Source organism: Tamandua tetradactyla, chromosome 8, assembly GCF_023851605.1.
Source record: "Tamandua tetradactyla isolate mTamTet1 chromosome 8, mTamTet1.pri, whole genome shotgun sequence".
Classification (NCBI taxonomy): Eukaryota; Metazoa; Chordata; class Mammalia; order Pilosa; family Myrmecophagidae; genus Tamandua; species Tamandua tetradactyla.
In genome coordinates, this window is record NC_135334.1 from 124705136 (window position 1) to 124776338 (window position 71203).

Consider the following 71203-nt stretch of genomic DNA (forward strand, 5'->3'; position numbering starts at 1 on the left):
GATGTACACTCTTTGATTCAGCAATTCTACTCTTGGGGTTTTATCCCAGGGAGATAACGAGAGAGATGCTTCAATATACGGGGACAGCTGTCACAAGTGCCTCTGAAAGAACAGTACCCATTTTAGAGTAGTTTTACATCTACTCAGGCATGGAGACAATGCAGAGAGCGCCCTTGCTGACATTTTATGGTAAGTCTGCCACCATGAATGAGCCGATAGTGGCATGTTAACTGAAGTTCGACTTTATTCGGCTCTCCCTGCTTTTACCTAACGTTTATTTCTGTTCCAGGACCCCATCTAGGACACCGCACCACCCTCAGCCTCGTGTCTCCTGCGTCCGTCCAGCCTATGACTGTCTCTCAGACGCTCCTTCTTTCTGATGGCCGGGATCGCTGGAGGGGACTGGGCAAGTGTTTCGTACAATCCGTAGTCTGAGCGTGCCTGCTGTCTCTCCCAGGATTAAGCTGGGTTCCGGCGAGGAGCACACACCAGCAGTGGGCCACTCCCCGGGGCCTGACGACGTGGTGGGGGTCACGGGGTGGTGCCTGAACCTGGGTGGGGGTCCCCAGGACAGCAGTGTTCTTTCATACTGGCCCGGCCCAGGGGGGAGACCCGCTGTTTAGGGGGGGGACCTTTGATTGACTGTTTCCATGGAGATGTGGCCCTGCCCACTCAAGGTGGCTCCTAATTTGTTTACCAAAGACCTTAAAAGAGCCAGTCCAGACAGCGCGTGCCAGGACGCAGATGTCTGGGGGAGCCCCGAGGGGTGCGTGGACAGGCAAAGCTTCCCCCCCACCGCCAATGACAGAGCCCCCGACAGGAGCACCTTTCTTGGGTGAAGATGTCTTCTTGTGATGCCTTAATTTGGACATTTTCAGGACTTACAATTTTACAGTTGTAACTTGACAAATCCCCTGTGTAAGAGCCAGCCCATCTCTGGTATGTTGCATTCTGCAGCTTTAGCAGAGCGGAGCACAGAGGCAGTGTGGGCAGATTTCATTGGGCTCTCTTTTAATTTTTTTTTTTTGGTGCATGGTCCAGGAATTGAACCCTGGTCTCCTGCGTGGAAGGCGGCACTCTAACCACGGAGCCACCCGTGCGCCCTGTGCTATCTTTTAAGAACAGAAGTCCTCACATGATCTAGAAGTCAGTGTACGATTGCACCCTCCACGAGGGCGGCATATGGCCTGCTTCACTCACCTCTGTGCACCCAGCAGCTCAGTGTTGACACGGGACAAATGAAAAGGCTAAAGCAATCAACGTCTGCAATGTGATGGGATGCCAGTAGCCACCACAGATGTTCGGCGATGTGGAGACACGGCAATGACATATCGTTGCCTGAGCAAAACAGATTATGAGATGGTCTCCGTGCCCCCATTTTCCGTGAAGTATGTGAGTGTGCGTGGAGAAAGGGCTAGCAGGACATTGTCACAGTTTAACAGGGGCCAATGGTTGTTGCTGCTGGGTGGAAGGATTAAAGGGGATTTTTATTTTCTTCCTTGCTCACTATTTTCAAGGTTTTTAATGATAAAAATGAATTACATTTGAAATCAGAAAAAAATGCAATAAAAATGGAGAAAAGTTTTAACCTTCAAAAAGACTCTGAAGCAAGGCAAGCAGGCGCTCAGATGGAGGCCCAGCAGCCTGAGCCACCGAGGAACCCCTGGGGTGGGGGCCGCCCGAGGCGCTGTGGCTTCTAGGACACAAGGCAGAAGGCCCCATCTGCTCCTGATTTACAGCATCACAGTGGTAAGATCATGGGCTGCATCTCTGTCACTCATAACAAATTGTTTAAAGTTAAAAAAAAAAGAGTAAAGAACAAAACTTGACGCCTGGGATCCAGCGCACATGGCGTTACTCCATCGTATGCTTTCTCCTCCCTGAGGCTTCGCGTTTTAAAAACACGTGCTGTGGTTTTTCTACGATTATCTGTCCACTTCCTGTAAATGGCCTTGTGTATCGCCATGTGTTTCTTTCCTGGTGCCTGGGTGTGTGTCTTTCTCAATATTTGCTTGCTTTTTCCAACGTTCACTATCTATTTTTTCCTGATACTGATGTGTATGCACCCAGCGGTCTTTTCATTCTCTGAAGGTTTCAAACGCCAGCCCTGCCTCTTCCTCACCGGGAGATCTGGGGAGAGTCGCTCCCTTCTCTGAGTGGGTCCCCTCTGAGCGGGAGGGACGGTTATACACCCACTGAGAGCCTTGCGAGGACGACGCGGGATTTAACATCACCGCGTAGAGGATCTGTGCTCGTGCCACGCGCAGACGGAGCACTTGCCATTTGGTTCCTTCTACTTGCTTTGCCCCAGCCCCACCTCCCGCGTGGCCTCCACTCTGCATGTAACTTTCCAGAGCCCTGGCAGCCAAGCAAAGACCAGGGCCAGCTTAGCAGATCTTCAAGGCCTGCCTCAAGCGGGTCCCAGCGCGGCTTTGTGAACTCACTACCTTCCGGACGCACCCCCTGAACACATCACGCTCCACTCACACCAAACTGGTGGCTGTTGCCAAGTGCACGTGACTCTGTTCTCGCCATGCCTTTGCACATGCGATTTTGTGCCTGGAAGCCTGTCCCGCCCCTCTCCTCCCATGTTTCCCTCGGGCTGCTGTGATTTCCTTGGCCCTTTACTACCAGACTCAAGTGCAATTCCGTACTCACGCCTCTTTCTCATTCCCTCATTGATTCAACACTGCCCTCGGCCAAAGACTCTAGGAATGCCGCCTCTAATTAAACGGTGAGGGTCCTTCAAGGGCAGGCTCCTGGCTTATTATTGTCCCCCAGGACTTAGCAGAGGGGAAAGCTGCATTCAATATTTGTTTGTTGAACGTTGAATAAAATTAGGGCATTTCTTTCTCAATCATCAAATTGGAAATCATAATGCTACCAAACCCTTGCTCATTCGCCCTTGAACGGCAGAGAAAGGACGCATTTTCCTTTCCATGTGACATGTTGCTGCACAACAGTCCCGGCCGCTCGGAGACGCCCCTCTGGCGCGAGTGCTCCCACCGGCAGTGTTCACCGCGTAACCGGACGCTGCACGTGGGCTGGTCCCGCCTGTCTCCCAGGGGCAAAGCCTTCTGTTCTCCGGAGGATTCCTCAGGCAACTGCCAAGGGTCAGCAGTATTTTTAGTAACATATAATTTTGAAAGTCCTTTTTTTTTTTTTTTTACGTTTTCAACTTATAAATTGGTAATGCAGTTTTGGAAATCTTTTCTTTCTTTCTTTTCTTAATAAATGTGTTGGGGAACCTTAGCCTACCACATTTAGCTCAACTCTAAGCAATGCTGAGTCACGCGCAGGAGATTAAAGCAATCATTTATGTACAAAGGGGGATGTTAGAAAGCTGTTATTATCCTTGCTTCTGAAGGATTTCCATTTCTGATGGTCAGCACCCGTCCGCGTCTGGCCTCACTCCTGGGCCTGCCCTCTCCCCTCTAACTTCTCCCTAATGCATGGCGGCACGGGGGCCCTGGGGCCTTGGGCTCCTTCGGTCCCGCCTTGAATGTTTCACAGGACAATTATGAACATTCATATGCCAGTACGTGTTTATTTCTTTGAATTTCAGAGAGAAAACGATGATAACATCATGGCTAACATCAGTTAAATAATGGCTGCAGCGGCTGAGCTTTTCTGATGTTTCTTTCAGCTAAGATGAATTTTTTTCTTTAGGTGGAAACAATTTGTCCATGTGCTGAGTTGTGTGATGAGACTTGAGTGGCCGCCCCCTGATGGGCAGGCGCTAAAGCTGGCACAGCTGGACCAAAGCTGAAACCTGATGAAATGTCTGCCTGGGCCAAAGACCCCCCAGGCCTTCTCCTGGCCTCACGTAAGGGTCCCTCACGGTTGGGAGGGGGGCACAGAGCTGAGACAGTTGAGCTCTATAAAGCAGTTTCTTGGGCCTTCACAGCTCCAGATAGAGCTGATGAGATCGTTAGCTCCTGATTGGCCTTTGCAGAGGCCTGAAGGCCAGAAGCCATCAGCAGACCCGCCCTCGGCCCTCCTTGCTGAGGTAAGGGGCCCCTGCCTCCCCAGTGCCCCGGCCCCCGCCCTGCTGGAGAGCTGTGGGGCTAAGGAGCCCCCACCGTCGCGGGAAGGCCCCAGGGCCAGCCTGCCGTCCTGGCCGTGGAGCTGCGCCCATGCACGCATCTGTGCACCCATCTGTGCACACCCAGGGGCAAGCTTAGGGGCACGCCCAGGGGCACCGTGCATTGTTCCATCTGTGGCAAAGACTTCGTGACTTGCATCTTCTTTCTATGCCTTTGCTTTCCCTTTGCTGCACGTTTCTTATCTCAAATTTATCTTGCCTTATTCTAGTGTTTGCATCTTGATAGGCTCCTGATATTCTTCTTGTAAGAAGACAGGTTACAGATGAATAAGGCAAATAAACATTTGTGGCTAGGAAAAGCAGAGACAGTGAGTTCTCTAGGGCCGGGACAGCTCCGTGGACAGAGCCTCGGCGGCCACAAATGGCCCCCAGTGTGGCACACACTGCGTAAGGAAATGCAGAGCACTTCTGAGCAACGGGCAGTCCCTGTGGCGTGGGCAGCACAGCCACGGATGTAGGATTGCATCCAGTGCCGGGCCCAGGCAGCGGGAGCGGACAGTAAAGCAGGAATCTGGGAGGGCTTTTTTTAACTTGGTTGCTAAAGAAGGTTGGATATTCTCTTACAGGAGAAAAACTCAAGTGACCCGGAGGAAGTGATTCATAGGGACCAAGCCAGCGAGTGGTGACAGCAAGCTAAAGATGGAATCCCAAAGGGAAAGGGGGAAGTGCCCGGCAGAAACGCAAAAAAAATAAATAAGCATTTGTCAAAAGGCGAGTCCATAAAGCCGTCCAAACCAGGGTCATAAGCTCACAGCAAAGTGGCTAGAATCTCTGCTGATGAATTGAAGGAAACTTGCAATAAGGAAAAATCCACCCATCTGAAAAGAATCTGAAAAGAAATCCAGTTCATAAGGTCAGCCCAGCCCAGAACAACATCAGGGAACAGGAATTTCGTTCCCGGACAATGCCAATCTTAGACCCACAGTGGCCAACTCATTCCTTTCCTAATCGTACACAGTTCACGCTTATTTTTGCACTGAAAATTCTACAGAAAAAAAAAGTCCTGAACAGTCAGGAGCCCTCAAAAACTGTGGCTTCGTTTCCTTGCACAGCTATGCGGTGGACACTGTCTCTTTTACATGGGCGCATGGCCAGCATCGCTGAGCTGCTGCCCCCAGGGTCTGAGGCTTCCAGCAGCTCCGACACAGCCGGCTCAGAGGAGGGAGACAATGTCACATTGTCAAACTTTACACTTAAATGCCAGCGCATAATAAGCCCCTTCTAAGGAAACCACAACATCCCATGAGGGAACACAGCACGACAAGCCTCCGGTGGCTGGGATGGGTGAGAGTCACTGTCGCCCGTGCAGCGTGCTGGCCCCTTCTCAGGGGTGTGGATTTATGTACCTCGTTGTCCTATGCTCTGCCAAACATTCCCTCCAAGTCTGAATTCTTACAGCCTCTCCAAATGCCTTGGGTCGTGTGGGGAGGAGTCCCCAACTTTGCATCGTCGAGTGTGAGCTCAGGGAGGGCCTCGCGCGTGGGCACGGGGCACGGAGTGCAGGGAGCAGCCCCTGCAGCGGCCCCATCAGGGACCTCCTGCCGCTGACTGCATTTCACGTGCGTGGAAACTCAGCCTCGCAGGCTGTAGGGAGCCGGGCCGGCAGGCACTGCAGCTGGAATGCAGACTTGGGGTGCTGGCTGCACTTCGGGGGTCACTCTTGTGAGCTCCATTTGAAGGGGTGGGTCGGGAGTGATTCCTGCTTCACAATTTTAAGGCCTGTCAAGACCTCCACCTCTTCCTAGTTCTTTTCTTTTTAAATTGTGGCCGCCATTTAAATCCCTCTCTTTCTTAACATGGGCAGGCTCCGGGAACCGAACCCGGGTGCCCGGCATGGCCGGCGAGAACTCTGCTGCTGAGCCACCGTGGCACTGCCCACCATTTAAACCCTTTTTAAGTGTGCAATGCAGCACCATTAATGACACGCCCAGTGTTGTGCCATCATCATGACTATCATTCCCGAAACTTCAGCATTCAAGCCAGACACTCTGTGCCGGGTGAACAGTAACTCCCCGTCTCCCGCCACTTGGCTCCTGGTAACCTTGGAAACTACTCTCCGTCTTTTTGAATTTGCTGATTCTAGCTATTTCACACAAGTAGGCTTCTACAGTATTTTTCTTTCTGTCTCTGGCTAGTTTCACTCAGCATACTGTTGTCTGGTGTTGTCTTCATGCCAGCAACTATTGACACCTCCTTCCTTTTCATGGCTGAGTAACATTCTACTGTACAGCTGCATCCCACTGGGTCTGTCCACCCACCTGTTGGTGGGCACTGGGTTGTGTCCACCTTGGCTATGGCAGGAAAACTGCTGTGGACATCGGTGTGCATGGACAGGTTTGGTCCCTGCTGTCAGGCCTCGGGGCAGCTACCTGGGAGCGGGCTGGTCCAGGCTTAGCTTATTGGGAGCCGCCTGCTTTTAAGCTCCTCTGATGGCTCTTGAGTCATGGAATTGGAGACACCTGCAACTATTTCCACGTGCACAGAGCAAAGGTGAACACTGATCATCCCCAACAAGGGAGACGCTCTGAGCGGACCATCGGGCAACGGGAGCCGTGCAGAGGGCCACCTCCAGGTGGGGGCCGGGCTTGGGCGGCGTCAAGGCCACAAGCTGCTGCCCCACCAAGGGAGAGGCACTCTGATTCGCTTAAACCACTCCATCGGGGCTCTGACACCTGCGAATGGACCTAGCGGACACACCGCACATCCCTTCTGAAAGGGAAGCCACGGAGAGGGGCGCTGGACTAGTGCCAGGTCTCACAGCTTCCCGGGACCCACAGTGGGGCTCCGGGCGCGGCGTGAGCAGGCGATAGAAGAGGGCGGGTGTGAGCTGAGGAAGGCTCCCGTGGGGCAAAGGGGACGTCACAGGGTGTCTCTTGCTCTCTCCAGTGCTGCCCAGGGGGACGCGGCCAGCACGCTACTGGGCTGCTGGGCCCCCTGGCCAGTCACCCTTGCGGTGAGAGGGACGCCCCTGAGGGTCAGCCTGAGGCCGTCAGGTGTGAAAGTCTCTCCCACTTGGGCAAGCAGTTCCCTCCTCTATCCCTGCACATAACCTTCGTTCACCACCCGGCTGTCACTGACCGAGGGCTCTCGGGGGCCGAGGCTGTGCTCAGGGGCTGTGCCGAGTAAAGCGCCCTGGCTGACGTGTCCTCGGACCGCGGAGCCCCATGTCCAGGAGGGAGACGGGCATAAAACAAAGACAAGTAGGCGCCCTCAAGGAAACAGAAGGCAGGGTCCCCAGGACACAGCAGCAGCGCCTGCTGCCACGACATCACCTCCTGCCGCGGGTCTGGGGGCCAAGAGCGTGGGGGAGAGTGGGGGCCTCAAGAATGCTTGCTTCTCCTGAGTAGCCTTCTGCCCCTTAGCCTCAGGTCCGCTCCCTGTCATCCTCTAGGGCTCAGCTTAAGCATCATCTCCTCGCCAAGAGCGTCCCAACCTCCCTAATTAAACCTGGGCCCCTCGTTCTACTTGTTCCCTGACCCGGCCCCTCCCTTCACGTATACTTGCCACAGTTTATGGCCACAGTGTATTTGTTTTCTCAGGACGTGGGTCACTCTCACTAGGAGGTGAGCTCCACGAGGCGGTGACTCACCTGTATGCACAGCTCTGCGCCCGGCTCACAGACTCTTAGTAGCTGCCCGAAAGTGGCTTGTCCCGTGAGCAAGTGCCTGGGCCCTGGGTGGGTTTGGAGAGACTCAGGGATTGACCTCAGACACCTGTGCAGCGCCTTCCGCGTCTCCTCCACCTCACCTGCCTGGCTCACCTGTCCTGCTCACCTGTGTGGCTGAGGCTGCTGCCTGGGGCAGCTCTGCTCCGGACCTGCCGCCCCGCCCTCGCTTCCTCCTGCCTGGGCCTGCAGGGGCCTTCTTGGGCCACAGGAGATACCTAGAGCGACAGGAGGCTTCACGCCCTGGGAGCCGGGAGGGCAGCTGGGGACAACAGCATCCCTGAGCTCTTCTCTCGAGGGCGGTCTTCAGACACAGATGGTTGAGCCTCTTGGAGGTGTGGGCTGCAGGGTCAGCCGTGGGATCCCCTGGAGAGGCCCCCACATCCTGACTGGGGTGCCCTCCCCGCATTCCTCACTCCTGCCTCCTGAGGCTGTCCTCTCTAGGAAAGTGGCAGCTATCAGCCCGTCCCTCGGGCTTTACTCTCGGGGAGCCCAGGCTAGCACAGATGCTTTTCTAAGGAAGTGCCATTTGAGCTGACGCCTGTGAGATGAGTAAGCATTCAGGAAAAAAAAGCCAGAGGGAAGTGGGGCAGGTAAAATCTGCAGTCCTAAGGGTGGGGAGAGGCCAGTTCTGGGGAACTGAAAGGCTGCTGGTCGCTGCCTGGGTGAGGGATGGACAAACAGGGACAAAGGAGAGATGGACAGACAGTGGCAGGACAGCTCGTGCAGGGTCTTGTAGGAGTCTGAGTTTTACTCAAAGCAGGGCATTGCATAACCACATTAGGATTTATTTTAAGAATGACTCAGGCTTCAATGTGGAAAATGTTTGAAGCTTTGGGAAGGGGGCAAGCGCGAGGTGGGGAGACCAGCTAGGAGTTTCTCAGCCGTCCACCCAGAGGTGACGGGTGCTCGGACTGGGGTCGCAGCGGAGGATTGGAAAGCGGTGGACGAATTCAGCGTTTGTGAAATGCAGCCCTCATGGCTGACTGCTGGATGCGGGGAGGGAGGAAAACGTGGTTTCCAGGTTTCTGACTAGAACGGTGGGTGCGAACGAAGGAGCATGGATTAGAGAAGATCCAGGGTTTTGGTCTTGTGTTAATCTGTGTAGATGGTGAGAGAAAAGGGCCCAATTTCACTCTTTAGCACGTGGATGTGCAGTTGTCCCAGTGCCGTGTGGAAGGAGCTGTTGTCTCCCCATGGGATGACCATGGCCTCCTTGTCGGACAGTAGTGACCACAGACACGTGGTTTCGTTTCTAGATTCCCTATTGAATTATACGTCTGTCCTTATGCCAATATCACACTGCTTCGATTTGTCGCTTTATTGTACGTTTTGAAATTGGGAAGTCGAGAGTTTAGCTTTGGATACGCTGATACTGAGATGCCTTTAAATCCTCCAGGAGGAGATGCCACGTCGGCAGTCGGGTTATGGGCACGAGCTCAAAAGAGGAATCCAGGCCAGAGCTGCCCACGCGAGAGCAGGGCCAGTAGAAAACAAAACGTTTAAAAATTATTAAGAGTTTAAAGACAGTGAGAGCAGAACATTCAACCAAACCAAACGTAGCTGCCCTGAACTCCCGGCCCCAGGAGCCCGCAGCCATCCCACACGCCCCTGAAGCCTAGGCAGCATTTAAGCCAAGGGAGTGGGTGAGGTCACACGGGGTTAAGGATGAAAAGGAAGGACGGCCCAGGGCTGGACCCTGGGATTCTGCTTACATGCTGACCGCGTCCTCTTCCCTCCACACCACCGTGTCTCACGGCCTTCTCAACACCTCCACCTGAGTATCTAATATCTCAAGCAAAACGTCCGGAACCAAGCACCTGAAGTCTGCCCTCAAGCCTGCTCATTCTAGCCTCCAACGGTGTAAGGGCAGCTCCACCTTCCTCATTGCTGAGGCATTGAGCCACGGGTCACGCCTCTTTTTCATGTACCACATAAACTGTCTGGCAGCAACTCCTGCCTTCAGGAACTATCCACAGCTCCCCGTTTCTCGACCCGCCGCCTATGGCCCTGCTGGCCCGAGCCGCCCTCTTCTCTCACCAGGATGGCTGCAATGCTGACGTGCAGCCTTTTTTCCACATTGCAGCCAGGGCGGGCCTGCTAAACCACTGGTCGTCTATCAGCCACTCTCGCCCCTCTGCTCTCCGGACTTCCCGTCTTCTCAGACCAGGACTGCCTGCCAGCCCACGGGGGGCCCGGGACCCTCACCCCCTGCCCTGCGTCTGAGAATATCCTCTCTCCCTCATCTCATTCCCCCCAGACCTCCTGGCTCTTCTTCAAACACATTGAACTTGATTTGGCTCAGACCTTTGCCCTTACTGCCATCTGCTCAGAAAGCTCCTCAAAGAAGAGCATTGCTTGCTCCTCCACTATCTTCAGTTCTGCTCCAGTGTCTACTTATCAGGTCATCCAATAGAAAATAGCAACACTTCCCCCCGCTGGGGTCTTCCGGTCCCTTGACCGGCTTTATTTTCCTCTGTGCTCTTATGACCATTTAACATAGCAGATTTGCTTGTTTATTTACTTAGAGAGCATCTCCCATTTGGTGAAATGCAAACTGTGAGGTGGGGATGTTGCATCTTGTGTTCACTGCTTATTCCCAGCACACAGGAGGCTCTCAAGCACTTGTGGAAGGGAGCGAGAGGGATGGGACTCGAGCATTTCTCAATCAGGTAGGGAAGGAATTGAGGAAAAGAGAAAGGGAAAGGGAAGCCAGGTGCATGAGCTATAACAGACACCTAGAGCTTCCAGTGAGAGCATTTTAAACCCGAGGGAGCAGTCAGCAGCTGAGAGCCGCGCCGAGGTGCAGTGAGATGGAGGCCGAAGCAATCGCTGGGCCGGCCCTGTGCGAGGGCTGGCGGCCCCGGGCACTGCAGGAGGGCGGAGAGGGCTCGCGGCCTGGGGACCGGGTCAGGGCTCAGTCTCCGGCCTCACCCAGCGGTCTCGCAGACAGCCAAGGGGCTCCCGTCCTCCTGGAGCTGGGAGTCCAGCGGACAGACAGCCAGCCAGCAGTCAGACAATGTGACAAGTGCCAAGGAGGGGAGTACAGGGTGCTGGGTGCCTCCTGGTGGGGGCCCAATGGGGGCCGGGGGGCGCCGTGCTCGGACGGTTGAGCCTTGGGCTCCTCGTGGGCCACGTTCAGGACAGGATGCCCCGTGAGGGCCTCCCTTCATTCGTCCGGCTTCGGGAGTGAGGAGTGCAGGGAAGGGGCCGTATATTTACCACGGCCCCCACCCGTCCCCCTCACCTGACCCCTGGACGCCCACCTGTCCCTGGATGCCCACTTGCACCCGTCCCCCGGCACGCCGCGGGCTGTCCGGGGCAAACGTGTGCTCCCCTTTGTTGAGAGGCTCCAGCAGAAACCCTGAAGGAGTTGGCTTTGGCCATGGGAACTCGCCGGCCTGCAGGCTGCCAGCCCTGAGACGGGGCGTGCTCCAACCAGGCTCCGTCAAGACGTTGCTGTCCCCCCCCCCCCCGCCCCCAACAAAGGCTTGGGCGGCTGCTGGGCTCAGCTCCCCTGCAGGCTGGTTGCTCCGGCTCCTGGCTTCTGTGGCTCTCTCTCTCTCTCTCTGTCTGAATCTCATTCTCTTATGAAGGGCTCGAGTCCTGAATGCAGTGGCCGGTTCGGAGTGTCCCCACCCAAACAGCTACTTACAATGCGTCCACACCCACAAGGAAGGATTGGTTTTGGCCCAGGAATTTGGGGTGCATACAGGTGTACCTCAAAGCACCTCTACCCATCCCCACAAAGTCTCTCATCCGAGCTTTCTGTCCACGGGGGCTCCATCTCAGCCCAGGGTCTGCTGGCCTTGGGCAAACTGCTCACCTGCCTGGGTCCATTTTCTCATCTGTCATAGGAGGCTAAGAACAGTATCTACTTGAGAGCGCGTGAAAAGCTTCAAGTAGGGGCTCAGGACACTGCCAGCCCCAGTGGGTCTCAGTAAGGGGCAGGGTGAGGCTTCTACGTGGTGATTTCGTGTTGGAGCCCCGGGGAAGGGAAGTGTCCTGCCCCACCGGCCACTCTGCCACCGAGGTTTGTGTCCCACTTTCATCCCCAGGACAAGCGGGGCATGTGGCTTCCACCCCTGAGGGTACAGCTGCCCTGGGCGCTGGCAGCACCAGGGTTCTGAGGCCAGGTGGCCTGGGGTGGGTGTATGGGGGCCAGCCTGATGCCACCCCGAGGAGCCGCCCTCTCGCTCTGTTTCCACCAGGGTCCCTTCCCAGTCCTGCCGTCACGTTCCCACGGGCGAAAGCAGCGGCGCCCACGTGCCAGTGGTTTCTGCGGTCTCATGAGTCCAGGGAGACCTTTCTCCCCTCACCACCCTTTCCATGACTCAGTGGGACCTCCCGCTCTTTTCCTGAGCTGGCCACACTGCACCGATGCCAAGAGCATCTGGGGGCATCTCCTGCTGCAATGCAAAACCAAGGAAATGGCAAAAAGCAGCTGGCGTGGAGTGGCTGGCATGAGCTGTGAGCCCAGTCTACCATATTTACATTTTTAATTCTAAAATAACAGAGATAACAAACAATGGACTTTCTAACTTGCCACTTTTCCCTTATCATTTTTCCCTTTGTGAGCCTAAGACATCGTGTTCTTTCATACAATCCATGAAAAAAAAACCCTCCCACTTCCCCGCTGCCTCTGGGGAAGAACAGACTATCTGATATTTCAGCTGGAAGCCAGGGTGGCAGGTTCTTTCCAGTGGGGTGGCGACTTCCTCCCGGCCTGCAGACACACCCCTTCCCAAAAGTCCGCCCTCCTGTGCCGGGCGCTCAAAGGGAGCAGGCCAGCCGGGCACAGGCGCCCACGTCCCTTCCTCTTCCTCCTGCTGGGAAGGGCACAGGGCCTGGGGGACACCCGCCTCTCGTCCCCCATGCGTGTCCAGGCTGGGGGACGCGCGCCTCTGGCCTCCGCCTGCCTGCTCACCTCCCAAACCAACCGCCAGACGTGGTTTCCCCAAAGCCCGAAATCTGACCGTTTCACCCCATCTGCTTAAAAATTGACCGTGGCCCTTTGACCTGTGGCCAGGAGCCCCAAACCCCAGCCTGCGGCCAGCCTTGGCTGGCTGCAGAAGATGGTCTTTTAGAAATGCAAATTCCAGGGTCTGGGGCAGGGTCTGGGTGGGGGCCACGGGGACCCGTGGGAGGCCGTGGGCTGAAGCTGGTGGCTGTGCACTGCGGCAAAGGGACCCAGGTTTCTAAGACGTAGCATTAAATAAAAGGAGAAAGATATCTAATGACTTTTTATATTGATTACATGTTGACATATTTGGATAAATGGGATTAAATAAAATGTTATTAAAATTCATTTCCCAACCAAAAGTAACCCTGAAAGCCCTAAAGAATATCCCAGGCCCCATCAAAGACCCTAAAGTTTACTTACTAAGTTTATTTTTCAGAAACTTAAAGCCTCCAGATGGCTCCCAGCCCAGGTAAGCCCAGACACCTGGAGGCACCCGGCTCCCAGGGGCTCCGGCCAGTGCAGCCCGCTAGCCCCGAAGGCCAACAGCCCTGTCCAGCTGGAGGAGGTGACAGTGGGCCCAGGTGTCCTGAAGAGAGAGAATGGCCGGGTGAGAGGGAGGAGGTGCGACGGAGAAGTCAGGGTGGCGGAAGGGCTGAGCACTGCCTCGTTATGCAGACACGTCTTCTCAGCCTCTGGAGCCCTGGCGTAGGTAGGACATACCTGGACTTGTGGGACTGCAAACCTGCAGCCTTGATCTTTGGTAAGGATTGTCTATCTGTGGAGCTTTTTATTGGGTGCTGTGTGGTGGGGCCACGCTTCATTATTTTTCCATGTGAGTATCCCCTTATTGCAGCAATAAAAATTATTGTTTAATTTTTGTTAAATTAAACAAATTTAACAAAAATTTGTTGTTTGCTTGTTTTGCTGGTTTGTTTGTTTTTGGGGAAGTGCATGGACTGGGATTCGAACCTCGGTCTCCCGCATGGCAGGGGAGAATTTTAACACTGAAACACCCTTGTGGCCCCAGAACGGTGCAGCTTTCATCGTGTGACAGTGTGACTGTGAAAACCTTGTGACTGATACCCCCTCTATCCAGCATGTGGGCAGATGAGCAATAAAACAGAGACATGCAGAAAAAAAATAGTTTGGGAATATGGGGAAAAACTACTCCCATGTAAACTATGGACAACAGTTAATAGTACTGCTCTAATGACCTTTCAGCGGTTGTAAGAAATGTACCTACTGTTTAAAAGAAAGCAATAGAATTACTAAAAAAAGTGCTATCATCAATTTTAACAAATTTTCCTCGCCATGCAAGTTTTAGGTGTATGGAAAGCCTTATTTTATGCATGATTGTTGTGTCAACTCACAACCTCTCTAATAAAATTTATTTTTAATAAACAATGTTAAAAAAACGACATGCTTCATTTTGACTCATGGACACATTGGTAAACCATCAATCAGATGGCCCAGCTTAGAAGTCAGAGACGAGATGGAAAAAAAAGACAGTCCAGATAATTTATTCCAGGGTAAATAAGGAGACGACACTGAAACTTAATTTTCTAGATAAGAATGAAGATTTCCCCATAAGGAAAAAAAAATTAATTTCATCTGTTTCTTTTTACTTATTTTTTAATGTGGCCACTAGAAAATTGAAAATTGCTTGCTCACATAGTGTCGTCAGCCTCTCCCTACTCTGGCTCTGCTCCCCCCTTTAGAGGGATTTGGCATCCCTTCTCTCTGTCCTCCTCCGATTGTCCAGGGAAGACGGCCGGTGGCTCCAGGCTCACAGTGCAGCTTCCTAGAGCCACCCAGGGGAAGCGTTTTGTCCACCGCTCACATCTCCGTCTCAGGGAAAGACGCTCGTTAATCCTGCTGATGTCACGTTCGGTCCCCATGGGCAAATTCACCACTGCCAGGAAATGGGCCCCGCCGGCCGCCGGGGGTGGGGCGCCGCAGGGGACGGGGCGGGTGGGGCGGCCCGGGCGCCAGGAGTCCCTCACGGCCCCTGCTTTGCCCGCGGGCTGTCCCCTCCCAGGCGGGGGGACGCACGGGCAGCTCTGACGCCTGCAGATGTGGCGGCCAAGCCCCGCCCCACAGCGGTGCCCCTCGTGTGCCGTGTCCCCCACAGCCTGCCCCCCCCCAGCTTTCAATGTCATTCCTGTCCCTTCTTTTCCCTACTTTGTCGACATTGTATTCTTTGGCCATTTTAAACTTTTTGCAGCTCCTTAAACACCCCATGTGGAGAAAAACATTTATTACAGAAATTTTCAAACAGATACACAAGTAGACGAAACGGTAGAAAGGGTCCCGCTCTGAGGACTGTCCCCGAACTTCAAAACTGTCAGCGAGCGGTGCTTCTCAGCTTATCCAGGGCCCACCACTCTTTCAACAAAGTCGTTTTGAAGCCAACCTCAGAATCATATTAGTTCATCTGTAAAGATTTTAAAAAGTGTATCCAAGGAAGAAGAACTCTAAAAAATGATAATCAAAAAACCATTACCACACTCTAAAAAATAGTCCTTGCTATTGACTACCCAGTCAGTATTCAGATTTTCGTGATGGTTAGAGCTGCTTTGCTCTAATCTGTTTCCAGGCAAGGATGGCTGCTGTGCCCTTACACTTCTTTTAACAACAGTATTCTTTAGCCCTCTTTTCCCCACCGTGTGATTTATTTGTTGGAGAAACTGGCTGTTTGTCTCGCGGATTTGCCTGCCTCCTAGGTTTTGTTGGTGCCAGCCTGGTGGTGGTATTTCCTCTGTATTTCCTGTACGCGCCAGTTGGGTTTGAAGTAGCGCTGTAGGAGAGGGGTACGGTGTGAATTACAGAGGAAATTTAAATTTTTCTAGTAGCCAAAGTGAAAAAAAAAGCAGATAAAATTAATTTCAATACTTTATTTACCACAATATAGCTAAAATATTATTTCAGTATAGATAGTCAATGTAAAGTTCCCAGTCAATATAAAAGATCATTGATGAGAAGTTTCACATTCCTTCTTTCATAGGAAGTCCCTGGAATCCGGCCTCGGTCGGGGGTCCACCCTCTCCCACGCTCCGCAGCTGCCTGTGCTGGCTGCTTCCATTCTGCACAGATGCGGCAGCTCATTCAGTCCAGTCTCGGGGACGGTGATTCGTGGGCGTGCTTCCACCTGGAACACTTGGGGTGCACTTGTCTCCCTTTAGCAGCCATTAATGACCGTTGCCTGGATCCCTGACTTAATCAGAGGCTCAGGGTTAAAAACTGTTCTAAGCCTGTACATTTCCTTCACCGTTCGTGAGCTGGGATATGCCCATCTGCTTCTACCAGGAGAAACTTCCCTCCATGAAGGCTTTGGTTTCCCTGAGCCGCGTTGCAGCGCCGCCCGCCCTCCCCTCCGCTCCAGCCCGAGTGGCTGGAGCCTCGCTGGCCAGCTGCGATGCCCTCCTGCATAGTTGCTCTCCCACCAATTGCTCTTCCTGGCAATCCTTTGCTTTCCTCCGCCCCCTCCACGCACGTCTGTCTCCTGGTCTTTGACTGCCCCAGCAGAACAGGGAGTGCTCAGTCAACATGGGTGGGCTGCAAGCGCGCGGGCTCCTCGCGAGCAGTGGGCTAAGGATGAGTGCTCGTTTTCTTCTTTATATGCGTGTTTGTTTGCTGCTGCTGCATAACAAATTACCACAGACCTAGAGGCTGAAAACAGCACAGGGAGAAGGAGCCTGGCATGGCCCAGGGGTCCTCAGCCTCGGCGGGCTCTCCGCAGGCTGCATTCTCACCTGGCGGCCTGGCCGGGTCCGTGCGCATTCAGGTAGTGGGTGGATTTCCCACGGCTCTGAGACGCCTGCATCTGGAGGTCGCCCGCAGTTCCTTGCTGCGGGGCCCCTCACCCCGCAGCCCATTGCTTCCAGGCCAGCAGCATGTCTCTAACGTGTGGTGGCAGGGCCGAGCTGTAGGGCCAGAATGTAAGCCCAGCATGGCAGTCCAGCGCCTGTGCCACGCAGTGTAACCTCACCACAGGCGTGACAACTTCCACCTGTGCCACACCGTCGGTTACAAGAATGCCACCAGCCGCCTGCACTCGGGGTGGGGGATGCTGTGCCTGAGCTGGGGCCCCAGGGCCTGTCCACCACTCGGGGAGAGGGGAAGCCTGCCACGTACCAGGCACTGAATTCTGCATTTCTCACGCAGCATTTCACTTAATCCTCAAACAATCTCATAAAATAAATGCTACTGCGCTGCTTCACAGACCTGGAGACTGACGCTCAGAGAAACTGTTGTTCAACTTCTTCAAGGTCCCGTAAGCAGTAAGGATACGTTTAGGATTCAAACTCAAGGCAGACTCTTAAATCCACACAGTTTCTACTTGCAAACCCTCTCTTTTAAACAGTCTGTCCGAGGACGCTCTTTAAAAATCGCCCCCTTCATGCCCTTTCTCAAGAGTAAGGACAAGACTAGGGAGCACAGTCTTTGCGTCTGAGACTCACCTTTTTAAACACAGTCAGAATGAATTTTCCTGCTGAGAAGCCCGTTGAGACAGCAGCCTGCCCTGGTAGGAAATGTCACAGTGCAGTGCTGGGACACGCTGCCAGAGCTGAAGGCAGGGCCTGGACCTTCTCGATGCCCTTAGAAAATTATCGTGACAATACCTCACAGTCAGGTGGCAAAGTATCAGTTTCATCTCATCTTCTCAGTATTCTTGTGAATCAGCCAGAGCGAGGATTTTATATACTTAGTATAGAGATTATTCTAGATATGCAATTTTGTATTTCAGCCTTAAAACTTTGTTACGGTATGAATATCTTTCCATGCTCTTGTATCTTCTCCTTAGACATAAATTTAAGTGGCCAGTTCAATGGATACATCCTAGCTTACTGAAATATTTCCCTAATTTGGGCTATTTAAAGTGTGTACTGGTTTGAAACTGTAGTGGACACCAGAAAAGCCATTTTCTTTAATCCTCATTCAATATTGGAGGGTGGGATCTTTTTGATGAAAGATCCATCCATGGAAACATGACCCACCCAATTCTGGGTGGTAACTTGTGGTTAGATGGTTTCCATGGAGATGTGTCTCCATCCATTCAAGGTGGGGTTGCTTACTGGAGCCCTTTAAGAGAATCATTTTGGAAAAAGCTTTAGAGCCTCCGCAGCTGGAGACCTTTGGAGATGAAGAAAGAAAATGCCCAGGGAAGCCATCTGGAGAAGCCAGGAGAGGAAGCTAGCAGACTTCCCATGTGCCCCGAACATCATCTGCCCTTCCTTGAGTCAAGGTATCCCTCCCTGGATGCCTTAGTCTGGACATTTTCATAGTTAGAACTGTAAACTTGCAACTTAATAAATTCCATTTTTAAAAGCTGTTCCATTTCTAGCATGTTGCATCCTGGCAGCATTAACAAACTAAAGCAGGGTGCCCCTTGTTTCTCACGGTTACAGAGAGTGCTCTGATGAACATCTCTGGTCGAAAATGTCCTTTTCTCCTATGACCCTTTTTTCAGGACAGAGTCCCAGAAGAGGGACAGCAGAGGAAGGTACATATGGAAATGTGATTATAACCCCATTTTACAGATGAGAGAACAGAGTCGGAGTAAGCTGTGCCCACATGGCTCAGAAAGGCAGAGCTGAGATTTGGAGACAATCTCATGCTCCTGGACAGATTCCTTCTTTACAACCTGCCATTCAAAGCCAGGCCAGGGCCCAGTGGCATCCGTCAGGCTCGGACGCTCGTTAGAAAGGCGGCATCTCAGCCTTCGCTCGGGTCCTTCTGTGTCGGAACCCGCATTCGGCACGGCCCTGGTAGAGCCCCGCGTAGGGAAGTTGGAAAGCTTTGCTTACGGGACCTGTTACCTGAGGCTCTGCTAACGCCCAGCACTGCCAGCCCTGGAGTCACGGCAGCCCCTCGGCCTCTACCCTTTTCTTGTTGGGAGGCCGTGTGCACGTGCTCCCTCATGAGATTTGCTAATTTCATTGTAAGACATCAGACTCCTTAACATGCTTCCCTGCTATACCTGGACAGGACAGGCCCTGCCGCCTGGAACCGTACTCCAAACCAGCATTCTGGAATAAATGTCAGTGGAAAGGATGACGGTGAGGGGAAAAGAGCGTTATTACATCAGGAGATCTGGGTCACGCTCTCCGGCTAACGAACGGGGTGACCTTGCAGAGGCTGGTGAACGTTCCTTCTGGAATTAGATTCTGTGATGAGAACATGCTTTCTAAACCCTAAAGCACAGGGCACATCTGTGGGGAGCCTATATTTAGGTGTAATCTTTCTTGTGGGAGAAATGAAGACATTTACACCAGCTGATCCTCGGGGCAAACGTTCAGCAGACCAGACCTTTCTAAGGAAGCCCATTTTGGGTTGGATTTCACCTGTGCTCTCCAGGGTTCTGCGGACAGGGATGAGCCAAGACAGGGTAAGCAGAGTGGGAGCTTGGAGTCACTGGTCTTCAAAGACACGCTTCAATCTAAAAATTTATGATCTTATATCATTTCAATATGAAAAATCACAGAATTCTAGCATCAGCTGGTCATTCTTTTTAGCTCCCTGCTTCCGGGAAAGAGCAGCTATTCTATGCTTTAAGATTCTGGATTTATTTCAAATCCCATTCTAGGAAAAAAGTATTCCTTTTAGTACGTGATTTGACTGATTTCATTTGCTTTAAGCACTTTAAGCGCATCAGACAGCAGGCTCAGGTCTCCCCATCACCCAAATGACTGAGGCCACTGCTCTCCGGTCCATTTTCCTTTCCTCTTTCCACGCGTACCTGTCCTCGCGGGGAGCAGTCGAAAGCTTTATGTAGTCCTTTTGCTTTGTAACCACAGATCTGAAACTTGAATGTCATTATGGCTGATTTGGCGCCTTGGAAAACCAGATCAAGGAATTCACACGCCACAGTGGCAGATTTCAAAAAGTGGCCAGTGATGTCCGCTTACCCTGAAACTCACAGCGATGTGCTTAGAAAAAGGAAATGGAGAGTTTTTGAGACTCAAATCCAAAACTTTTCTCTGTCTTTCATGTTGTTTGATCTGTTTTCTTGTGATGAAATGGATTATATGCACTTTTCTTTTTCGTGTAGTGTTCCTTTGATATGGTGAAGGGTGTTAAACTGGACATTTGAGACTGAGAGATCAGTGTTTTTTAAATCCACAGGTTTCAAGGAATAAAATAGGGAACAGGGACTATTCCTTTATTCTTACTAGCAGAATATTTGCACAAGGGTCTGTTGCACAATGATACTGACTTAGGTACTGGGGAAAATCGGCCGCTCGTGCGTCTGACAAATGTCATGTGTCAGGTCCACGCAGGGACCAGAGGTGAAGGAGGCGTGCCTGCCCAGGGGCTTGTAGGGGAGCTCAGTGCTCTCTTCAGGTGAGTGTGGGCACAGCGCCCATCAAAGGAAGACCCCTAATTCTTCCTGAGAGACTAAAGGAAGCCCCTCCAGGAGATGTCCTTGGGTGGAGGAGGATGTAGCCAGGGGGAGGAGCATGTAAAGGGCATTTTAGGTGGAGGGAATGGCAAATGCAAAAGCGCAGAGGCAAGAGGACAAGACGGTGGTTGGCTCAGGACTGGGGAAGCTGCAGGGTGGTGGCAAGGTACGAGGCAGCCCTTGATAAAAGGGACCGACAGACCGAGCCAGTCTTGTAGTCACACTCTTCAGGGTTATAGGAGGCAAGTCGCCCTATAACGATTTCAGAGAATAGGGCTGCCTCACAGGTCTTTAGAGGCAATACCTGTCAGAAGCGTCAAGCCAAGTAGACATTTTCTTCCTCCCCTTTGCAAGAAGCAGCCTCATGGTTCCTTGGAAGCAAATACTCTCGGCACAGGCAGCTTTTGATGCAGTGCCCATTTGATCAGGTTGATTCAGGAAACAGATGCATCCTCTTGGTCTCGGTACAAATCTTTGGAGTTTCTTTTTTTTTTGGTTTCACCAAAGCCAGATCTATGCCTCCATCAGCACAGAGGAAAAAAGTAATTACTGAAGTATTAGTGCTACTATTATTTCCGGATTCCTTGTTCATATCTGGTTCTCTCCCTAGGCCATGGTTAGAAAATTTAAAAGCAAACCCTTTTTGGACAAAATCTACATTAATGATTTTTAACCGCATTTGGATATGACACCTCTTTGAGAATTTAATGTAAAAGATGACCCCTATCCTCCAAAAAAATTGGTATTTTCTCCCACGCACAAAACGCAGCATGGTTTCAGGAGGTTTACTGAGGACTCTGCACACCTGGTCCACACTGTGAAACCACGCGGGAATGACTGCGTGTTGAGACTAGACCGCGAGAGTTGCCTGCTGTTCCTGGAGGTATGTTCTGGGAAGTCAGAATAAATCTGAATTGCATTTGCCAAGTCATGGCTCAGGCTTTGCTACAACATTAATTCAGTAGACGGGCCTCCATCCCTAAGTGCCCTCCCACCCACCCCAGGCCTCCCCAAACCTGCGTGACGCTTGCAGGGAGAGGGGAAGCGCAGGGCACCGCCTGCATCTCCGCTGTCTGAACGTGAGCCCCTGGCCTTGGGCTCGGAGGACCGGAGCTGCGCTTTACCCCCCATCTGCCAGCAGTGTGACCTTGTCGAGCAGTTTTGGTTTCGAGTACCAGCCTCCCATCTGTGAGGTCAGGGTAACTCTGTTTCCATTGTTCTGTGTCTGTTTGTGCTGATAATAAAACATGCTGTAATAAGTTTTAAAATCAAGAAATGAGTCCTCCAGCTTTCTTTTAAATATGGTTTTGGCTTATGGTTCGTCCTTTTAAATACGGTTTGGGCTATTCAGGGCCCCTTAGGCTTCCACATTTGCATTTGATGGTTGGTGTTTCCATTTCTGAAAACTTTTTATTGGGATTGCATTGAATCTGTAAATTGTGACCTGTTGGGTAGAACTGACATCTCATTATCAAGTCTTCCATTCCATGAACACAGAAGTTGCTTTCTTTTATTTAGGTCTTTGATTTTTTTTAGCAATGTTTTATAGTTTTCCATGTATAAGTGCTTTACAGCCTTGGTTAAATTCATTCCTAGAGAAGAAGGAACCATTTGGAGCAGTAGAGGCATAGTTCCAGATGATTCCCAGTTTAGAACTGTATACATCACTTCACCTTGGAAAAAATATTCCTAGATATTTGATTCTTTCAGTTGCTATTGTAAATGGATTTTTTTTTCTTGATTTCCTCTTCAGACTGTTCAGGGTTTCTCTATATGGAATCATGTCATCTGCAAACAGGGAAAGTTTCACTTGTTCCTTTACAATTTGGATTCCTCTGATTTCTTTTCTCTGCCTAATTTCACAGGCAAGAACTTTCTGTACAATATGGAATAACAGCAGTGCAGTGCGCATGCTTGTCTTGCTTCTGATCTTAGAAGGAAAACTCTCAGTCTTTCAATACTGAGTATGATATTAGCTATGGGTTCATCGTGCATGTCCTTTATCGTGTCGAGGAACTTTCCTTCTCTTCCTAGTTTTCTAAATGTTTTCTTTTTCCAAGAAGAGGTGCTGGATTTTGCCAAATGCCTTCTTTCCATCAAGAGAGATGATCAAGTGTTTTTTTCCCTTCCTTCTATTAATGTGGTATATTGCATTTACTGATTTTATGGTGAATTACCTTGCACACCTGGAATAAATCCCAGTTGATCATATGTATAATTTTTTGAACATGCTGTTGGATTTGGTTTGCTAGCATTTTGTTGAGGATCTTTCATTTCTTTAGAAGAGTTTGAGTAGGATTGGTGTAAATTCTTCTTGGAGTGTTTGGGAAAATTCTCCGGTGAAGGCATATGGTCCTAGGCTGTTCATAATCATTGAGGAAATCTCTTTACCTGTTATTGGTCTGTTGGATCTCCTATGTCTTCTTGAGTCAGTGCAGGAAGTTCATGTGTCTTGGAACTTATCCATTTTATCCAGGTTATTTTATTTGCTGGCCTACTGTTGTTCATGGTGTCCTCTTACGATCCTTTTTATTTCTGTGGGGTTGGTTGTAATGCCCCCTCATTTCAGATTTTAGTTACTTGTGAATTCTGTTTTTTCTTTGTCTGTCTCACTAAAGATTTGTTGATATAATGAGCTTTTTAAAAAAATCCACTTTGTGTTTCATTGATTCTCTTTATTTTTAATTCTCTATTTCATTTATTTCTGCTCTAGTCTTTGTTGTTTCCTTCCCCTGTTCACTTCGGTTTTGGTTTGCTCTTCTTTTTTCTCCAGCTCTGATTTGAGATATTCCTTCTTTTTCAGTGCAAGAATTTATGGCTATAGATTTCCTTCTGAGAACTGCCTTTGCTGCATCCCATAAATTTTGGTATGTTGTGTTTTCATTTTTGTTTGCCTCAAGATATTCCCCAATCTCCCTTGTGAATTCTCTTTGACTCATTGTTTAATTTCCACCTATTTGTGAATTTTTTAGTTCTCCCTTTGTTATTGATTTCTAGCTTCATTGCATTGTGGTCAAAGAAGAGATATTATATAAGTATAGATATTCTCCTACTATTAATGTAGAGCTGTCTATTTTCCCTTCAAATCTGTCAATATTTTCTTCATATAGTTTGGAGCTCTGCCATTAAATGCTTGAATATTTATAACTGTTGTGTCTTTTGTTGACTTGACTCATTTATAAGTATACAGTGGCCTTCTTTGTTCCTTGTAACAGTTTTTTACTTAAAGTCTCTATTATCTGATATTTAGTATAGCTACTTCCACTTTCTTTTGGCTACTATTTGCATGATGTATATATTTTTCCATCCTTTCACTTTCAGCATACTTGTGTCTTTGAATTTAAGGTAAATCTCTTGTAAACAGCATTCTTTTGATCTATTCCACACATCTCTGACTTTTGAATGAAGATTATAATCCATTTACATTTAAAGTAACTACTGATATTGCAGGATTTTCTTCTACCATTTTGCTATTTATAAAAATTTCTCTTTATAAATTTTTGTAAGTCTTATACCTATTTTTGTCCATCAATTATTCTACTAATTCCAAATTTTGTATTTATTTATTATATAGTTTTCATATTTTGGGGGGGTCATCTTGGGGCTAAAATTTAATATCCTAAATCTATAACAATCATGTTTGATTTGATACCAACTTAACTTCAATGGTATGGTAGTTAGATTCAGTTGTCAACTTGGCCAGGTGAAGGCACCTAGTTCTGTTGCTGTGGACATGAGCCAATGGTACGTGAACCTCATCTGTTGCTAATTACATCTACAGTCAGCTAGGAGGCGTGCCTGCTGCAATGAATGATGTTTGACTTAATTGGGTGGTGCTTAAACTGAAGGACTCAATGTAGCACAGCCCAAGCAGCTCAGCATTCCTCATCTCAGCACTCTCAGGTCAGCCCAGGTCTTTGGAGATGCAGAAAGGAATCACCCTGGGGAAAGTTGTTGGAACCCAGAGGCCTGGAGAGAAGACCAGCAGAGATCGCTCTGTGCCTTCCCACGTAAGAAAGAACCTCAGTTGAAAGCTAGCTGCCTTTCCTCTGAAGAACCAACAAAATAAATCCCCTTTTATTAAAAGCCACTCCATCTCTGGTGTGTTGCATTCTGGCAGCTAGGAAACTAGAACAAATGGCATACACATACACTGTTCCTATACCTCTCTGTCTCTCCACCTTTTTGTCATACTAGTTACAAATGATATCTTTGTATGGTTTATGTCTAGAACCATAGATTTATCATTACTTTTTATTATCACATGAGTTTTAAAACCAGTAAGCAATAGAAAGTGGAGTTACATGCAAAAAATACAATGCAGTAGAACTGGCACATATAATTACCCACCTGGTCCCCTTTACTGGGGGTCTTGATTTCTTTATGCTTCTTGGATCCACTGTCCGGTGTCCTTCCCTTTCAGTGTGGAGAACTCCCTTCAGCGTTGCCTTCAGGGCAGGTCTAGTGGTGATGAACTCACTCAGCTTTCGCTTATCTGGGAATACTTAATCTCTCCTTCATTTTTGAAAGAAGTCTAGTCAGATATAAAATTCTTTGTTGGTGTTCTAGTTTGCTAGCTGCCAGAATGCAATATACCAGAAACAGAATGGCTTTTAAAAGGTGGAATTTAATGAGTTGCTAGTTTACAGTTCTAAGGCTGAGAAAATGTCCCAATTAAAACAAGTCTATAGAAATGTCCAATCTAAGGCACCCAGGGAAAGATACCTTGGTTCAAGAAGGCCAATGAAGTTCAGGGTTTCTCTCTCATCTGGAAAGGCCCATGGCGAACACAGTCACAGTTTCTCTCTCGGTTGGAAGGGCACATGGCAAGCAAGGCATCATCTGCTACTTTCTCTCCTGGCTTCCTGTTTCATGAAGCTCCCCGGGAGGCATCTTCCTTCTTCATCTCCAAAGGTCGCTGGCTTGTGGACTCTGCTTTGTAGTGCTGCAGCATTCTCTGCTCTCTCTGAAGCTCTCATTCTCCAAAATATTTCCTCTTTCACAGGACTCCAATAAACCAATCCAGACCCACTCAAATGGGTGGAGACCTGTCATCCCCTAATCCAGTTTAACAACCACTCTTGACTAAATCACATCAACCAGGGAGATGATCTCATTACAGTTTCAAATATACAGTATTGGATAGGGATTATTCTACCTTTAGGAAATGGGATTTACATCAAAACATGGCTTTTCTTAGGGGGCATACTTCCTTTCAAACCAGCACAGTTGGAAATTACTTTCTTTCAGCACCTCAAATATTTCATTCACCGCCTTCCTGTCTTCATGGTTTCTGATGGGAAATCGCACTCACTGAGACGCCCTTGTATGACACACTGCTTTTTTTTGCAGCTTTTGGAATGTTCTTCTTGGCATCCAACAGTTAAATGGTCTTGGCATGGTTCTCTTCGAATTTATCCTGTTCGAGGTTCGCTGGACTTCTTGAACGTGTCTATTTGGGTCTTTCATTCAACTTAGGAAGGTTTATTTCTAGGAATAGTCCCTATGCCCTTTTCTCTCTCCCCCTCCTCCTGGGACTCCCAGAGTGAGGATATCGGTTGCTTCATGGTTGCCCCACAGTTCTCAGGTTCTGCTCCGTTTTTAAAATTATTTTTCTTTCTCTTCCTCAACTGGAATAATTTCAATTGTCTCATCTTGAGATCACTGATCCTTTCTTCTGTCCACTCCAATCTGCTGTTAAAACCCTCCTGAGAAAGTTCATTTCAGGGGTTGGGGTCTTCACCTCTAGTATTTCTGTTTGGTTCCCTTTAAAAAATTTCTCTTTATTGAGATTTTCATATTGTTCATTAATTGTTTTCCTGGCACCCTTAGTTCTTTTGCTTTGTTTTCCTTTATCTCCTTGAGCGCAACGAGGATCTTTTTTTTTTTGGTGGGGGGCGGGTGCATAGTCCGGGAATCGAGCCCAGGTCTCCTGCATCGAAGGTGAGCATTCTGGGAACCACCCGTGCACCCAAAGGGAAGTTTGTTTTTTGTTTTTAAATGTATTTGGTGTGAGCAGGCACCAGGAATGAAAACCAGGTCTCCTGCTTGTCAGACAAGAATCCTACCCCAAGGTACCCTCACATAGGAGGATCATTTTTTAAATGTCTTTGTTTGGTAAGTCCAAAATCTGGCCTTTATTGCTGTTTTCTAGATTTTTATTATGTTTCTTTGGATAGGCCCTCGTTTTCTGTTTCTTTGTTTGTTTTGTAATCTTTTGTTGCAACTCTACATTTTAATATTTTAAAGCGTTAACTCTGGGATTTCATTTGTATCTTGTGTATCTTTACATTTGTATCTCATGAGTGGTATGACAGGGATTGCCTTGAGTGCCAGCAGCTAACAAAAATAAACTAACCACAAACACAGAAAGCACCTTTCACAGTCTTTGCAAGTTGGCTTTGTGTTGGCTGGTTGATCTCCTATTAAGATCAGCCCAAGGTGAAAGCAAAGACCCTCTGTCTTTTCTGAGTCCGTGTCTTATCCTGGACTTGTCTTTGCTCCTGGCCTCAGAAATTCCTTCATTTGCAGGAATTTGAATGTTCCTTTTACTCCCTGTGAAATAGACGTTTCTTCCTCCCAGGTGCTCTAGTGTATGACTTAAGACAGTCAGTCCTTTGCTTGGTCTCTTACACCGCCGTCGCCGTGTACAAGTAGTTCTGCCCCGTGGCAGGTTCAGGTAGGGAGAGCCAAGTCTCTAGGCTGCAGCTGGCAGAGTGGCTCTGACAGAGAGCGCGAGCACGGTGCCCTGCTCCTCCAGGATGGGGCCAGGGCCCACTGGGGAGTGCAGGCTGGCTCCTCGCTGCCTGCCGGGCCGGGTGGGGTGGGGATTGGCCAGCAAGGGCACTGCTTCTCCTGTTTTCATTTTTAAAATGTTTACATATTTATTTGTTTACTTTTTGGCATGGGCAGGCACTGGGACTCGAACCTGGGTCTCTGGCTTGGCCGGCGAGAGCCCCGCCACCGAGCCACCATTGAACCGCCCTGCTTCTGTTGTTTGATTTGGCACTTGCCCAGTGTCTGTAACCTTTTAGCTACTTTTTGGAGTTTGGAGGAAGATGACTCTGATGGTCACAGTTCAAACTTTCTGAGGGCGATGGCACCCTGGAGCCTCTTCTCTGCCATTTCGGTCAACAGGAAGCCTCCTAAGCCCTTCTTTGTAAATATCAAATTCCTTCTAACTCTTCTCCTTTTTCTTTCTTGTGTGAATATATGCATGTGCGTGTGTGTGCACACGAGTGTATGCATGTGCACGAGTGTATGCACATGTGTGCGTGTTTGCGCGTGCATGTGTATAAGCGTGTGCATGTGCTTGTGTGGTTGTATGCATGCGTGTTTGTGTGTGTGCATGCACATGCATGTCTGCATGTATGTGTATGTGTATGTGCTTGTGTGGTTATATGCATGTGTGTGTGTGTGCATGCACATGCACGTCTGCATGTATGTGTGTGTGTATGTGCGTGTGTGGTTGTATGCATGCGTGTTTGTGTGTGTGCATGCACATGCACGTCTGCATGTATGTGTGTGTGTATGTGCTTGTGTGGTTGTATGCATGCGTGTTTGTGTGTGTGTGCATGCACATGCACGTCTGCATGTATGTGTGTGTGTATGCATGCGTGTTTGTGTGTGTGTGCATGCACATGCACGTCTGCATGTATGTGTGTGTGTGTATGTGCTTGTGTGGTTGTATGCATGCGTGTTTGTGTGCATGCATCATGTGCGTGTGTGTGTGAATGTGTGTGCATGCTGTGCTGGTGCCCTGGGAACACGCATCCTCTTCCATCTGGCTGACCAAGCGCTGGCGTCCCCCAGCTCAGGCCGCAGAAGGGCAGGCGTCCTTTGGTGGATATGGCCTCGTGTCCAGGCTCACAGACACCAGAACGGCTTCCTCTGAGGGCACAGGACTCCAGCTCGGCCCTCTCCGGCCAGGCTGCCCCTTGCCTCTCCCTGTATCTAGCAGCAGCCCCCTTAGTGGGTGGCAGGTGCTCACACAGCTGGGGGAGCCTGCCCTGGGGTGTGTCGGTCGTGTCAGCTCTAGGGCGCCCTTTCTTTTTGTAAAGGAGAACTGAAATCTGACCTGGGCAGTCAGCTCTAGCAACCACAGAACTTTCATTTCCTTTTTATTGTTGGGAGAAAGTACTGAGCACCACTATCACCAGGAGAAACCGGGCAGGTTGGGGCTGGGGGGCTGGCTTCACACCTGTGGTTTCCAGCCCAGTGAATGGTTGGCATCATCCGGGGCTCTGCACACTGCAGGCCTAGTTCAGGTGGGCGTGCACCGCAGGGCCTGTGCTTTTTAAGTGCTCCCCAAGCGATTCTGATGCCTTCTGGGCATGGAAGCATGTTAGAGCCACCTTCCCCTTTCTGCCCAGCGGTCTCAGTTCCTGTCAGCCACCATGTCTGTGCCTCACTTCCTGGATCACGTCTCCCTTTACTGCCTCCTCCCACGACACGTGACCACGCCTCGTCCTGTCACGTCCACGGCACTGTGTGCGTTTCCACATTTGCCCCCTTGGCTAGGCGATCTCCTTAAGGGCAGGCACCGTGCCTCTGTGTTCCCCGCCCCCAGGGTTGCCATAGAAAGCTGAACGCGTTGTTCACTGCACAAAGCCCATTCCACGCGCTCCAAGCTGAGAGCTCTGATTTGGCCTCTGAACACCTGAGGGAGAGGCACCTTTCCTCGGTGAACAAAGGTGCTAGTGGCCTGCACCTGTAGCTGTGGTGGTGCTCACAGCTGTGGTTACTGAGCCCCTCGTGTAAGCAGGGGCGGGATTAGGGGTTTTCATAGCGGATGTTCAGAGTTTATTCAATTGAATGGTCTCAATCTTCTCATTCTTCAAGGCCCCCCAGCCCAAATATTACTTCTTCTGGGTGGAATCTGCTCCAGCCCGTGCCCACCTCCTCCTTGGAGGCCCGGGAGCATCTGTGTCCTGTCTCCAGACCAGCCCTTCTTGTGGTCTAACAGGAGCTGAGCTCCTGCTCGGGAGCCCCTCTAAGGCAGGCCTCCCTCGTCCGCGCTTCCCTTCTGGGCATCCAACAACCCAGTGAAGGTTTACAAGTGAGCAAAATCCCAACCCCACGTGGCCCATCAGAATCTGAAACTGGAAGCAGACTTTCAGAAATCAGTGTTAATTACATATGCACATACATATGTGCTTACACACATGTAAAAACACGCACACACACACATGTGCATGTGTATCTATGTGTGTATATTATTTTTTACATTTTTGTGTCTTCTTTTATTTATTTGTATGTGTGTGTGTGTGCGTGCGTGCGCGCGTGTGTGTGTGTGTGTTTAGCTCAACTCTGCAGGTGGCTCTGGACCTGGACGAGCTGGTGATCCCTCTGGCCGCTCGCTCTCCTTGCATTCCACTGGGCCCGTGCAGGGCTGAGCTGTGCTGCTTGTGCAGAAGGCTGTATTTTCGTTCCAGTGGTGCAGCCAGTTCGGGCTTGCCTCATGATTGTGATTTTAAGACGAGCCCCTGCTTGGGGCTAATGATTGTGGCTTTTTCTACAAGAAGGGGTGCAGGAGAGGGGTGTTCTAGTTCACTGGCTGCTGGAACGCAACACACCAGAGATGGATTGGCTTTCAATAAAAGGGGATTAATTTAGTTAAACACATATAGCTCTTCAGAGGAAAGGCAGCTAACTTTCAACTGAGGTTCTTTCTTATGTGGGAAGGCACAGAGCAATCTCTGCTGGCCTTCTCTCCAGGCCCCTGGGTCCAACATCTTTCCCCTGGGGTGATTTCTTTCTTCATCTCCAAAGGCTGAGCTGAGTGCTGAGATGAGGTATGCCAAGCTGCTTGGGCTGTGCTATGTTGAGTCTTTCATTTAAGCATCAGCCAATTAAGTCAAACATCATTCATTACAGCAGGCACGCCTCCTAGCCAACTGCAGATGTAATCAGAACAGATGAGGTTCATGTACCATTGGCTCATGTCCACAGCAACAGATCTAGACACCCTCACCTTGCCAGTTGACACCTGAATCTAACTACTGCAGTGGATGACCCCTGAATCGCGGGAGGCCTTCACACCTGAGAGCTGCCCAGCGCTGACGTGCACAAGTAGTGCAGGACACAGCAGGGGGTGTGAAACACACCCGGTTAGGGCCAACGTCAGGCATGCTGTTAGGAGAGAGCAGTGCCACAGCGGCATGCCTTTCCTGGTCACGTAAATCTGACTGAGGCATCAGGGTCTCTGGTGGTCAAAGGAAGCTCAGGCCTCTGTGGCTTTTCTTCTTTTTCTTTTGCACGGGCAGGCACTGGGGATTGAACCTGGGTCTCCAGCATGGCAGGCGAGAACTCTGCCTGATGAGCCACCGTTGCACCATCCACCTCTGTGGCTTTTTGTCAGTCCTAATATATGAAAATATGAAGACGTTCTAAAACAGTGTTGCACAATTTAAAAGTTAATATTTTTATAACAAAAAAATCACAATATAATTTTATAATGTTATTTACAAAATAATTGCAGATATTATAGCGCAATAATAATTCAGAGGGAACCATAAGTGACATGGTCCAGAAGCAAGGACCCCCCGGCCGTGGCGCAGTGACGCCAGGCCCAAGGCCTTTGAGGATGGCCCAGAAGCCTGAGCTTGGGGTTCTTTCATGTTGAGGCCTCGTCAGATGCCGCCATTTCCTCCCCCAAACCACGCTAGACGCACCAAGTGCCAAAAAGAACAGAGAACCTCTTCACCGAATTCACGGGAACCGAGCCCAGCGCAGCGGCCGCCACCCAGGGAGGCAAAGGCGGGAGGACCCTGAAAGGGCGCGCGGGAGGCCAGCGGCGGCCGCCCTGACTGTGCCGACGCGCCAGTGTGGGCTTCCCCTGGGGCTGTGCAGCAGGAAGAGCGCGTCTCAAATCTGAGCACACTTGGAAAGCACAGCATTGTTCTTAGAGATTCCTTTGACTTTTGGACCAAACGGGTTCTTGAGTAGCTGCCTGTCTTGGTTTGCTAAAGCTGACGAAATGCAGCCCTCTGGAAACGGGCTGGGTTTTTGTTGTTGTTAACACTTCTGCTCACACACCTGGGCTGGCTTTTAACAATAGAGATGTTTTAGTGTAAAAGTGACAGTCCTAAGGCCATGAAGAGGTCCCCCTTCGGGCATCAGCAGGACGACACTGTCCCTGGAGCCCAGGCCCCGTCGGGCAGCGGGCACTCGGAGCCCGGCAGCGCCTGCCCTCCTGCCGCCACGGGTCTGGCCTTGGGCTCCTCTGGCTGTGGCTCTTTCTCTGCACTCTGAGTCTCATCTTCCAGCTTCTCTGTGTGTTTTATCTCCTCGTAAGGGACTCCAGCAGGAGGAGCAAAGCTCTCCCTAGACGGGGTGGGCCGCACCTGATGGAAACAGCCGCATCGGAAGCCCAGGGCAGCAGGTCCCAGCGCACGGCTGGGCTGAAGGAGCACGGCCTTTTCGGGGGGCCCCCCAGCTCCAGCCCAGCACCGCCCATGCTGGGTGCCCCCTGGGGACGGTGTGGACTGTGGGTCTCAGAGGGGGCTGTGGGGCGGTTTCCCTGTAAATCTAGTCCTGCTTGTGCACGGTCTTTCTCCTGTCGATGTGAAGCCGTGTGCTCTCTCAGGGAGGGGGAGGCACGGGGCACCTCTGAAGATGAATGGATGGAGAAAAGCTCAATGCACGGTAGAATTTGTGGAATCCAACTCTTCCATGGCCCCAGATTGAGCCCTGTGCTGGGTCTCATACTGACCTCTGATCCTGAATGATGAAATCAAGGGGAGGACAAGTTAGTTTTATATTGTGACCCAGGAATAAGCAAACTTTTTTCTATAAAGGGCAGGAAATAATATTTTAGGCTTCTGAGCCAAACGGTCTATCTCAGCTCTCCAGACTCCCATTTTTTTTTTTTTACTGCAACAAATCTTTTATTACAAATAATTAAATCTCTCCATAATGCCTCATATCTCTAACACAGAGCAGAGTAGGCATTCAATACTAGAATCAAGAAGTGTTAAGTTTCAAGCTTCTGATCATATTACATGGTGACCAGGCAAAACTTATAAGTAATATTCTCACATTTGCCAACAGCGTGTCCATATTTGACTCGTCTCAGTGGAGACAAAGGTTTCTATTTCATATTGTAAATGTAGAAGTTGAAAGAGATAAAATCTAGAGAAAACACATTGATCTCGATTCAGCTCTTAGTTAAAAAACATACTTGTTTTAAGGAAAGTGAAGGCATGGGACTAAGAATCAAAACTATGACGTGGCAAGTTATACCTCTGGAAACTGTCGTATAATATATTAAAGTGGCTTTTTGTTTCCTGTGGGTTTTTCTTTTTTGGTACTGTAAACATACTACCTGAATTTAATTTAAAATCGTTTTTCTTTGCAAACAAAATTTAAAGCCTGTAAGGCAAACATCTCCCTAAAGGAAAAAGTCATTTGTTATAAAACTGTGATAATACCCAAGCAAGACCCCACTTAAGATTTGTCAGCATAAACTTGAGAGCTTTTGTCCACTGTTCCTCAGAGTTAAACTGGGTTTTGATTGAAAAGGAGCCCCCGCTGGCTCCTGTGTCTTCAATCTTGCCTTTCTCCACATCCATCCTGTAAGGAAGACAAAAACGTGTTTCACCTTTCTCAACTTCTTCTTTGAACTGCTGCACACAGTCCAGGAAAGCCACCATTGCATGATCAAACTTGTTGTCCCAGAAAAAAGGCAACCCCCCAGAACAGTATAACGGCAGCTCCTTAGATTTGTCTGTCAGAGACTCCAGACAGGAATGGTTTCCATAGGGAACAAGTCGATACCTCTGAAATTTCAGACCCATCTTATTGGCCAGGGCATCAAGCAGCAACACTGTCTGGCCCCAAGCGGCATTAATTTCATTCCACTCCACAGGAACACTGGGCAGGCGACCCAGTCTGAAGTTGTTGATTGTGCCAAATTGTCCACTGTGCCAGATGTGGAAGGTCGCATTAAAGACGTTGGTTTTTTTCAGCTTGTCCAACTGCATCTGGGCATAACACATCTGATTTTCTACACTCTTCAGCTCGTCATCCAGCTCCAGCTGTTGTCGTTTAAATTCACTGTATTCCCTTTGATACTGAGCTTCCTCCTGATCCAGCCCCTCAGCCTCAGCCTGGACAGTCTTGAGATTTTCGGCCACTATCTTGGGGTTCTTTTCTACATCTTCCAACTCCTGTATCAGCCTCTTTTCCTCCAGTGCCAGCTCCGTTAGCTCCATCTGAAGCTGTTCACTATCATCCTCACTCATTTGCTCTAAGATCTCCAGACAGCGTTTGTAGTTCTGACACTCATTTCAGTAACGTTGAGCTGGGTGTCCAGCTGGTCTAAAAGGGTATCTGTGCATTCCTCACACAGTGGGTGATCCACATCTGTCTGGCCTGACATGATGTCAAAAAGGTCCCCAGTGACCTTCAATCGTCGGCTGAGATTCTCCATGGTGCCGCCATCAGATGCCTCCCCAGTCAGAGTGAAGCTGTTGGCACTTTCTGTAGACACCATCCTGGCTGGGGGGATGAATCTGCGAGAGACACCATCCTGGCGAGTTTCAATAAATGGCTCCTCTCCTGAGTTAGCCTCTTCTTCCCGGGTCTCTCCTGGCTTCACCTGGGCTGTGGCAAGTAGTGGAGCTGTGAGCTCCTGGATGGTGACTCGGTCCAGAATCTTGAAGCTCGTGTCCAGTTTCAGGGGTTGGCTGCAGCGCTGGCACACAAAGCTCACCTGCACCATGCTGCTGGACGTCTTAGACCCCTCCATTCCTTCTAAGGTCCCAGTTCAGGCCCCGACGGTCTTCACCTCCGGGTTCGGAGGCCGCCACCAAGGTCCAATCTATCGCGGGGGACCTATCTGAGGTCTGCCCGGGAACGAGGTCTCCAGAGCTGCCATCGCCCTGTTTTCAGTCTCTTCCTGGTTCGCCAGCAGAAGATTTCCCCCAGACTCTCATTTTGTAGCAGGAAAGCAGCTGTACACAATATGTAAATGCTGAGGGTGCGTGTGACAGTAAAGCTTTCTTTATGAAACAGGCAGCAGAATTCCAGGAAGACGGCAGAATAGGATAGGTCGAGTTCACCCTGCTCCAAGGAACGGCTAGAGACGGGACGGGAGGGGGACCGAGAGGGCGGTTCCAGGGTATGAGTGACCCGGGGGGTCCTTCGGCATCACCCGGGCAGCCCTGGTTGCAGACCAGCCCTGGTTGCGGAGGAGCCGAGGGGCAGCAAGGCGAGCCTGGCGCGGAGCCCGCGGGAGCGCACGGACCGGAGCCTGGACTAGGAAGTAAGCCAGGCGGTGTGCCCTGGACACGCTACCCTCCTGGCGCAGCCCTGTGACCGAGAACTCACCCCACACTGCACTCACCTGAACCCTGTCACCCGCTCCCGTTCCCCGCATTCCAGGTGCCTCCGCCCCCCCTCAGCTGGTGCATAAAGGCTGCCGCACTAACCTCATACCCAGGCTAACCCCGCCCCAGCCAGTACAGCCGCATCGCTCCCCCCCATCCCCTCGGAGCCCCGCACATCAGTTTACAGCGCTGACAACCTGCACATGCGCACGCCCCCCAGCTCCGGAAAGCCCTGACCTGCGCAGCTGGGCCACATCTACCCCCAATGCAGGCCTAATGCGCCCGCTGCCCTAGCTCTGTGCGTGCGCACAAAGGGCCCCGCCCCAGACCCGTGCACGGCCACATCCCCCCAACTGCTGGGCGCCAGCTCACCGCACCAGCGTGACATCCCCGACCTCGCCGGTACCTGCGCTGTAACCTCACCGCCCCGCTGGGCCCCGCGCCAGCCATCCTGCTCCACGTCCATCCCCCAAACACAAGCCTTAGACCTCTGAAGGACATCAACTCCCAAAGAAAACCAACCAGGATATTTACATGCCAGGAAGCAGCAGATCACTAAACCTTTCACAAAGCAGACAGCCAGAGCCCTGCCTAGTGACCAGATCACACCAGAGGAGACACAGACCGTGAAACAACTAATCAAGTACAAGAAGCCATCCCACTTATTTTATTAAGTGGAGTTCATATAAGTGAGATGGCTAATGACATAAAGCAGAGCAAAAGACACTAGAAGAGCATACAGAGGAATTTGAAAGAGTAAATAGAAAAATAGCAGATATCACAGAGATTAAAGATGCTGTAGATAAAATAAAAAAACATACTAGAGACACAGAACAGCAGATTTGAAGAGGCAGAACAAAGAAAAAAGTGAAATAGAGAACAAGACAACTGATTTCAAACACTCTAAATAGCAAATAGCAAAAAAAGATGGAAAAATTTGAATTGGATCTCAGGGAAATGATGGGCAAAACAAAGCACATAAATATAAGAATCACTGGTGTCCAGGAAGGAGAAGAGAGGAGTAAAGGGCTAGGAAGATTAGTTGAGGATATAATGGGAGAAAATTTCCCAACCCTCATAAAGGGCATATATATACAAGTCAAAGAACCTCAACAAACTTCAAATAGAATAAATTCGAATAGGCCTTCCCCAAGACACAAACTAATCAATCTGTCAAATATTGCAGAGAGGCAGAAAATCCTGAAAGTGGCAAAAGAAAAACAATCTACTACATACAAGGGAAATCAAATAAGACTGAGTTCAGACTACTCAACTGGCACCCTGGAGGTGAGAAGGCAGTGGTATGATATATTCAAGATCCTGAAAGAGAAAGACTTCCAGCCAAGAATTCTGTACCAAACCAAATTGTCCTTCAAAATTGAGCGAGAGTTTAAAGTTTTCACAAACAAGTCCTGAAAGAATTTGTCAACAAGAGACTGGCCCTACAAGAAATACTAAAAGGATTCTTCCAGTTGAAAAAAAAAAAGATGGGAGAGGGAGGTCTGGAGGAGGGCACAGAATTGAAGAGTACCACTAAGGGTAATTTAAAGGGTAAAAAGAGAAAGAGGGAAAAGAATATATAGATCTGACAAATAAAATCCAAAAGATAAGATGAGGGACTCAGGAAATTCCTTTTCAGTAACAACTTTGAATGTTAATGGACTAAATTTACCAATTAAAAGATACAGATTAGCAGAGTGGATTAAAAAATATAATCTAGCTATATGCTGCTTACAAGAGACTCATCTTAGAAACAAGTATACAAATAGATTGAAAGTGAAAGGATGAAAAAAGATGTTCCATGCAAGTTGTAACCAAAAGAAAGCAGGAGTACCTATAGTAATATCAGACAAAATGGACTTTAAATGTGAAGACATCATAAGAGACAAAGAAGAACACTATACATTAATAAAAGGGATATTCACCAAGAAGAAATAACAGTCATAAATGTTTATGCTTCCAGAGGTGGGCCACGGTGGCTCAGCAGGCAGAACTGTGCCAGAGACCCGGGTTCGATTCCCAGTGCCTGCCCATGCAGTAATAATAATAATAATAATAATAATAATAATAATAATAAATAAATAAATAAATGTTTATGCTTCCAATCAAGGAGCTCTAAAGTACAGGAGATAGACATTGGCAAACCTGAAGGGAGTTATAGACATTTCAACAATAACAGTAAGAGACTTCAATACACCACTCTCCTCTATAGATAGAACAACCAGACAGAAGATCAACAAAGAAATAGAGAATTTAAACAACTTGATAAATGAATTAGACCTAGCAGACATATATACATCATTATACCCCAAAACATCAGGATATACATTCTTCTCTAGTGCTCATGGAACATTCTCGAGGATAGATTGTATGCTGGGGCACAAAACAGGTCTTTATAAATTTAAAAACATTGAAATTATTCAAAGCACTTTCTTTGATCACAATGGAATGAAGATGGATATCAATTTCCACCAATGTGAAAGAATGAGAACTTTCACAAATACATGGAGATTAAATACCACACTCTTAAACACCAGTGGGTCCAATAAGAAATTGATAGAGAAATCAGTGGCTATCTGGAGACAAATGAAAATGAGAATACAAATTATCAGAACTTATGCGGTGCAGCAAAGGCCATGCTGAGAGGGAAATTTATTGCCTTAAATGCCTATATTAAAAAACAAAAAAGAGCAAAAATCGAGGACTTAACCACTCACCCAGAGGAACTTGTGAAAGAACAGCAAACTAACCCCAAAACAAATAGAAGGAGAGAAATAACAAAGATTAAAGCAGAGTTAAATGAATGGGAGAACAAAGGAATAATAGAAAGAATCAATAAAACTGAAAGTTGGTTCTTTGAGAAAATCAATAAAATTGATGGACCATTAGCAAGACTGACAAAGAAAAAAGAGAGCATATGGCAAATAAGCAAAAATCAGAAATGAGAAGGGATACATTACCACAGACCCTGAAGAAATAAAAAATTTTATAAGAGGGTATTCTGAACCACTATATGCCAACAAACTAGACAACTTAGATGAATTGGAGAAATTCCTGGAAACACAGAAACAAGCTACACTGACTCGGGAAGAAACAAAAGATCTCAACAAACCAATCACAAGTAAAGCAATTCAATTAGTCATCAAAAATCTTCCTACAAAAAAAGCCCAGGGCCAGATGGCTTCATAAGGGAATTTTATCAAACATTCCAAAAAGAACTAACATCAATCCTGCCCAAACTTTTCCAAAAAATTGAGGAAAAAGGAACACTACCTAACTCATTTTCTGAATCTAATATCATTTTTTAAGCTAATATTTTAATACCAAAACTGCGTAAAGATGATATAAGAAAGGAAACCTACAGGGCAATCTCCCCAATGAATATAGATGCCAAAATTTTCAAAAAAATACTAGCAAATCTAATCCGACAACACATGAAAGGAATTAGACACCATGACCAAGTGGGGTTTATGCCAGGAATGCAAGGATGGTTCAACACCAGAAGATCAATTAATGTAATACAGCACATTAACAAATTGAAAGGAAAAAATCTCATGATCATCTCAGTTGATGCTGAAAAAGAAATCAACAAAATTAAACATCCTTTTCTGACAAAAATACTTCAAAAGATAGGGCTCAAATGTAACTTCCTCAATATGATAAAGGGCATATATAACAAACCGAAAGCCAGCATTGTAGTCAATTGAGAGACTGAAAGCTTTCCCCCTAAGATCAGGAATGAGGCAAGGTTGCCCACTGTCCCTAGTATTATTCAACATTGAACCAGAAGTTCTAGTTAGAGCAACCAGGAAGGAGAAAGAAATAGAAGTCATCCAAATTGGAAAGGAGGAAGTAAAACTTTCATTATCTGCAGATGACATGATACTATACTTGGAAAATCCTGAGAAATTGACAACAATGTCGCTTGAGCTAATAAAGTCAGCAAGGTGGCAGGATATAAAATTAATGTGCAAAAATCAGTAACGTTTCTATACACAAACAATGAGGAGTCAGGTAAGGAAAAAATTCCATTCAAAATAGCAACTGAAAGATCAAGTACCTAGGAATGAACTTAATTAGGGACATAAAGGACTTGTACACAGAAAAGTATGTAACATTGCTAAAAGAAATTAAAGAACGTCTACCAAGGTGGAAAGACCTTCCCTGCTCATAGATAGGAAGGTTAAACATAGTTAAGGTGTCAATTCTACCCAAATCGATCCACAGATTCAATGCAGTACCAATCAAGATTCCAACAACCTACCCTGAAGATTTGGAAAAGCTAGTTACCAAATTCATCTGGAAGGGAAAGAGACTTCGAATGCTAAAAGCATCCTAAAAAGGAAGAATGAAGTGGGAGGATTAACACTTCCTGACTTCAAAACTTATTATAAAGCCACAGTGGTCAAAACAGCATGGCACTTCCTAAACTTTACACCCAAAGCACAAGCAACAAAATTAAAAATAGATAAATGTGAACTTCTCAAAATCAATGCATATATGTTCTGCACCTCAAAAGACTTTGTCAAAAAGGTGAAGAGGCAGCCAACTGAATGGGAGAATGTATTTGGAAACCACACATCAGATGAAGTTGTGATATCCTGTATATATAAAGAAACCATACAACTCAACAACAAAAGAACAAATAACCCAATTATAAAATGGGCTAAAGATATGAATAGGCATTTTTCTGAAGAGCAAATACAGATGGCTCAAAAGCACATGAAGAGATGTTCATTTTCATTAGCTATAAGGGAAATGCAGATCAAGACTATAATAAGATACCACCTCACATCTATAAAAATAGATACTATTAAAGAAACAGGAAACTACTTGGAGAGGATGTGGAGAAACTGGGACACTTATGCACTGGTGGGAGTGTACATTGGAGCAGCCACTATGGAAGACTGTTTGGTGGTTCCTTAGGAAACTAAATATTGAGTTGCTCTATGAACCTATAACAGCTCTTCTCAGTATATACCCAGAAGAGTTGAAAGCAGTGACACAGACAGACATTTGCACATCGACCTTCATAGAGCATTATTCACAATTGCCAAAAGATGGAAACAATCCAAATGTTCATCAGCAGATGAGTGGATTAACAAAATGTGTTCTATACATTCGATGGAATATTATGCAGCATAAGACAAAATGATGTCCTGAAACACATGACAAGATGAATGAGCCTTGAGGGCAAAATGCTGAGTGAAATAAGCCAGACACAAAAGGACAGATACTGTGATTCCACATTTATGACCACAGTAAAGGTAAAATTGGAGGCTTATAATGCAGAATATAGGGGACTTAGAGATATGGAAGCTAGAGATGGGTGAACGGTTAGCTAATGAGGTTGAACTCCAAAGTAAGGGAATAGATAGGAGTGAAGGTGATTCTCTAGTGGGTCTAGAAGTAATATTACCATATTGAAGGTGAACAAGATTGAAAGGGTTTGTATAGACCTACATGTCCACTGACTCACACTACAAATATAAGTAAGTTCTTGCAAGAACTACTTCAAAGGTATGATTCGTGAACAAAGAGTGCTGAAGTCTAGGGTACAGGGGAAAACTGCTATTGCATGCTATGGGTGATGTTCAAAAGGAAACCATTAGCACTACCACAGCAACAGCAGAGGTAAATAATCGGGGAGGGGCAAGAGTTAACAGGAGGTTTAGATTTCCTGGTTGGTGAGGGCGTGTTTATTGGTTCTCTTTCTCTTGGGAACAATGAAATTATCTAAAATTGAAAGTGTTGATGAATCGTGGACTTTGGCCATTATACATGATGCTTAATAAACACAGGTGTCTGAAGGATGCACTGACTGAGAAGCAGATTGGTGAACGATGGTGTATACGTGCTTGAATATTGTGCAGCTACAAAAAAGAACAGAGTTTTGAGGCATGTTGGCAATGGCGTGACTGAACCTGTGGGATATTCGGTGAGGCAAAATGAGCCAGAAACAAAAGAACAATGATTGTATGGTTTCATTTAGAAAATGCTTATAAAAAAACTGGGGCCTAGATTGTAAGCTCTTAGAGCAGACACATTTAGTCTGGAGTGGTAATTATTAATTCTGGATTTTGGGAGGCTGTTTTATATATGTAATAATCTGGTATTGAGATAAAAATGAAGCCAATCAGGTCGGGATTACAGTAATTCAGAACACAGGGAAGATAGTGTCTGTATTTTAGAACTGCACCTACTCTTTGAGACCAAAGGAAGAAAGGTTTATTTTTTTCCAGAACCTAAATTTTCAGTAGTACATAATCTAACTCAACCATCTGTATAGCTCATTTAAACAACTGAAACACAGGGAGCCCAGAATAAGAATGAGGGCCTTTCAAAGAAGATAGGGTTTAATAAACAAATATGATAGCTGAATCATTAAATTGATATTTATTTTAGTCTCCAGTATCTCAGAGCAGTTAGAAGTAAAAACCTAAAATTGTGGAATTGTAACCCATACAAACTCTGAAATCTATTCTACAACTAATTGCTGTGTTGTGCTTTGAAATGTATTACTTTTTTGTATATGTTATTTTTCATGAAAAAGAAAAAAAACATTGATAGTGATGATAAAAAATATTTATTCCTTCCAGCCTCCTATGCTCTGGAGCAGCTAGAAGGAAAAATCTGAGAGGATGGAATGGTAGCCCATGACATACTCTGGGATCTGTTCAAACTACTTGTTGAAGAGTGCTTTGAAAACTATTGCTTTTTTCTTTCTTTGCTTTGTATATATGTTACATTATACAATGAAAAAAAGAGAGAATGAGGGCCTTTAATGCTGTATGGATTAATGTAATGCCTGGATACATCCTAGAATGTATTAAACAGATAAGCAAAAAGTATTGGCAAAGTCCCTTGAAGGATGGGAAAAAAAATATCGAACTCTTAAACTTTACCAAAGGGGAAACCCCTGATATTGAAACATCAGCAACACCTAAATCAATAGGCCAAGCCCTTAATCTTGAGGCTTAATCTTGTGAAGCTTATGTAGGTAGCAGAGAAACTTAGTTTATCTATAGGCATGCCTAAAAGTTACTTCTGGAGGACCTCTGTTGTTGCTCAGATGTGGCCTCAGTCTCTCTAAGCCCAACTCTGCAAGTGAAATCGTTGCCCTCCCCCTACGTGGGACCTGACATCCAGGGGTGAAAGTCTCCCCGGTGTGGGAGATGACTCCCAGGGATGAATCCAGACCTGGCACGGTGGGAGCAACAATTCCATCCTGACCAAAAGGGGGTAAAGAAGTGTAATTAATAAAGTATCAGTGGCAGAAAGAGTTCAAATAGAGTCGAGAGGCTACTCTGGAGGTTGTTCTTATGCAAGCTTCAGGTAGACCTTGCTACCTGTCATAACCTGCCAACCCCCCATCCAGCCAATCCTAAAGAACACCTAGGGCAATATATAAGATTCCACAAGGGTTCCAGGCATTAGAGTAACTTTCCAGAAACCTACAACCTCCAGATGGGTCCCTGAAACCTAGAGGGCCCAGCCTCTCCAGAACATCAGATAGTTCCATCTCCCTACCCCATATTAGTGACAGACCCTTCCAACATGAAAATGTTAGAATGGGCATAGCTCAAATACCCCTTAAGAGTGGGATAGAAAGATCAAAGGTGATGGTGGAGCTATACAGAGAAGGTCGGGTTTAACAAATGAGTATTACTGCTGAATCATTAAATTGATATTTCCTTTAGTCTCCAGTATCTTAGAACAGCTAGAAGTAAAAACCTAAAATTGTGGAATTGTAACCTATACCAAACTCTGAAATCTGTTTTACAACTAATTGTTGTGCTGTGCTTCGAAATTTATTGTTGTTTTATATATATGCTATTTATCACAAAGAAGAAAAAACAAAGTCGATTGTGATGATAAAAAAATATTTATTCCTTCTAGCCTTGTATGTTCTGGAGCAGCTAAAAGGAAAAATCTGAGAGGAGGGTATGGTAGCCCATGACAAACTCTGGGATCTGTCCTGTAACTACTGGTTGAAGAGTGCTTTGGAAACTACATGCTTTTTTCTTTTTTTGCTTTGTGTATATGTTATATTATACAATTAAAGAAAGTTAAAAAACAAACAAACAGGCAGCTATGGATTAGGCCCATATAATTTGCTGATCTCTACCGTGGAGCGCCATTAGTAGAAAACTGCGTCCTTAAGAAATGTCAAGCCTGGGCTGCAGCGGCGAAGCGGCCGCAGGGGCAGTGCCTGGACGCAGCAGAAACCGTTCGCGCTCTGAGCCCTGCAGAGAAGGGCCCTGGTGCTAAGGGTCGCAGCTTCCACAGAATTCGACAGCTCGCCATCACGGCCCTGGAGGCCAGTCCTGTCCGGTCCCGTCCCACCCACCGGTCCTCCCCTCCCGCTGCTCCGAGGGCGCCCACCCCGCTCCCTTGCCGGCCGGCTCTGCGCTCTGGCCGCTGTCCTCTGGGTCCACACTGTCCCCTCTTCCAAGTCGAACTGGGGGGCAAAGCTAAGTTTATGATTATGAAATAAAAACTAAATAAAAACTTAAAAAAATAAATAAAGTAAACTGGGGCGAATGCGAGATGACACAACGGCCGGGAAGGAGGGCGTGGGGACGCGGTGAGAGGCTCCCGAGGGCTTTGGCGCTGACCGGACCTGGGCCTGGAGTGTGCCCAGGGAGCAGCGGACAGAATTCAGGGAGGGTAAATTCTGTCTTGAACCATATCTGAAAGAAGTCATTTGGGAAAGAAAAGAGAGAGAAGAATGGGCAAAGAAATACTCACGTAGGTGAAACTGTCCCCAAAGTACTTTTATGCCGTTGGTAAAAACTAAAATGTACAATCTAAGAACTATTTGGACTATAAATGCTTTACTTTAAATGAATATCATTTGTGATCATTGTTGGCGTTTTTTTTTTTAATTTACATGGGCAGACACCAGGAATCAAACCCGGGTCCTCTGGCATGGCAGGCAAGCATTCTTGCCTGCTGAGCCACCATGGCCCACCCCATTATTGGCGTTTTTTGACTATTTAACCTTATAAAAACTCTAAATTGCTGAATTCCCTCATCTGTTGTAACTCTTTCCAAACTTCTAAGCTCTACTTAGCTTGTGTTTAATTGCTTCCTGGAGCTGAGAAGGGACACTTCATCAGTTCTCACTGGGTGCACAGCCTCAGTTTACTAAAGGATACAACGTTATACCAAGTAATCACCTCCATATTTTGCCTTTGTAGGTTAGCAAGATGCTCGGAAGGCTGCCACATCTGGGCCTAACTTGCAGGTATGAAATGGAGCAAGAAGCAAGTGCCAGCACCTGATTGCACCGAAGTTTCGGGAGCAGTCCTGCAGACCGGCCTCATGCTTCCTAAGTCTGCAGCAGAAAGAAAAGAAAAAGAAAGGATTCACTCCCCGGTTCGCCAAGGTTGTAAACGAGCCCCGTCCAGCCCCCCTCAGCCACCGGCCTTCAAACTATTTGGCTTTGCATTCCAACGGGGAGAAAATAATCATGTGCACAGCCCCCCAGTACTCCTCTGCTAATGTATATATTAGAAAACAAAAACTAGACATCTAAAAAATAAGTCCAATATAAAGGCAAATTATAGTCCCTCCCCATGGCCCAGTGACTTGTCCACTATTGTTACAACATTTTTTAAGCAATTGTTATAAAGTATATTGTAAGGGTTGGATATGAAAAATAATTTTAGGGTTTCAGGTCGATTACCGTGAGTAGAAACTAGAACTTCCTTTCCATCCCTAGTTCTGAAGTGCCTCCTCTGGCGGCAGGGAAAGGGGTGGAAGGAAGCCCAGGGAGCAGGAAGGGCTGGTGTGCAAACCACAGAGGCCACAGTAAGCCCTGCCTGCAGGGCTGAAATATCTGATGAGGATCTGACCTTGAAGAATAAAACAGACTAAGAAAAAATAATTTTTAATTCTGAAATATGATCGGAACACACTCTTGACTTGATAACAGGGATGTCCAGATTAAGTCACTTAAGCTTGACATCTATTATGACAAGATCCATTATTTAAAAATTATTTATTATTTGTATGGGAAAAACCCATAACTCCTCTCATGTTCAGGCTTCCCATTTGTAATATTGGGGCTATAAAGCCTATTCCACCAACTGCAGGATAATTGTGAAGCTTAAACGAACTGTAACGCATCAGCGGAAAGAGGCTCTCATTACAGCCGTGGCATTGCACAGAGCTACTGAGCCAAGACTCCAGCCCTTCAGGGCTGCAGGTGGAGCTTGCTCAGCGTGGAAACTTGAGCATCAGCACGGGGCCTGTCACATATGGGCCCTAAGAATAAATGTGTTAGCTTTATAAATGAAATAGATAAGTATTTCCTTCTTTCAATCCAGCGCGACATTAACAAGAGAGCCTGAAGCAGAGTCCACAGTAAAACCATCTGAAAAAGGGGCACGAGCAGTTTCACTCCTGAAGTTTCCGGTTGTCTCTGGGCCAACTTGCTTAAAGCCTGTGGCCGTGCAGAGGAGGCTGCCAGGAAGCCTAGTGCTCGTTCCTCCTCTCAGGTGCATTTGGAAGTGTGCCGCCGTTGAGGCAGCGCTTCCCAGGCCTTAGGCCTGTGTCACCAGCAGCGGCCTCGTGCGGGCGCATCTTGAACTGTGCGGCCGCGTGGCCCTGGGACGGCCGCTTGTTCCGGTACCATCTCCCGGGTGGGCGGGACGGGGCACAAGCTCCTTGGTGGCTTGCTAAGCAAGGCAAGGGTTGGTTTGGTGCTTCGCAGGGACTTGTTGCCAAGGTCAAGGTGGAAACGACAACCGTCTGTTATGAACACCACTGAGGCAAATAAGAAAGTGGAGCAGAAGCCTTGGCTGTGGCTGCATCCTAAGTCAAACGGAGCGGCCCTGTTTGTCCACAGTGGAGGCTGCAGTGAAGAGCGAAGGAGGGTGAGCTCTGGAGCCCGCCCGGCCGGAGGTGCGGTCCTGACTGTGGCATCTGAGTGTCTGTGGCCCGGCGTGGCCACTCCTTGAAGGAGGTGTGAGGGTGAATGGACGTGCCCTGCGGTGTGAGGGTGTGAGGGTGAATGGACGTGCCCTGCCGTGTGAGGGTGTGAGGGTGAATGGACGTGCCCTGAGCTGTGAGGGTGTGAGGGTGAATGGACCTGCCCTGCGGTGCTGCGGGGGCCGTTCTTGGACATGAGTAGAGGAAGGCTCCGGACAGTGTCCCCAGGGAGGCCCATCACAGAGACTGCCTACTGGGCTTTGCCGCCTGCGCCTGACGCTTCAGGCTGGGGAGATGCTCGGGCAGGACCGATAAAGCCATCCTGGAGGGATGATGTAGAGGGCAGGTTCTGGGCAGTCCTAAAGCAATGACCAAATGACTCATGGGCTTGGCGAGAGGCCCTGAGTGGCCATCCCTGGAGATGGGGCCACCACTGATGGCCCTTTGTTTTGTCCTTATCCACAGAGCCCTCCTAGCTTGTAAAATAAGGATTTAACTGCATGAAATGGACTGCAGTCACTTCTGAGGGTCACACGCTGGGAGGGTGGGTTTTAGAATTTAGACTGCAAGTTGGGTGAGACTGTTGGGTTTTCTGGGCCTCAGCTCATTCATTCCTGAGGATACTAATAGTACTTATGCTTTACTTTTTCTCTTTTCCCTGCCCTGTTACTTCTGCTTACACATGGCTTCTGCACGCTCATCCAGACAGCTTGTGGCCACTGGCTGCGTCTCGTTTGGGCAGAACCGCTGCTTTAGGGGCGCCCAGCAGCTGCTGGCTGGCCCGGCCGGGTGGCAGGGTCCCAGGTGGGACATGACCACATGACACTGGACGGGCCGGCTGCTCGTTCAGGGACTGCGGACAGGGCCATGTCTCCACGAGGCGCCGGCAGCGCAGCACCCGCTGGGGGCTCCATGTGTGGGCACAGGAGAACTCACCTTCTCTGGCAAGGTGAGGGCGCGTGAACCGGGCTCTGCAGTGGACCTGGTCGGCGATCCCCATGGTATCCTCTCCCCACGCCCCTAAGGCGAACAGGGAATGACAGAGAGAGAGGCGGACAGACAAACTGGGCCCTGGGCACAAAAGATTGGAAGAGTACAGGGATGCAACAACAGTGAAGAGTTCCGTCTGGGGGAGCACTGGAGCAGGGGTGCTGGTTCTGGAAAGGCGGTTCAGACAGACAGCACTGAGTCTGGTAATGGATGGAGCGAGGGCAGCACAACTTTGCAAATGTAATCAATACCACTGAATTACTGTAAACCTGAAGTGTTTAAAATAGAAAACTTCATGTTGTATATACATGTTACCACAATAAAAATTTTTTTTAAAGAAAGATCATTGGGAGTTTGGAGTAGGGAATGAAAGGCTTTTTCCACAAACAACAGGACACCGTTGGCTGTATTGATTAGTGTGTTCTGAGCGGGCCCTGGATGAATTCACTGTGTACAAAATGGACGGGGGCGGGGGAGGCTGCAGGTGGGACCCCAGGCAGCGTTGTGCAGCAAAGCAGGGGGGGATAATGGAGACTAACTACAGCAACTGTGGTGGAGCTGGGAAAAGGAGACGGGGCAGAGAAATAGGACCCCAGTCTCAAGATTTTGGACTAAGACTCTGGCTCACTGAAGCTGCCCAAGGGTAGGAAGGAGGGGCCTGCGCCCAGCCAGGGCTGCATGAGCTCCGGTTCTCACATCTTGGCTCCTCTAACCAGTGGTTTATCCCCACAAAAGATTAGACGCCGGATAAGAAAAAGAGATTCTCTCTAGGGACATTAAGTCACAATGCAAGTGGATTATGGGAAATTTCAAAACATTGAGAAATAGTCTGTAGTGTTGACTCATGCACCACACATGAACAAACTTCGGGAGCTTTTCACAGAGTGCTAACAACACAACTTTGAAAGGGGTGGGGGTGGTATTGTCTCAGGGACAGATAACATCGTATCAGTTTGTGACACTTTTCTTTCTCTAACCAGCGTGTGACTCTGGGCTAATCGTTTACCTTCTCTGAGATGCAGGTTACTCAACTATAAAAAAAAGGGAGGATAAAGCTTCTTTCTGGGACTGCGATCCTCACCTTATGATCTCATAGGAAAACTCTTTGTCAATTCCAGTAAATAAAAGACACTCGGAAAATATGTTTCAAACCTCTGCCCTTTCCTTTCTCCCTTCTTTACTTCTTTTCAAAGCCTGGTCTGTGCAGGTTGTCCTTCCACCGTAGAATTTGTGTGGCCACAGCTGTTGATGTGTTTCACGTAGCTTTTATGGTCAAGTTGGTCTTCTAGACTCCAGCATCATCCGCGCTACAGCGTCGGGGTGGCCTGGCTGTGCCCTGTAGCCTGTAACGGTGGAATAAGTAATGCACAGTACTTCACGATGATTTACTTAAGGAGTTAAAAATGACCCCGGACTTATAATAGTGGAGGGAAGGTTTGTGCCCCTTAGCAAGGGGGCTACAGGTGTGGAAGCCTTGAGATCGGCATGTCTGGAGATGGGGACACGACGCTGCTTGAAATACGAGGGAAAGTGAGGAGGGTGAGGAAAGAGGCAGAGGGGAAGTGCTATGGGGGACTGGGGAGAACCGCTGCTGTGGGTTCAGCGTCACACACCTGTCACCAGCCCCCTATTTCCCTCCCACGTTTACTGAACATCTACTGTGTGCCAACTACTTTACTTGCACCCGTTCACTCTACTCTCACAGGAACCCATGAGGTAGGTAAATCGTTATTATTATGTCTATTTGACAGGTGAGAAAACAGAGGCTTGGGTTACTTGTCCAAGGTCACAAAGACAGCGAGTCATCATCAGAGCAAGGGCTTGGGCCCCAGCCGTGCCGACCCCAGAGCCCCAGCTTATCGACTGCCCCGTATTGACTGTACTGGGATTTTCGGGAAAGCCCTCCCTTATCTTCTCTTTTATAGGTATGTTTTAGTCTGCTAGGCTGCCAAAATGTGATATACCAAAAATGGGCTGGCTTTTCACAGTGGGGATTAATTAGTTTAAGAGCTTACAGTTCTGAGACTGTGAAAATGTCCAAACCAAGGCATCATCAGGTGACGCTTTCCCCCAAAGACCAGCCGCCAGCAATCCCGGGCTCTCTGTCACATAGCACATGGTGGCGTTTGCTGGTCTCTCCATTCTCTTCTGGGTTTCACTGCTTTCAGCTTCTGACTTCCAGGCTCTCTCTCTAGCATCTGTGTGTCTGAATTTCATTCTTTTATAAAGGACTCCAGTAAAAGGTTTAGGACCCTTCTTGAATGAGGGTCTTAAGACCCTACATCTTAAGACCCTACTCACCAAAAGATGTTTCTTAGGATGGGTCGAAATCCACAGGAATGAATGAGCTCTAAGAACATGATTTTCTGGGGTACATATCGGCTTCAAACAGGAATATGATTTACATCACCTAGCCAGAACGGAGTAGAGGGGAAAGGGAAGCTGGGAACTACTGTTCTTCCAAGATCACTCAGCTCTTTGATTTCTCCTCTGGGAGCCACACTGCCTATCAGCTAGAAGGTGTGGGAAGAAAAGAGATTGGTCCAGGGTGTTCACTTGTACACAGTTTATTATTTCTAAAAGTCTTTTAGATAAGGCCTAAGAGACGTCTACATTACATTATGCTTCTTTCAGTGAATGAAAGCAGAAGGGCATCTGGGTAACGTTTGAGACATGCTTCTGGCTTACTTGGGTTAAAAGAGAAAAAGAAATACTAATGTGTATTAATCCAAAGATTTTCTGGGGTCCCTTTTCTGGCCAGCTGGGCCAGAAAATTTATTACACAATAAATTGGGCACTGCTGGAGAAGGATGCGTTGCTCTCGAGTAACTGAGAAGCCTAACGGTCTCCCTGGGAGAGGGGTTGGGTTCTCCTCTAGAGTCAGAGCGGACAGGGTCTAACCCTAAGGCCTGGCCTGGAAGCTTGGAAGAAGAGCCCAGAATCTCTGAGAGGATGGGATAGAGTGAGACTCCATCTCATCCAACACCAGCCTCCTTCTACTGCGGAAGACACTAAAGCCTGGCACACCGGATAACCGCCTACTGCCCCTCCAGACGCACTGTTCAGCTTTCTCCACCCTGTGCTGTGACCTAGATGGCCGCACCCATGGGTCCCCTCACTCTCCGGCCTCCAGTTGTTAGACCCGTGGGAGGCACCGCAGGTCAGAGAGCAGTCAGAGAGCAAGGAGGAGAAGGTGCTCCTGTCTGGACAGTTCCTGTCGGGGGCCCTTTCGGTGCAGGGTCTGCTTTTCCTTTGCTTCTTTAGGGTCTAGGGGTAGTTTGGACACCTGCCACTGTCAGTCCTGACACTGCAACCTCCATTCCATGAGTTCTGCCAGTTCTGCCTGCATCTTTCTAAGTCACCCCTTTAATGCACTCTCTTCAAATCCCCAGTTTGAATGTGCCCTCTGCTTCCTGCTAGGACCCTTCCTGGACACCCAGAGAGGTTTAATAACTTGCCCAAGGCTCGAAGAGGAGTTGAATAACTAAACGGACGCACTAATAGGAAGAGATGGCACTGGGATGGTTCTTACTGTTTATAAAGCACGTTTATAATCATAATCTCAGGAGGCAGGAAAGGTATTAAGCTTTTCATTTAGAGACTAGGCAATTGAATTTCAGAGAAGAGGAGGGATTAGTCACAGCCGTGAGCGTCAGAGCCTGGGCTCTGCCCTGCAGTCACATCCCACCTCCAGGTCGGAGCTGAGGCTAACTCCTCACCAGCACAACTCCACACTTTGAGCACCAGGAGAACACACTTGCCCCGAGTTCCATCTTCCAGGCCCAGGAAAGATGCTACACACACAGTTCAACAACCCCGTGGGACAAGTGGTGTCTTATCTTATAAACGAAGCTCAGTCACCTCCTCACAGTCATGCAGCGGACAAGCAGCTGAAATATGAACCCAGGCACCATCTACTGCCCACACTGCCTCTGCACGCAGAGGTGAGGGCTTCTGAAGCTGCCGTGGGCTGCAGGCTCAGCCACTGCATTTTCTCCCGTCAAGTCAGCCCCAGTCTGGCCCTCAGACTAAATCTGGGATCTCAGCCCAGCTTTCCTGTTGGGCAGCCAAGGAGGCTTTTGTCTGTAGAACATGATCGGAAACGGAGCGGAGTTGTTTAAGACCAAGAGTTTCCAAGGCCAGACCTGGAAGGGCTTTTGTCTGAGACGGCCTGGGAGAAGGGCAGCAGGGGTCGGAGCCCCTGTGGTTACTGCTGAGGAGGTGCTGATGCCAGAGGGTGCTCAGCCGCTTTGAGAAACCTTTCCATCAGCCAGGCTGGAGGGTTCACCTGCTCGACCAACTTACTGGTAAAAAATTTCCTGGGCCCATGAGCTTTCAGGACACAAACGCAGATTCAGGGGCTCTTGCTAGCTGAGCACTGACCTGGGCTCGCCTGCCCTCTGTGTGGCTCGTGGGGTCACTTCCACAATGTGTTGGCCCCTCTGAAGTGGGCGAGGTGAAGCCGGTGCCCCGCCACCTCTTCCCAATCCACCACTGGTGTGTCTGGGAGTCGGGAAGAGCGTGTCCTCGCAGGACAGAGAGGTTGGATCATTCCTGGATTTCATCAGTCCCATTTTCTTCCCTCTACGAGACAGCTGGCCCAAACCAGCTGGTGGCCTGTGGCCGTAGAGGGGCCTGATTAGACTCAGGATTCGGTCTGCATAGCACCTCGGCAGCTGCAGCCTCGGGAAGCGCAGTGAACACAGAGCTGGTCCAACCCCTCTTCCTTCATAAAAGTGAAAAGCGGAGCCTGGGGGGTTCTCACCCAAGGCACCCCCGACTTGGAATCATAACAGGCCTGCAGACCCCTCCCCCCATGCACTGTCTTCTCGTCACCATGGAAACCCATCCCTGGGCTGGGTGAGCGACTCCAGTGACAGGTACCATTTTGAGGATTAAACAAATGAGAATCATCCAAGGTAGAGGGGGGAAACGCACACAGAAAATAGAGATAAGCAAAAAGAAGACAGTGAGAAGAGGAATTTCTCTGAGAAAGTGATTCAATAACCTGCCGTTTGGCTTCTGCAGCGCAGGGCTACCGTGAGGTGCCCTGGAGCCTGGCTTGAACCCAACAATGAATGAACCTCATGTTCTTGTGGCAGCTTCAGGGGTTAGCGGTCACTCTGCTTTCCTTTTTGAGAGGGCAATTGGCCAGAGTGTTTGGACACCCAAACTCAAGTCCCGTGATGAAGCAGCCGCCAGGACAACAGATTGGGGGGGAGCGTCTCCTGGCCGGGCGGAGGTGGGCTGCCTCTGGGACAGCCCAGAAGACCAGGTGGTCTGAGAGACGGGGTCCGTTTGCAGGGACCTCTGCTCGGCCGGAAGACTGGCCAGCTTCTCGTGACCCCCTTTAGGCACTGACCTCCCATTGGTGCGTCCTAATAGCTGCTTCCAGATGCGTTTGGCACTGAAGCCCTGCGCGTCCCGTGGCCAGTGAAAACAACGCCAACTACTCCGTTCAAGGCTTCAGAGGCATCACGGCCCATGTCGGGCCAAGGTGGCTCCTGGAAGCCGCCTGCAGTTGTATAACGGCGGGAAACCGACTTGGAGATGGAAAGTCACGCGCAGGTGCCCGGCAGTGCCCGGCCGGCGAAGGGGTGCTGCCCCCGCTCCGTGCAATGGGACACCGCCGCAGACAGCTGCGCGGCCGGCGGGGCTGGGAGGCCCAGGGACGCAGACGGACCCCGTAACAGCAGGACGAGCTGAAGTCTGCGCAGCGCTCTTAAGTACCAGCAACTCCATACTCATCCTCTCGTTTAACCGCCACAGTAACCCACCAAGGAGGTGTCATCACGCCAACTTTCTCAGATTAGGAAACTGAGGCGGAGAAATGCTGTGACCTGCCCAAATTCACACGGCCAACAAGTAGCTGAATGAGGATTAGAACTTTCATCTGCTTGACATAAAGCCCTGTCCTGAGGGGGAGGGGAGGGGAGGGGGAGGGGAGAGAGGGGAGGGGAGGGAAGTGGGAGGAGGGGTGGGGGAGGGGAGGAGACAGGGAGGAGTGACGAGAAAGTGCGAAGAGCCAGGCTAGCACCGCCCACCGAGTCCAGGTCACATGGCCTCCCTGAGCCAATCATAGTGGCCAGGAATGGGCCGGTCTGATTAGTCACGTGACAACCCGGAGCAGGAAGTGGCCTGAACTGAGCAGTGTGAGGCCCCCGGGACTGGAAGGCGGGGCGTGCGCATGCGTGCTGGGGGTTAGAGGGGTGTCTCCTGGCGGAAGTCTGGGTGAGGGCACCAGGAAGAAGGGGAATGGACGCCAGGCCCCCCCCCCCCGAAGGGCCGTCCTTTCCAGCTGCCCAGCTACCATGTACCTTTCATTTCCGGTTACTCCTCTTTTCTGGCGCAGAGGCTGGCCTCCATGCAGGGGGAAGGCCCCGCGAGGGAGGGAGGGCGTCTGGGCTGGAGATGGGGGTTTTCGGCCTGGCCGTGCCCCACGTGCCTAAGGCAAGCTCCCGGGCCTGCAGGGGGCCGCCTCCTCGCTGGAAAGGAGCCGGGCTCTCCCGGGCCTTTGCAAAAATCTGTGCACGAGCTGTGTGTTCCAGCCTGTGTCTGGAACCCACGCGGCGCTCACGTGAATCTGACGAGGACTGAGGGTGCGCAGCGCAGTCTCCCCATTGATGGTGGTCAGGGAGGGGAGCCAGCACTCTGCAAAGGGCAGGCGTGCCGGAGCGGAGCTTATGACAGTTGAGGACAAAGGATGTTCACAGGGGGTGATGCGTTTCAGCAGGGTCCCCTGGCACTGGGGTTGGGACGCTGTGGCCAGCATGATCAGCGGAGGGGAGCCTCAATGGCTTGTTCCCCTCCATTTGTCCATTCCTCCCCAAGGCTGTCTGATGACCTTCTGTCTGTCCCGGCCCTGGCACCGGCAGCAGGCACCGACTGCCCTCAACATGGAGGGAAGCCCGGCTCCCCACGCTGTGGTTGTGGGCAGTGTCACAGGCGGTGTGGCCCTCCCAGAGCCTCTCTCATCTTAGCTCCTAAACGAAGGCACAGCTCCCTAACCATGGACAGTTCCTTCCATGGCTTCTTAGAAAGAGCCTTGATGTTGGCACCAGATGGGCTCGTTTTGATTCCTGATTCCTCCTGTTACCTGTGCAGCCTGGACCAATTCTTAACCTCTCTGACCTGCTTGTATAAAGTGGAGCTGATGATAATCCCCACCTGGTCTCAGAGGTTGTTGAGAGCATGACATGAGACCGTGGCACTGAAAGTGTTCTGTAAGCCCGGAAGTGCCGTGATGGACCTGTCCTCCCAGGCTCCTGCCTGCCAGGCCAGAGTGTCAGGGACTCGGTGCTGCTGAGGAAAGGGTAGTGGCTCCATTCTATGAGCATAAGCCCTTCCTAGAGCATTTGTCCTAAACCCTGTTGTACACACGGGTCATGTCAGGTCGTAAACTGAGTTAGCTGGGGTGGTGGAGTGGAGGTGAGAAGCAGAGGCCACCGATGACTCCTGACCTTACAGGGAGAGCTTTGCCCTGGAGTCTCGCCCTGGTGGCAGGTCCTGGCAGATAGCAGTGAGGGGGCAGGAAGCCAGGCTCTACCCCTTCTCTTCTGACGGTCTCATCTCTCCAAGCAGGTCCTTGGACACCAGCCTGACTTGTAAAGTGGGGAGTAGGATACCTGTCTCCACTCTGACATCTCATGGGCATCTCGAATTAACTGTTCAGAATAGGTCTCTTGATTTTAGGCCCCACCTCCAAAATCTGTTTCCTCCCGATTCCATAGATGTCACCTGCAGCCAGCCAGAATGCACGCCCGATATTCCTGGGTTACCCTTAACATCTCGTTCTCTCCATCACCCCCCACCCCAAGCCATCCTCAAGACCTCTCTGTTCCCCCTCTAAGGTATATTTCAATCTCACCCATGTCTCACCTGTGCCGCCGCTGTCTGAGACACTGTTGTCTCTTGCCTGCAACAGCCTCCTAACTAGGTTTCCTCCTTCAGGGCTGTGCTCCCCTCCATCCCACTGTATGTGCAGGTCCAGCGGGGTGACTGTCCCTCTTACAAGGCTTTGAAGGCTGCCCGCCGGTTGTGTTTGGAATGAAATCGAAGGTCCCCAGTGGGGCCTATAAAGTGCTGCTGGAACTCGCCAGCCTCCTATTGCATTCTCCTTGCTCCTGACACTGCAGCCGCGCTGGCCTTTGTCCACTTCAGGAGCACACCAGGTTCATGGGCACCTCAGGGCACTGTCCCAGGTGTCCCCGCTGCCTGGTCTGCCCTCCTCCTTTCTTCCCACGGCTCCTTTATTTCCATCCTTCAAGTCTCAGCTAGGGGGTCACGGTTACAGAGGGGCTTCTTCCCCCACACCTGGTCCCAGTTATTCTCTTACCGTTTTGTCTGCTGAGCTGCTGCTTGCCTGGCTCGACCACCCTGTAGGGTGCCTGAGGGCAGAGAGTTTCTCTGTGTACTGAGCACCTAGGGAACAAACAAATGCAGAAATGAGAGGCTGCCCCTGTGGCTCGGGCCTCAGCACCTGTGTGGCTGGGGGTGGGCCTGTAACTCCTGCCCAGGAGGCAGGACCAGAGATGCCAGAAAGCGCCACAGGGGCCCGGAGCCGCCTTCTGGGTTCCTCTGCCCACGTGGCAGTTAGCACTACCCACTCCCTCCGGACCTTGACCTTGACTGTGACCTTCCCTCCTCCCCCCCACCGCATGTCCCAGGCACCTGGACCCTCAAGGCCTCTGAGACTGCCCTGGGGAGGGCCTGCTGCGCTGGACTTGGGGTTTCCATATGGAAATGAACATGCGGCCCCTGGTCAAGCGTTATTAGTCATTTCAGGACCGCGACAGCAGGGGACTGAAGCCGGCTCCCGGCAAGGTTGCACACCCACGCTGCTGACCTGCCCTCCCCCCAAGGCCGCGCCCCCACGCTGCTGAGCCGCCCCCACGCGCACTGTGGCCGGGGCTCCTTTGCGGAGGCTCCCACCCCTGGGTCCGCTGTCCCGCGGTGTCCGGGACTGTGGAATGTGGACTCCGGACGCGGCGCCGCTGGTCAGGGACACGGGCCGCTGCCCGCTGGCCTCACGTCCCTCAGACCCGGTGGTCCCTGGCGCCCCGCGGCGGAGCGACCTTTCCTTTCTTTCGTGGCCGTCCGGGGAGGCGGGAGGCGGGTGGGGCAGCGGGGTGCGCGGCAGGACGCGCCTGGGGCAGGGCAGCGGGGTGCGCGGCAGGACGCGCCTGGGGCAGGGCTGCTGCTCCCAGCGGCCACCCACGTCGGTGGACAGCCAGCCGGGCCACCCTTCCCGAGCCTGCTTCAGGGGCCGGAGCCGGGCTGTGACCGCGAGGAGAGCGGGGAGGACCCTGGCTTAGGTTTCCTGGCCACCGAGTCTGACCTGCATGCGCTGAATTATTCAACTGATACACATTTATAAAGTCCCGTAATTGTTAATGTGCTCGAATTTATTTTTTATAGGTGATATAGTGTTATGAAAGTCTGATGGAAAATCTGCTTCCTTGTCCCCAAGGAGCCCAGTTGCAGTCATTATAACCAGGCTTGGTTTCTTTATTGCATTTTATCAGAAGTGCTGTTTGCATAAACAGGCAAATATGTGCGTCCTTCTGGCCAGTGGCAGCATTCCTCGGCCGCGGGCGCCTCCTTCCTCCTTGGCAGCACACCTTGGCGAGCCTTCTGTTTGTTTGCAGAGAGCTTCCCCATTCTTTAGGAGTGGACAGGATTCTCGCCTCATCGTGTCATGGTTTGTTTAACCACCTGGACTCTCAGATTCTCCCAGGGTTTGCTGCTGCGCACCGCGGGGCCTAAACACCTTTGGTGACATTTCGCCGCGTCCCTGGGTTTCTCCAGAGGAAGGGCGAGGCCGGGCTCCCTGGAATTCCGGCATCCCTTCGGGTCCCAGGGTGGGCACAGTGATCAGTGCAACGGTGAGTCCCGCTGAGCCCTGGGTTTTGACACGTGTGGACTGGGTGCCACTTCGTGCTAGCGCTGGGGTAAAACCCTGGGAGAGGCGGGGGGTTGGGCAGCCGCGGTCAGGGACGCGGGTGGGAGGGCAGGGGGGCCTCTGGGAGCGCCCAGCGCTGTGCAGAGGCCAGCAGGGCGCCTGGCCCGCCGCTCTTGCCTGACTGAGCAGCTCTCGGGGTGGTTCCGGGAGACATGAGAGTAAACGCAGCCCCTGCTCCTGTGGGTGCAGAGTCCCTCACTCATGGCAGGAGGCGGGCGGCGGGAGGCCCTGCTGCCCTCTGATGCCGCGTCTGCAGGAAACAGCGTGTCTGGCTGCCCATGCTGCCCACTGCGCGGGAGGCGCTGGAGAGGCAGCTGGGCCGGCCAGGGGGCCGCGGGGGCCCTGCCCGCCTGCTGGGCCCCGGTCTCCCCATGCCCCGGCCCCAGGCCGCTGGGTCCGCGCCGCCCCTCCTCGATGGGCCCCGCGGCCTTGGCCAGAGCCGGGCCCAGCAGGCCCCTGTGGACATTGGGCTCGTGGCCGCCCCCCCCAGTCTATTTTGGGTCCTGTTTTACCAGGATGATTAAACAGAGGGAAACAGTGGAAACCACAGCACAGCCGGACCCGGTGGAGGAAACGGCAGCGCGTGTGCGGGCGGGGCTGAGCTTGGTGCAGGCCCGGGCAGCCCCGAAGCCCCACCCCGGGCCAGGCAGCCTGGCTCGAGGGACTGCAGCCGCCTTTTCTCGGGAAAAGCTTTGTTTTCCTGGGAAGAAGAATGAACAGAAATCCCAGCTCAAGACACCCCCCTCGCCCCCTGCCCCGGCTCCTGGGGGTCCCCTGGAGGCAGCAGTTGGGGGGATTTGCTCCTTGGAGCGGCAGGACACAGGGTGCTGACCCCTGCCCGGTCCCCAGGGCCAAGGCGCTGAAGTCACCTGTGCCCCTGCGGGCTCTGCTTCCGCAGCTGGCCGTGAGGGGGCCCAAAGGGGAGGAGCTGAAAGGAGCAGCCCCTGCAGCCCCCGCGGGAGACCCCTCGACCCAGGGGACCTGGGGGAGGAGAAAAGGCAGGGCTCGGTGGCCTTTGGTGCTTCTGCTCGTGGAGCGTCTACCAGCCCCTTTGCCGGGGGCCCATATGCCCCTCCCCGGGCCTGCGGGGCTCCCCACCCGGTCTCGGCCACCCCGTTAAGCCTCCCCCCAACCCCCGTGCAGCTGAGAGCACAGGGTGGGGGTGGGGGGCTGGTCCAGAAGCAAGAGTGTAGTTATGAAACTCACCCCAACTGTGGTAAAGTTTGTATGAAACATAAATGTAAAATGTGTCACTAATAATTTTTATATTGATTATATGTCAAAATTATAGTCTTTAGCTATTTTAGGTTAAATGAAACATATTGAAATTAATTTCACCTGTTTCTTTGTACTTTTTGAATGGGGCCACTAGCAAATTTGAAGTTGCATCAGCGGTTTGCTCCCTGTTCCTCTTGGACAACTGGCCTGGATGGCCGGTGCTGGGGAGGGGCTGTAGGGGCAGATTTTAAACTGGTCAGTGCCTCTAGTGTAAATGTTTTAAAAATGCATCATTTTACGGGCTCTGTGGCCTGTTACCAGTGACAAGGACCAGGGTCATGAGGCAAGGGAAGAGCCCTGGAGAGCAGGGCTCAGCCCGGGTGCCCTCTGCTCGGGCATTGGATTCAGGTCCTGCGACATAGGGCGACCCGGGTGTGCGTCCCAGGCCTCTCCTTGCAGCGTGGCTGGAAGCCCAGGGGGGCCCTGAGGAGCACCCCACCCCCAGGCCCCGGGCGCGGGCTTGTCCTGTAGCGCCTGCTGGGTAGCCCACAGTTTCCCAATTCTTCTTAACAAAAGCAATCAAAACTCAACTTCACTAAACCAAACCAGACCTGTAGATTGTGTTCTCCTGCTCCTGAGGCTTTTCCACAGCTCAGTTTCAGTAAAACATTTTGGTTTTGATGTATAGGAAAAAGTTAAAGGCATTCTTTCCGTTTATTTTGAAGACTGATCCCACTCTCTAAGTGCTCTTAAATATGGCATCATGTTTTCAAATCCTCACGATCAACGGAATTATTGACTGTTGCCTGCTACCTGCAACTAGAAAAATCCCCATGGAGGACCCAGAAGGTATTCTTCACGTAGAAAGTATCCTTTCACAAACAAAATCCCAAATGACTGGGTTAAACTGAATTTGTATGAGCACCTATTTTTCCTAGCAGTTAGACAGCAGTGTACTTAGTGGTTAATTGTTAACCCTTTGGAGGCAAATCCTTGCTCTGACACTTGGAAGAAGCATGAACTGGACAAGTGACTTAATCTTTCTGAGCCTCATTCCTCATATGTGAAATGGGGTGCATAAAGCACGTACCTCAAAGGGCGGCTGTCATTATTAAAATAGTCCAAGTAAAGTTCGTGACGTGGTACCTGCCACATAGCAAGCATCCGATGAATGGTGATTGGTATCATTTGCTTATTTTAATTCCTACTATGAGCTGATGTGAGCTTTGCAAGTTGTTAAATGCTCTGCACATGATAATTTATATTGGTATCTTGAAATTTTTTCTCATTATAAGTAACATCTCATATTCTTTAAAGAAAAATCGGAAAATAGAGCAAAATATGGGGGGATGGGGGAGAAGGAAAGATCATCCATGATGCCACCATTTGAATGCAACCACTAGCCAGTTTTTTGGCTTACTTCTTTTCAGTCTTTTTCCTAGGCACAGTGTAGTTTTACCTTGTATATCTCACTTTGAAGTTGGTTCTCTCCCTTTAGCATTTATTCCCTTTACCTTCCTTTATCTTACTCAGCAAGTTTGTAGCCTGCCCCAAGCAAGTCCTGCCCTTCTTCCAAGTTATTTTATCTTCCTGTGTTTTTATGGATCTCTGTAGCTTATCTAGAATTGTTTCTGGAGTAACACAGAGTAGAAATCAATGACTCTCAACCCTGGTTGTCCATTAGAATAGCTGGAGAGACTTTAAAAAAATGCTAATCCTCCAGCAACATCACAGTTTAATAAAAATTTATGGAGTGGGAGCTAGGCATCCTTGTTTTTTTAAAGTTTTCCCAGAGTTAGTTTATGTAAATAACTACATACGTAATTACCTATAATAGCTTTTCTATATCATTATTGTTTTACCTTTCCTAAAAAGATAAGAGGGACACGCTACGAAACACCTGGCTTGTCACCTTCGAAAATGGCCATGTCTTGAAAAACAAAAGAAACTTAGAAATGATTCCAGATTCAAAGAAACTAAAGAGACATGGCAACTGAATATAATGTAGCATGTGGGGTTTCCTTCTGCTGTAAAAGAGATTTTAGGACAATTTGAGAAATTTGAATAAAGTCTGAAGATTAGACAATAATTTCACATTATTGTCAATTTTTAAATTTGGGTATCTGTTCTGTGAGAGAATTACCTTGTTTTTAGGAAATACACAATAAAGTATAAAGGCATCATGTCGGTAATTTACTCTCAGATGGTTCAGAAAATTTATATTATAATTTATAGAGAGAGAGAGAGAGGGAAAGAGAAACAGAGATGGGGGACAGAAAAAGAGAGGAGAGCTGATAAAGCAAATGAGGCAAAATGTGAACATTGGCGGAATCTGGGTGCGTCACCGGACAAAGGCCGTGGATGCTGCCCCAGGTGCTCAGTGACCAGTTCCCGAGACCCCGGGCTCCCGAGGGGGGTTTCTTCCTCGGCGCGTAGTGGGGGGCAGGTGACCTGACCGTCCAAGCACCGCTGCCCACTGGGTAGTGGGGTCACTGTGGGAGAAAAGGTGGGCTGCGCTAGGACAGGGCCCGGGGGCCCGGCCCGAGGGGGCTGGTTATGTGCATGCGCAGAGGGGCTCCTGCTGTCACGGGGAAGGCAGTGGCAGCCTGAGGTCAAGGAGACTTGTGGGTCAAAGTCTGAGCTTCTGCCCAGGTCACGCGGCCCCTTTGGTTAGATCCAGTCACGGTTGTCAAGATAACTTTGGACCTGAGGTGGGTCAGTTCTGGGCTGACCCGGGACCCTTCACGAGCAAACGTTAGGACCTGTCTTCACGAATTACCACACTCCAAAGTTGAAAAACTGGATACCTGGGTACAAATGAAGGGTAGTCATGTGGCTTCTGCAATCACAGGGGCAGAAGGTGAGGCCTCTGCAATCGCTACCAGTGACCAAGGCAGCTGGATTACAAGTTAGAGATTTCAGCAGTCTCCCCTGTCTACACCAATGTACCCCAAGGCGGAAGGAGTATCTATGGGGTGACTCCGTGATCAGAATCATCCCTTAAAGCCTGACCTCGCAGTTACAGGTGGAAGACAGACTGGAATTGTTGAACTATTCTTGCAATATTTTTGTACATCTGAGATTAAGTCAAGATATGAAGTTAATTTAAAAACACTACCTTTCACAAAGGAATAGGATGGGAACAGGTATTAAGAGCACTTTTGTTTCTGTAAACGTAGTCTTAGCTCTGTGAAGGGCTGGGCAGTGAGAAGAGCTGTGCTGGGCATGTGGGTGTCACCTCACTGCGGCCTGGAAGACGCTCTGGGCCTCCATGCGCAACTGGTTGACCCAGCGTGGGGTGGGGGCGGGGGGGGGGCGGCGAGAGCACACATGGGTTTGGGTAGCATTATCCAAACAGGGCTCTAAGGTCAGACATGGCACTGAGGCTTTTAGAATCTGAGAGCTGAATTTTGGCCACATCCCATTTTGCAGATGAGCAAACTGAGGTTCAAGGATGGAAAGCCACTCGGTCAGTCGCAGCCACGGTCAGTGCACTGCAGGCCTCAGGGCCGAGCTGCAGCCCTGAGCAGCTACCTCGCGACCTGGTCATTTGCCCCATCTCACTTTCCGTTCTGAGGTTCTCAGATCTAAAAATCAAGATTGTCACTGTGCCCAGAGCTAACATGCGGCTCCATGCAGTTTTGGGGCACCTACCCTTAGAGAGCTGACTGCCTAGGAGGGAGGGGGATGCGCCAGGCTCCTGGTGGAAGCAGCCGCGGGGAGCACCCTTCAGTGGGAGAACTCTGGGGACCGAGGCCAGTAGGAAAGGAAGATGCCATGGGGAGGCCAAGAAGGGGGGAGATGCACATGAAAACGGCTGGAAAAGGCGGAGAGAAGCACACCGGAGAGGGCAGAGGTGGGGGGAGAATGGAGTGGGAGATGACGCATGAATACCCACTGGGGAGGGCAAGCCCCAGCTGCGCTGCATCCACCTCCTGGCCCAGCGCGAGCCGCACCCTCGGACCTTCCTTCTGCAGGAGCCTGTACCCGGGACCCTTCCCCTTTCCTCCCGACCCCCCAAGGCCTTCCCCACACACAGGCTGGAGGCGTCTTTTTTTTTTAATTTTAATTTTTAATTGATTTATTAATTTAAAAATTAAAAAAAATATAACGACAAACATTCTTAACCTATGATCATTCTGTCCTACATATATAATCAGTAATTCACAATATCCTCACATAGTTGCATATTCATCATGATCATTTTTTAGAACATTTTCATCAATTTAGAAAAGAAATAAAAAGATAACAAAAAAAAATTCATGCATATCACACCCCTTACCCCTCCCTTTCATTGATCACTAGCATTTCAAACTAAATCTATTTTAACATTTGTTCCCCCTCTTATTTATTTTTATTCCATATGTTCCTCTCATCTGTTGACAAGGTAGATAAAAGGAGCATCAGACACAAGGTTTTCACAATCACAGAGTCACACGGTGAAAACTGTATCATTATACAGTCATCTTGAAGAAACACGGCTCCTGGAACACAACTCTGCATTTTCAGGCAGTTCCCTCCATGGAGGCTCTTTTAACACCATCTACCAGGTCAGGTCGCTGGGGCAGAAGTCTCCATGCCCAGTCCACTGAAGGTAACCCTGGCCGCCCCCAGGCCGCCCCCGCAGACTGCGACCCCCAGGCATCCCCCAGGCTGCCCCCAGGCCGCCCCCCAGGCATCCCCCAGGCCGCCCCCGTGGTCCCCCCCAGGCCGCCCCCGCAGACCGCGCCCCCCAGGCACCCCCCAGGCTGCCCCCTGGCCGCCCCCAGGCCGCCCCCGCGGTCCCCCCCAGGCCACTCCTGCAGGCTGGGACCCCGCAGCAAGGGATTGAGAAAACCTTCTCAACCAAAAGGGGGAAGACTGAAATGAGACAAAGTGTCAATGGCTGAGAGATTCCAGACAGAGTTGAGAGGTTATCCTGGAGGTTATTGTTACGCATTAAGTAGATATCACCTCTGTCATGGTTAGGGACAGGTGTCAACTTGGCCAAGTTGTGGTGCCTGTTCATCTGATTGGGCAAGCGCTGGCCTGTCTGTTGCAATGAGGACATTTCATAGGATTAGGTCATGATCACGTCAGCTACATCCACAGCTGATTCCATTTGTAATCAGCCAAAGGGGAGTGTCTTCTGCAATTAGTGATGCTAAATCCAATCATGGGAAGCCTTTTAAGGAGGACTCAGAGGAGACAGGTTCCATTCCTGCTTTGGCTGGTGAGCCTCTCCTGTGGAGTTCATCCAGGCCATCCATTGGAGTCATCGGCTTCACAGCCTGCCCTGTGGATTTTGGACTCTGCGTTCCTACGGTCACGTGAGACACTTTCATAAATTTTATATTTGCAGGCGTTCCCTGTTGATTCTGTTTCTCTAGAGAACCCTAACTAATACAACTTCCTTATCCAAGATGTAGTGGAGAGGCTGGAGGGAACTGCCTGAAAATGTGGAGTTGTGTTCCAGTAGCCATGTTTCTTGAAGATGATTGTATAATGATGTAGCTTTCACAATGTGACTGTGTGATTGTGAAAACCTTGTGTCTGATGCTCCTTTTATCCAGGGTATGGACAGATGAGTAAAAGAATAAGGATAAAATAAAAATTAATTTAAAAAAAAGAGGGTAAGACTGAGGGGGTCTCGGATGGTAGCCGCAGCCCTCCAGCTGTGTCCCTAGGTAGGAGGAGCCATGGAAGGTTTCTGATATCCTGAAAGTGAGGTTTGTTCATTTAATGTCCTGGTGGTGTGTAAGATAGGAGGGGGAGGGAAGACCTGGAGGGCACTGAGTTTGGAGACCAGTGGAAATTGAGGCAAGTGAAAAGTAATGATTTTTCTTTTTGTACTAACTCAAATTCTCTACTTGGACTGACTTACATGCTTACACAGAACTTACTATGTGCTATTTTTTTTTTTTTTTTTTTTAAAGGAAAGACAGAGAGAAGGAAGGAAGGATAGAAGGAAGGAAGGAAGGAAGAAAGGGAAACATTTTTAAACATTTTCTTGTTTTATTGTATTCTGTTTCTCCGTTTTTGTTACATGGGCTGGGGCCGGGAATCGAACCGAGGTCCTCCGGCATAGCAGGCAAGCACTTTGCCCGCTGAGCCACCGCGGCCCGCCCACTATGTGCTATTTTTAAAAGTTATTTTTATTTTTTGGAGCAGCTGTAGGCTGACAGAAAAATCATGCAGAAAGTACAGAGTTTTCTTATGCCCCCCCCCCCCCCCCCAGTTTTCCCTATTATTAGCATTTTGTGGTAGTCTGGTACTTTCTTACAATAAAAACCAATATTATTATACTGCTTCACTTAAGTCCATAGTTTACATTAGGACTTACTCTTTGCCTTGTATAGTTCTATGATTTTTAAAAATTTTATCATAGTAATATATATATACACATACAGCATAAATTTTCATATTTTAGCCACTTTCAAGTATACAATTCCGTGGTGTGAATTACATTTCCAATATTGTGCTACCGTCACCACCATCCATTACAAAAACTTTTCCATCACTCCAAACAGAAATTCTGTACTATTTAAGTATTAACTTTCATTTCCAACCCCATCCTGGCCCCTAGTAAACTGTATGCTAATTTCTGACCCATGAATTTGCATGTTCTTATTATTTCGTATCAGTGTGATCATACACTATTTGACTTTCTGTGTCTGGCTTATTTCACTCCACTTGATGCCTTCAGAGTTCATCCACATTGTAGCGTGTGCAGAACTTCCTTCCTTTCCTGACTGAAGATCCCATTCTATGAATGTACCACGTCTTGACTATCTATTCCTTGGTTTTTGAGCACGTGGGCTGTTTCCATCTTTGATGATGTGACTAATGCTGCTGTGAATGCTGGTGCGAGAACGTCTGCTCAGGTCTCTGTTTTGTCTTTGAGTGTCTCACTGCGTGTCTCTGGCTGGGTGTCTCAGTAGACCCAGCAGCATCTTCTGCAGTGGTGATGGGGCAGAAGGACAACTGGAAATGCCGGATGAACTGCCTTCAGCTTGTCCTCATTCTGCAATTATGGTTCCTGGGTGACGCCACTTGAGTCTGTCTTTGAAAGGTTAATAACCAGGTCCTGGACCGTCAGGATTCAAAATTCTTAGTCCTTCCCCACTTGGAGAACTTCTGATGCTCTCACAAGCAGGGGGACGACCAAATCAATCTTGAGGTTCACCCTTATGAAACTTATTCCTGCAAAGGATAGGCCGAGCCTACTTAAAATTAGGTGTAAGAGTCACCCCAGGGAACCTCTTTTGTTGCTCAGATGTGGCCTCTCTCTCTCTAAGCCGACGCAGCAATGGAACCTGCTGCCCTCCTCACCCTCCACGTGGGACATGACTCCCAGGGTGCGGACCTCCCTGGCAACGTAGGAGAAAAATCCCAGGATGAGCCGGCACCCGGCATCAAGGAATTGAGAAAACCTTCTCGACCAAAAGAGAGATGAGAGAAATGAGAAAAAATAAAGTGTCAGTGGCTGAGAGATTTCAGAGTTGAGAGGTTATCCTAGAGGTTATTCTTAGCATTATATAGATATCCCTTTTTAGTTTACGGTGCATTGGAGTGGCTTAAGGGAAGTACTTGAAACTGCAGAGCTGTGTTCCAGTAGCCTTGATTCTTGAAGATGATTGTATGAAGATATAACTTTTACAACATGACTGTTTGATTGTGAAAACCTTGTGTCTGATGTTTCCTTTATCTAGGGAATAGACAGATGAGTAAAAAAATAAACAAATAATAGGGGGAACAAGGGTTAGAATATATTGGGTAGATGGAAATACTAGTGGTCAATGAGAGGAAGGGGTAAGAGGTATGGTTTGTGTGAGTATTTTCTTTTTATTTCTTTTTCTGGTGTGATGCAAATGTTCTAAAAAATGATCATGGTGATGAATATACAACTATGTGATGATATTGTGAGCCATTGCTTGTACATCAGGTATGAAATGTTTGTATGTTAAGAATATTTGTGTCTGTATGTTGTTTTGTCAATTAGAAAAAAAGTCTTAGTCCTAGAAGGGATCCAGTCCAAGTCTTTTCATTTTTTTTTTACATTTTTTTATTGTGAAATATAACATATATACAAAAAAGCAATCAATTTTAAAGTATGTTGTAACAAGTAGAACAGATTTGAGAATTTGGAATGGGTTACGGTTCCACGATTTTAGGTTTTTCCTTCTAGCTGCTCCAAGACACTGGAGACCGAAAGAAATATCAATGCACTGATACAGCACTCACACTCACTTGTTAAGCCCTGCCTTCTCTGTATAACCCCACCATCACTTTTGATCTTTCTCCCACTCTTTAGGGGTATTTGGGGTATGGCCATTCTAACTTTTTCATGTTGGAAGGGGCTGTCAATGACATGAGATGGGGGATGGAACCAACTGATGTTCTGGAGAGGCTGGGCCCTCTAGGTTTCAGGACTTATCTGGTCCAGGGACCCATCTGGAGATTGTAGGTTTCTGGAAAATAAAAGTGCATGAAAGTTTTGTAGAATTGCAGTTAAAGCCCTGGGTGTTCTTTAGGGTTGACAGGAGTGATTTGGTTCGGGTTTGGCAAACCCTGCTAATTAGCACTCTCTAGCTGGAGCTCTTATAAGTGTAGCCTCAGAGTAGCCTCTTGATTCCATCTGAGCGCTGCGAGCCACCAGTCCCTCCTCCGTGATAATAACAAAGAGAAATGAAGTCGGAGAGAAGTGCCTCGCCCAAGGCCGTGAGACCAGCAGAGCTTCCTCCGTCTTCCAGAGACACTTCATCCCTCTGAGCTCATTTTCTTCACCTGGAAAATGCAGAGAAAATGTCTTCTGCACAGGGTCAAATAAATATTGTGAGAAAGCTTTGCAAATTGCAAATTGAGGGTCTCACATGGTGTTTTATTATTATTTGGCCGTGACTGCCAGCTGGGTGTTAATTCAGCCAGATCGAGTCTTTCAAACAAGCTTGTATTTTGCGCCGTCAGTGCTCAGCCCTGCAGCGAGCACAGCACCTGCCGCCGTTCTCCTGGCAGGCTTTATTCCTGGGAGGCACAGACACACGTATCACCAGAGCGCAGTGCACGCGTGTGTGCCCTACGGTTGACAGGCGCTGTGCAGGAGAGGAGGACGGAGGTGGGGAGGGGTTGCAATGGAAGGGGGGGCGGGGGGAGGCTCTCTGGGAAGAGACCCAGAGTCTGGGCCGCCCCAGGCACCATGAAGGGGAAACTTTTATTCATATTTCTCAACACGTTGAAAGTTTATTTCTTATACACATGCAGTCTCCTGTGGGTTGGTGGGGTAAAGGAGACTCCATGCGGGGACCCAGGTTATGTGTATTTTTAAGAAACTCACTTGTTCTTGAGCAGGGGAGTCTTGGGAAAGGTGGCCTTAGCCAGGGCTGTGCTGAAGACCGTCAGAACCCTCGCTCTGAGTGTGGCCTGCAGAAATGAAACCTTTGCCTTCAGCGCTCTTTTGACAAGTTCACCCAATGCAACTTCCTGCTGTCCTCCAGCAAACCAAACCCACGCCTAGAGCTCTCCGGGGTGCTCGGGATGTGCGGGTGCACCAGGGTCCCAGGGCTGTGCCCCATCTCATCCTCTGATAGCCTGTGAGGAAGAGATGATTGTTCCCGTTGTGTTAATGAGGAGAATGAGGCACAGCGGGAAGACCCGAGATGCAAACCCTGAGCTTTCTCTAAGCCCACAGCCTCCCCCACGGACCGAGAGCTGGAGCGGCTTTGAAAGCAACTACTGAAACTTTCCCAGAAGGAAACTCAGAAATTACATATACAGTCCCTAAACCTTAGCGGTCAGGTGAGATAGCATGATGAATACACACCTTAACAACCTCTGTCTGTGCAACCAACACTGGTTTCCTGCCTCAGTAGACTAGAAACCCATGGCCCAGAGAGGTGATGCTACTTGCCTAAGGCCACACAGCAACCTCGCAATAAAGCCCAAGCAGTGTGCATACTTCTAGATTACTTTTCACTGTCCTTTGAGTCATGTAACGATTAATGTCATAAGGTTGTAGTGTCCCAAAGAGAAAGAGGAAGAACTGTTGGGTTACAGAGGGGTGGATGTCCACCTACCATGCCCCATGGCTAATGAAAAGAAAATCAGGAATCTCCCCTTCCTGGTGGGGATGGCCGTCCAGGCCAGAGAAAACCCCGCGGAAGGCTCGGTCAGCTGCACCAGCATTTATTCAGCCCCACTGGGGGCCAGGCACAGGGGCGGGGGTACAGGAGAAAGCCCGGTGCTTGTACCCCCATGCCTGCACCCCTCAATGCCTGCCCCCTCCAGTGACTGCCCCCCCCACACCTGGACCCTGCTCCCATCCCCCCCCCATGCCTACCCCCCGTGCCTGCCCTCCACACGTGGTGCCTGTCCCCCCAATGCCTGCCCCCCTCGTGCCTGCCACCCACACACCTGGTGCCTCTACACCCTTGTGCCTGACCCACCCCCCCGGTGCCTGCCCCCCTCTCCGTGCCTATCCCCCTGTGCCTGACCCCCACACGGGTGCCTGCCCCCCCATGCCTGCCCCCTCTCTGTGCTTGCCCCCCCCGTGCCTGCCCCTTCTCCGTGCCTACCCCCCCGTGCCTGTCCCCTCTCCATGCCTACCCCCCCCCCCGTGCCTGTCCCCTCTCCGTGCCTACCCCCCCCGTGCCTGTCCCCTCTCCGTGCCTACCCCCCCCCGTGCCTGTCCCTTCTCCGTGCCTACCCCCCCGTGCCTGCCCCTTCTCCGTGCCTACCCCCCCGTGCCTGACCCCCACACGGGTGCCTGCCCCCCCCGTGCCTGCCCCCTCTCCGTGCCTAACCCCCCCGTGCCTGTCCCCTCTCCGTGCCTACCCCCACCCAGTGCCTGCCCCCTCTCCGTGCCTACCCCCCCCGTGCCTGTCCCTTCTCCGTGCCTACCCCCCCGTGCCTGTCCCCTCTCCGTGCCTACCCCCCCCCGTGCCTGTCCCCTCTCCGTGCCTACCCCCACCCAGTGCCTGCCCCCTCTCCGTGCCTACCCCCCCCGTGCCTGTCCCCTCTCCGTGCCTACCCCCCCGTGCCTGTCCCCTCTCTGTGCCTACCCCCCCCGTGCCTGTCCCCTCTCCGTGCCTACCCCCCCCGTGCCTGTCCCCTCTCCGTGCCTACCCCCCCCGTACCTGCCCCTTCTCCGTGCCTACCCCCCGTACCTGCCCCTTCTCCGTGCCTACCCCCCCGTGCCTGTCCCCTCTCCATGCCTACCCCCCCGTGCCTGTCCTCTCTCCATACCTACCCCCCCGTGCCTGTCCCCTCTCCGTGCCTACCCCCCCGTGCCTGTCCCCTTCTCCATACCTACCCCCCCGTGCCTGTCCTCTCTCCATGCCTACCCCCCCGTGCCTGTCCTCTCTCCGTACCTACCCCCCCGTGCCTGTCCCCTCTCCGTGCCTACCCCCCCGTGCCTGTCCCCTTCTCCATACCTACCCCCCCGTGCCTGTCCTCTCTCCATGCCTACCCCCCCATGCCTGCCCCTTCTCCATGCCTACCCGCCCTGTGCCTGCCCCTTCTCCGTGCCTACCCCCCTGTGCCTGTCCCCTCTCCATGCCTACCCCCCCCGTGCCTGCCCCTTCTCCGTGCCTACCCCCCCCGTGCCTGCCCCTTCTCCGTGCCTACCCGCCCTGTGCCTGCCCCTTCTCCGTGCCTACCCCCCCCGTGCCTGCCCCTTCTCCGTGCCTACCCCCCCATGCCTGTCCCCTTCTCCGTGCCTACCCCCCCGTGCCTGTCCCCTTCTCTGTGCCTACCCGCCCTGTGCCTGCCCCTTCTCCGTGCCTACCCCCCTGTGCCTGTCCCCTCTCCATGCCTACCCCCGTGCCTGTCCCCTCTCCGTGCCTACCCCCCCCGTGCCTACCCCCCCCCGTGCCTGTCCCCTCTCCGTGCCTACCCCCACCCAGTGCCTGCCCCTTCTCCGTGCCTACCCCCCCCGTGCCTGTCCCCACACGGGTGCCTGCCCCCCGGCGGGAGGACAGCCGAGCAGGTGGAAGTTGTGCCAGCGCTGGAATCAGCACAGGAGCCGTGGGGGTCAGGAGGAAGAAGGTCAGGTGACGCCTCATGGCTACGGGCGCTGCCTCTGCTGTCCTCACTTGGGTGTGCTTCATTGGGAAGATTCCCTGGAATCCTACACTCCTGTGTGTGTGTCCATGGCAGTGGGCACTTGAGGCTGCCATGAAAATTTTGGCTGCAGGGAAGGGCAGGCGGCTGGTGGGGCAGTGCCCGGAGGTCATCCTGGAGCCACTGAGGTCTGATTCTCGTCACGCTGCAGAGACGGCGACTGCGGTCCCGCCGGCTTTGATTTAGGTGCGGGGGGGCCCGGCCGGGCGGCTGTGGCCTGGCATCCCCTGCGAGAGCCTGGAGAGCAGTAAAATGGCAATGGCTGATATAATGTTTTTACTGTGATAACATATATACCACACAAAATTTCACATTCTAAGCACTTCCAAGTACCCAATTCACCAGCCACTATAGAAACTCTCCTGCCTCTCCAGACAGAGACTCTGAGCCCATGAAGCTCCCACCCCACCCTAACCCTCCCCGCTAAGGACCATGGCGACACCTGGGGTCGGGATTGGGGTGGGGACCGTCCCCTACCTGTGTGCGACTCCTGCCCAGCGCTTGGCCAGGGCGTGGCCAAGGAGGCTCTCATTTAATCTTACCGTGTCCAGTCAGGCTGCTTCATTACTCCCTGTTCAAAGACTGAGGCCCAGGGAATTTAACTAGTTACCCCAAGGTCGACTCAAGTCTGTCCAAGCTTCATTTCCCCATCTGTTTGAGGACAGGGGTCAGGTGAGGTGAGGGGTGCGAAGAGAAGGGCAAGGGGGACTTAATTCCTTCTTTCTAATTTAACAAGAAAATGCTACTTGGGCAGATGGGGCTCGTGCTTGCAATTCCCCCCCCCCAGGGGTGAAGGCGCCCTACTTTTTGAGCCACCTCCCCTTGTTTGGGAAACTCACCAGGACGGTTTTTTATACAAACAGGAGGCAAGTCCTGCCCATTGTCGTTGGGGAGGAAGGTGGATCCCTGTCATCTCCACGCAGATGCCAGCGGACTGCCACAGTAAGAACTGTCTTTAGTGATTTGAATCTAGTGTCTTTTTAGTGGACTTTCACCCTCGAAAAGTGGGGAAGAATAGTCTTCCTGGAGGGAGATTCCAACTGGACTGTCCATGTCTCCCTGAGAGGTGACTGAAGAGTGAATGATGGAGACTCGGAAAGTGTGGTGGACTTTTGTGATTGCCTTGTCTGAGCCATCCACCCATCCATCCATCTGTCCACCCACCCACCCATCTATCCATCTATCCATCCATCCATCCACCCGCCCATCCGCCCATCCACCCACCCACCCACCCATCTGTCCATCTGTCCATCCATCCATCCATCCACCCATCCACTCATTTACCCATCCACCCATTCTGTGTGCTAGGAGCTCCCAAAGCTTTGGAAATACAGAATGAGCTCCCCCCAGGTGAATGTGCGGGGAGTTAAGAGGGAGCAAAACAGCTAAAATAGGGTCATGAAGATTGGAAGTGACTGTTGGACCAGGTAAATCCAACTGGGGACTTGACACCCTCATGGAGGAAAACATTCTCAGCAGAATGAAAGACTCTGAATCGTATTAATAGTAGGATATTTTGGATAGTTCCAGGAAGAC

The 71203-nt window shown here is 50.0% G+C and overlaps 1 long non-coding RNA gene and 1 pseudogene across 2 annotated transcripts; both read right to left on the reverse strand.

Annotated features, from left to right (window-relative positions):
* Positions 1 to 30542: 30542 nt before the first annotated feature.
* On the reverse strand, positions 30543 to 52324 carry LOC143644968 (uncharacterized). Its single transcript, XR_013157002.1, has 4 exons — positions 51755 to 52324; positions 47545 to 47735; positions 43647 to 43804; positions 30543 to 31855 (listed from the first exon to the last, which is right to left on the reverse strand). It is a non-coding gene; the product is annotated as an uncharacterized LOC143644968 (long non-coding RNA).
* Positions 32539 to 33949, reverse strand: LOC143643792 (beclin-1 pseudogene; annotated as a pseudogene). Its single transcript, XR_013156403.1, has 2 exons — positions 33924 to 33949; positions 32539 to 33886 (listed from the first exon to the last, which is right to left on the reverse strand). The product of XR_013156403.1 is annotated as a beclin-1 pseudogene (transcript).
* Positions 52325 to 71203: the final 18879 nt, after the last annotated feature.